Consider the following 72,089-nt stretch of genomic DNA (forward strand, 5'->3'; position numbering starts at 1 on the left):
GGGGGGATACACATGCATTATAATTGTAAGGGGGTGTCATTTTGAGGCATTTCTGTAGTGAAAACACTGATTTAACAAGACCAACTACCTACTATATAATCAATTGAGCTGACAGAATTTCCTCACATTTAAGCCATGAATAGATTTTACTGTTTCAGTTTTAAATTGTAACATTAAGGTCAGAATCAGATTTATGCCAAGTAGCTTAAAACATACCAGGAATTGGCCTTGGTGTACAAACTGTACATGGTGCATACTTTATCAGTTAAAGAAGATACATTGTAAGAAAAGGACCAACACAAAAAAAGACATTAAAATATAGAGAAATATTTACATAAAATATAGACATCATAACCCGAATAAAATACAAATGTGTGCAGTATTGGTATGCAAATTGGAAAGCTGTGCAGACATTGAAAAAAGGTAGCTCATCTCAGAAGATGAAACACTCACCTTTTTTTAAAGTTTGACAGGTTGTGCTCAGCTCCTTTTTGGGTTTGTAGTTCCACTTTAGCTACAATGGAGTCCAGTTGTCAAAACCAAGCCAGACAATGTAAAGAAACCTCTCAGTGCACTCCTTCAAAGTATCTGGGAAGATGTCCTCTTCTGAGAAAAGTCCACTTGCTGCTGCAGAAAACAGGGTTATTAATCCATTAAATATTCTCTATAATGTTTTCAGAGCGTTTCTATGACTTGAGAGGTTGTCTCCACACGACTTAATCTATTGATTCGTGTTCACCAACACGGTTTCCCCCTTTTTTTCGTGTCACACAGAACGATTTTAAAAGCAATGTATTTCTAAGCTAAAGTTGGCTAATGTTGGGATATAAAGGAACTACAGCACGGTCACATGACTTCACATCACCACCGCTAAGCTAAAGGAGGCTAATGTTGGGCTTGATGACGTTTAGTCCAACCCAGTCTCACGGCATTTCGTGCTATAGTCACGAAATTAATGTAATCTATTGATTCGTGTTCACCAACACGATTTTCGCATTTCTTTCGTGTCACACAGAACGATTTTAAATGCAATGTATTTCTATTGGTAGTATGTTTCGTGCCTGCAACACGTCTTTTTGTCCGGTCGGGTCTTGGAAGACCGGAAGCTGTGTGGTTCATAAAAATATTTTCTTACTCAATATCAAGCCACGATTATTGTTTTTATTTTAAATTGTAAAATGTCTGACTTTTTTTGCCGTCCGTGAGGAAAAGAAATTCAGAATACTGAAATCTGTAATTTTAAAATCTTTTTTTTCTTCTAATTAGTTATTATTTGGTGCAGGCACGAAACATACTTCCAATAGAAATACATTGCTTTTAAAATCGTTCTGTGTGACACGAAAACAATTGGAAAATCGTGTTGGTGAACACGAATCAATAGTATACATTTCGTGACTATAACACGAAATGCCGTGAGACTGGGTTGCACCATAGTGACGGCTGAGCTGGCGGCTAGCAGCTAACAATGCTAACAAAGCTACGACATTTCAGAGCAGAGGCCATTAGCTAGCAAGTGTAAGCAGGCAGTTTGAGCATTACATTTAACAGACCCCAGTTTACATAATTATTTATCATCTCTTTGTCAGTGCATGTTGGACATTTGGTCACATTAGATCTTATTAGTGGTTGAACAGCATGTACTTACTCTTTTCAAGCAACAAGTGTGGGAATAAGCCTTTGGAGCAGCCTATTTATTCCATCTTGATATCAGGGCAGTTTCCTCCAGTAGTTATACTAGGCTAAAATAATTTACATTTACAAAGCACAGAAAAACTATATCACACACTGAGTGAATATGATTTAATCACCTGTTTAGGATGTTGTTCACAATATCTTAACATAGCAAATAGTTCTTTGCTGCTATATTAATGTCCAAAATCTCATATGAACTTTAAGTAAAGCCCCACTTTACCAGATTCAAATATCTTCAGTATGTTAATGAGAGAAATGGTGACAAATCTGCACAACACAACTTTGTTTAGGTGAGACTACCTGAACTCTCATGAGCTCCTAAAGTAGGAAAATGGTCACCTTTTGCTCTTTGGAAAGTTCCACTTAAGCAGGCTGTTTACACTGTTTGCTGCCTCTACCACTGATGACACTTGCTTAGCCTTGTCAATTAAACATTGTTCTATTAAAAAGGTCAGTCTCTGAATGTCCAAATGTCAAAACAATTTCATCCAGTTTTGTTTTCAGACATCCAAATAACTGTAGACCTGAAATAACCTTTTGAGTGTGATGTTTTTTTCACACAAAGACCTGTACACCTACCTAAAGACCTAATAAGACTTGGTAAATGTCAAATCATCCATTCATTATGCCAAAATGAAAAAAGAATTTCAAAACATAATTTAAATAAGATGTCCCTACTAGTTCACACACTATATGATTTTGCACGTGACGCTTGCACATCCATAGGCCTACTGGACCATGATGACCCAAATTCAGTTTTTTTTGTACGACATGTCCTAAACTGAAATTGAAGGTGAGCACAGAAGAATGTCCAACCTTCAGCCGAAGAGTTTGAAAGAAACTGCACATACATCATTCTGCACACTGAAGGTCAAACATCCAAGGGGAGTAACAATAAGCAGAAAGCAATTTTTGCGCGGACAGTGTTGCTTGTCCTTGAGAAGCTGCAGCGCACCTAACCTATAACAAAAATAATAATCTACAAAATAGTTAACTACCACAAAGAATACCAAGATGAAATAAGTGAAACGAGGATAACACGCACTGGCCTTCAACAATACATCTAGTTAGAGTTTTCGGTACCACTTTACAATAAGACTACCCTTATAAAGGGTTTACGAATAGTTTGTAATTCATTTATTAATTAGGTTGTGAACACTTTATAAATCATTAATAAGCTTTTATAAGACATAAGATAAACAGGGCAACTGTGACCGGTTGCTTGCCAAATAGTGAGCCCACATTTATCTGTACTGCTAAGCCTTATTAGAAATGGTAGTAACTCATTAATAAATGTGAATGTGTTTTACACTTTACATTAAGGCTCCCTTTTGGCAGCTATACATGTTAGTAACTCGTAAATAAATGGTCATAAGAGATGCCAAGAAACATCAAGATGGATGGGGGGAGAATCAACTCAGTGAACAACAGATACCAAGGATGCTGGCTGATGAAGAAGACGAAGTAAGCTAGGTAGCCAATATAAGGCTTAGCAGTACAGATAAATGTATCTGTTGTTCACTGAGTTAATTCTCGCTAAGTAGCCAATATAAGGCTTAGTCATCTTGCCAAATAAACAGATAAATGTTGGCTCACTATTTGGCAAGATGACTAAGCCTTATATTGGCTACTTAGCGAGAATTAACTCAGTGAACAACAGATACATGTATCTGTACTGCTAAGCCTTATATTGGCTACCTAGCTTACTTTGTCTCCTTCATCAGCCAGCATCCTTGGTATCTGTTGTTCACTGAGTTGATTCTCGCTAAGTAGCCAACATAAGGCTTAGTCATCTTGCCAAATAGTGAGCCCACATTTATCTGTACTGCTAAGCCTTATATTGGCTACCTAGCTTACTTTTGGCGCGTTTCCACTACATCGCGCAGCACGGTTTAAGAGGGCTGTGACGTCAGCGGCCCGTTTTTGGTTGAGTCGGGCTGAGTATGCTAAACTAGAGAGAGCATCGCTGGCAAGGGGGCTACAACTACAACAAAATGAACATATTTGACCGTGATTTAATTGTAATACACGTTTCAAAATGATGCCGAAGTAACAACATACTGATACCGGTTAGTAAAAACCATGAATTAATGCTTTGACAAGTCTGCAGACAGACGGCAGGAGAAACACCTTTTAAAATGCGTGGTTTCTAAATGGAGATTGGCTAAGCTAACGCAGTATATGCCCCGACCGTCCACACTCACAACAACGGCCTATACAGACATAAATAAAGCAGCGACTGTATTCACCATGACACAGGCAGTCTGTGGTTTGTACTTGTTTAACTTCTGTCTAGTTTCTGAACAGATATGAGGAGCTGTGAGCTCTGAGTGCTAACAGCTAACGGCTGTGTTGTTTTTCTGGGGTTCTCATTGAAGATCACGTCACGGCTCCGCCTACACTGCGTTACTATAGATACTACCCCAGTTCCTAAACTGTAATGGAAATGCGCCATAAAGTGAGCCAGTCCTAACGAGGCCTAGCCATACCGAGCGAGGCCGAGCGAGGCCGTGTAGTGGAAATGCGCCATTTGTCTCCTTCATCAACCAGCATCCTTGGTATCTGTTGTTCACTAAATTGATTATCGCTAAGTAGCCAACATAAGGCTTAGTCATCTTGCCAAATAGTGAACCTGTGTTGATGTATGAAAACTATGTTAGAACTGGTTTATAAATGGTTCTTAAGGATTAATAAAGTGTTTACAACCTAATTAATAAGGGTAATCTTATTGTAAAGTGGTACCGAGTTTTCTTTATGAAGCAACTTTTTTTTCATAAATATTTTCAGTCTTGGGTACAAAACTGGGCCTTGATGAAGTCCCTCTCATCCTATGGTCTTGAAGAAATGCTCGAATACACAGCCTAATTGATGCACTTCCTCTGAAAATAGGCCATCCTGCAGAGGCTGTGTGATACCAAAGTCTCCTTGAACAGTTTATCAATTAAAAAAAACAACCCAAATGAGGCAAAAACCAGCTGCTCATTGTACATATTTTATTTGCACAATGTCTGCTAACATCAAAGATGGGAGCGGGAAGAAATCATTTAAACTTTAATTTAATGAGACCAAGAATCTAAATTTGATTCTGAAAACCTGTTTATGCTAAATTTCATGTTTGGCTTTTTGTGTAGTTAATATATAGTTGATTATTTAATAGCATTATGAGCACTATATGGACAATATATCTAGCGACTGCTTGGCTAATTTTTGCATTATTGAAGTTTTTTGGGGTTTATTGACGACGCTGAATACTTTTCTGACCTTTACATAACTCAAAATGGCAATTTAAACCGGTAAGTGGCCATATTTTAACTATTGGTGGACTAATCTTTTCCAATTTTGACCAATTCTGAACAGCAAGAAAATACATTTTAAAGTGCTGTACTGCTGGACATCTGCCATTGTCCATGAAGGAGCCAAGTCTAAAATGTTCTTTAAATGTAATACATTATCAGAGTGTTGTATTTGCTTTACAGGAAGCCAATGGAGTCACGCCAAGGTGGTTGAGAGAAAGAAAAAGCAAAAAAGTGACCTTTGGCTAAGGCTGGCAAGGAGACTGTTCTGCAAGCTGATTTGGAGGAAAAGAAATATCCAAAGAAATAAAGGGTTTATTTTTTCACAATAACGCTGAGTTGTAAGAAACAGTATTTTTTTGACATGTGGTTCAAAGCCAGGTCACAAAAGAAAACTAACACCATAGTTTCTGGCAGCAGGGTCTGACAACCCAGCAGGGTGCCAAGAAAACTCCCTGCAACTCTTGTAAAGTTTTGAACAATAAAATGTCAGTTTGGATTTGGAAACAGTGCTGTGCCATCCAACACATATAATACTTAGGTCTACTGGAGATGCAATTCAGTGAGATCAAAATACACGATACATGTAAACCTAAGCAAATTAGCATTTCATCAAATTAACTGCATCAAAACTTTCATAAAAGGACAAAAATAATATTCCAAAATCGAGCTTCTGGTCAGTTTGCAGCACCTTAAGCATCTGAGGAATGGCCCTGGCTTATTGGTCTTTACACCAGGAAACCATTACAACCTCATGGTAAATGTTTGTATTAATTGAATGATACTGATAAGCTGGTAACATTAAACCTCTGCCCCAATGTGCAGCTGTACAATTTAAATAAGTGAATGATTTTAGAAATCACATTGCACAGTTTGTTTGTATTCCAGTTCTGGTTATAATCTACATTGCAGACGAATACAGTTTTTCCCTGTTCCTTTGAATAAAGACTTTTGGACTCTTATTTAGAAAAATCCAACCAAAGGTACACCTTTCTTTCCTGGAAGTTCTTGCCATTTTCATTACACAGAAGTCACCTTCTCTCAATAGCTGTTAGCCTTATGAATATCAATAACTCATCCAAAGTGACACACAAGAGCAGTGTTTTTTCTTGGCGTGAACAGTAGAAATGCTTTTAGTGTAAGAATCAACCTCCATTTCAACAAGTTCTCTAAATCATACGACCAAATGGGCCGATTGTTCAATCCCTTATTATGACCAAATGTGTCGGAGGCAGAGTTGGGTGTAACGCGTTACAAAGTAACGCGTTACTGTAATAATATTACTTTTGTCGGTAACGGAGTAGTGTAACGCGTTACTTTTATAATTCAGTAATCACACTACAGTTACTAACATTGCCCCGACACGCGTTACTTCGTTACTTTTATAAAATCAGTCATAATCACACTGACAGACAAGAGGGGTTTCCGCCGCAGGTTTATATGTACGTAATCTGCGCGACTTGCGCGTCCACATCTCCACGTGCAGTGCTGCATAAACATGGCTGAGTCAGCGATAACTTCCGAGGGGTGGAGGTATGCCCATTATTTTGAGTTCGTCCGAAGAATAGACAGGAATGTGACGGTGAGGTGCAAACTGTGTCCAGGCCAGAAGCTGTTATCCACTGCTGCAAACACCACGTCAAACCTCAACAAACACCTGCAAAGAACACATGCTAAGGTGAAGCTAATAGCTAAGGACCCCCGAACCCAGAGTGAGGATGTTGTGAGTGCGCCGCCGCCGACTCTGAAGCAGCACAAATTAGAATTTGGAGGACCGGTAACCAAAGCAGAGATGGACAGGCTTGTAGCATCCTTCATAGTAGAGGTAATGTTGCCCATTTGCACAGTGGAATCACCATCGCATCGTTCAGAGATATACTGCGCAAAATACAGATAGCAGGAGACAGAGGACAGCCATGGTCAGAGCTATCTGGATCAGTCTTATGCGACAATGGAAACTGAACTAAAGAGAACATTTGAAACTTTAGCAGTCTGCGTGATCTGCCTGTAGGGAGGGGCGGGCCGGCCCTGCGAGTAAAGTAACGAGTAAAGTAACGAGTTACTTTATGTAGAGAGTAACAAAGTAGTGTAATATATTACTTTTTTTTAAAGTAATATGTAATATGTAATATATTACTTTTTTTTAGTAACGACCCCATCTCTGGTCGGAGGACAGGCTACCATATACACGTTATCCTGGCGAGACCTCAAATCATCTTCGTAATATCTATCAAACTATAGATCCTACTGGACGTGGATTCTAAGACTACAATATACACTTCTCGCTAGAAATCGAATCAGAAAGCATTTTAATGGCCAAACTATTCCACAATTTAGGATTTTCCAGAGAGGGTTATTTGTGAATAAACGTCCCTCCGGAGCGTTTGCAATCAAGCATGTTGTTTCTTACACGACTACTAGAGCACCTCTAGTGGTCGTGTAAGAAACAACATACACTTTAAAACGTGTCTCTGGGTCGTAATAAGGGCTTGAACAATCGGCCTGTATGGTCGTTTTTTGTAGGAGGACAGGCTGCTCCATTTCATTCTCCCCAACACATTGTACGTGATAGGCTAAGGGGCGGGACATCCCTAAGCATTTGACCAATCACTATAGCTAACCAATCAGAGCACACTGGGCTCAGGTTTCAGACGGAGGGTGAAAAGATATAATCCAATCCTGAAGATTTAGACCCACAGTTAAAAAAAAATCTGGGCTTTTACGACACATGCATTTAATGCTTTACTGCCCATCACTGCCATGTTACAGTGGGGAACAAATGTTTTGTTTTGTCACTCAATAAACCATTTATACAAGAAACACATGGTGAATGGGAAACATAAAGTGCTATAAAAACCAGGATGACAATTTGTAAATGACTGTATAAATCCTCAGTGTGCACTGCGAGAGAAACGGCTCCAACATAATGATTTCTCTTGGTTTTGGTGCATAGATAAGAGAAGAAAAGCAGAGGCGCTGCAGCAGAATCAGGTCATCGGAGGGATTTAGCAGCAGTTCTCAGAGGCCTCCAGTCTGACATTTGCTGGCTGTGCTTGGCTGAGGAGTCAATGGTGCAAAGCTTCCATCTGCGGGCTTATGGCATGAAATGATAAACTAATTGTAGTAATATATAACAGTGGTCTGGCATACTGGTTGGTATGTTTATTTCTCATAATGTGGCATTTGAACAGGTTGTCTCCCGCTCGCTCACACACACATGCTTTCACACATGCTGAATAGGTGTGTGTGAGCTCAGTCTCTCTGCCAGGGGTGATGGAGCAGATTGAAAGAGCATGTTCACAGTAAGCTGGTTAAATGTGGTAATGCATGTTCTGCACTCTGTTGTGTCCTTCAGTCAGCACTGTCACAGTTCTTCACACCAAAAAAAAGTCTCTCTCTCCAGTGAGCTCAGGTGTTGTGTGGCAAAACAATCCTGTTACCTTTAACTAATTTGCTGTTAGCATTGATATGGTTTAATCCTACACCTTTTGATTACACATCTTTGTCCTCCCCCTTTCTGTCTGCATTGTGTAGCTGTGTCTCAATGTTGATTATTTCTGTAGTACATGGCATGTTCTGCACTTTGAACACTTGTGCAATTCTGACTGTGGTGTTGTCTCAAATCACACACTGCTGCTGTGCCTTTACCAGATGTGACAATCACCACTGTTAGCTATCAACGTCATTGTTCATGGTAGCAAAATATTACAGATGGTTCTATTACCAGTGGAATTAACAGTGGTCTTTTCCCAACACTAGTATAGAGGATCGTGCATTAAATATAGAAAAAAAAGACATGTACAACTTTTACTTGAATAGCTGGTGGTAGTGAATCTAACGTTACGTAGCAAAGATGAAGGTCATTGAGTGTGATTTCAGACAGAGGGTGGAAAGAGGTGCTGCAGCACAGTAAGTACAGTATGATCAAAAAAGAGCTTTTTGATCATTAAAGCATGGAGACATGTCACAGCCGAAGCCTGTCTTTTTCCTGTGCAATGATGCATTGTTACAGGACGTGTGTTATTTACTTCTTTTTTTTACCTTCAAATATAAGGCTTTACATTTTGTTCTAGCTGAGCTCATGTTACGCAATCTTAACTTAACATCTGAACCGCTACCTGAAATGCAAGTATGTTAATCATTTCCCAACGCTGTGAGCAGGGTTTGAACCTGCGCGGCGAAACGCCAATGGATTTCGAGTCCAACGCCTTAACCACTAGGCCATCAAAGCTGATTTTTTTTATCTAAATTGATAATGACAAAAACCCGGTCCCTGAGACAGAAAACATCAATTATTGAAGAATCAAGGTATATTTAATCATAGGTTATAATCCATCACAACTATAGATTGGGATAACGTATTACATCACGGTCACATGACTTCACGTCACCACTGCTAAGCTAAAGGTGGCTAATGTTGGGCTATAAAGGAACTACAGCACGGTCACATGACTTCACGTCACCACCGCTAAGCTAAAGGTGGCTAATGTTGTGCTATAAAGAAACTACAGCACGGTCACATGATTTCACGTCACCACCGCTAAGCTAAAGGTGGTTAATGTTGGGCTATAAAGGAACTACAGCACGGTCACATGACTTCACGTCACCACCGCTAAGCTAAAGGCGGCTAATGTTGGTCGTGATGACATTTAGTCGTCTCATTTAGACACTTGTTAGCATCCGCCGTTTTTAAATTCAACAGTGGGGTATACTATCTACTGCGTCAATCAACCGATTTTATTGAGCTGGTTTCATTTTAGTTATGATGACACTATATATACTACTGCAAACAAAAGCAAACTTTAATTCCATGCCTTTCAAGGGCCCTCCCCCCATCTGGGCCAGGGGTAGTCAGTCCCACTTGTCCCCACACTACGACGCCCCTGGCAGAGGCACTAAATACTGATATGAAACTTAAATTGAGCAAAATAAAATCCTGTTTAGGTTGATTGATTTATCAGAAATCTTCCAGAGAAGAACATTGGCATTTTAGGATAGTTGGTATAAAAGCTGTTTTATAATGCTTTGGCCACCTTCTCCAAGCACTCCTGAAGAAGTGCCCTTAAAGTACAATATAGTATCCCCTTGTTATCAAACAGTGCACAGTAGAAACAAGATCATATGAAGAGCGTCAACGAGGAACACAGATTTGGTCGATGTTCTCTGCCCCTTTCAGAGCCTGCACATAAATAAGTCTATACAAGGACTTCTAACCATAGGCCCTACAGGTATCTCCTCTCAACCTACATTAACCACAACTGCAGTCACTACAACAGACAATAATCATTTTCTCTTTTCATAGAAAAAAGGAAATTGCAACAATTTGAGCCAATCGTAAGTGCTTTTGTGTCACTGCAACTGCAATCATGAGGTGCATCAATGAGGAAATCAGCAATACTAGGGTGTCTGAACCGTGATTTCAACAGCAAGAGACAACTGTATCATTGATTTACGCAGAGAAAAAGAGGCTAATCCACAGGGGGGTGAAGGGAAGCTTTTCTTCAAGCAGCCTGATTCGGTTTGAGGTGATTAATACGTGCAAAAAATAAGATGGATTAGTTGAGTCGTGCAAAAAAACTGAAGCAAGCAAAGGCTTAAATGTGACATGCTAGAACTGCTGCTCTGCACTGAGGCTGAAAGACTTCATTTACATACAGTAGTACATGAATTAACTCTGGGCCACTATGTAGTAATTTAAGTAAGTGTGCTTACTAAGCAGAAAATTGCCCTTACAGTTATTATAAGATAAAGCTTAAATGGGATGGAAGTCTTGTTTGACCATGTGGGTTGTTTGCTTCTGAGAGAAAGGCCTCGTCAATATTTATGAGGCGCGTTGTTGACTTGATATTGTTTAAACTTTAAAGTGCCTGCAAGAGTCGACCGTCACGACCAAACAAGCTCTCAGAGATGTTGTTCGAACATGTTTACTCTGAAGAGGCTCATTACCCAGAGAATGACAGAGATCCATTACTATCTGCATCTGCATTATTAAGACAACATGGCATCTTTTTCTGACCGCCAGCAGCATTTTTATATTGTTTTCAAACAGTAGAGGGCGCATCCCTCCACCTTTTCTTGTGACCACTCTGAACGTCGTTTTGAATATATTTAAACTTTTCTGAAAAGCGCTGCTGAAATCACTGAAGAAATTGAAGGAGAAGCTTGTTTTTGGCAGGTGTGTATATCAGTATGTAGTGTCTCTACTTTAAAGAGTCCTCTCCTGCTGATGTTCAGGTGTATATCAGTATGTAGTGTCTCTACTTTAAAGAGTCCTCTCCTGCTGATGTTCAGGTGTATATCAGTATGTAGTGTCTCTACTTTAAAGAGTCCTCTCCTGCTGATGTTCAGGTGTATATCAGTATGTAGTGTCTCTACTTTAAAGAGTCCTCTCCTGCTGATGTTCAGGTGTATATCAGTATGTAGTGTCTCTACTTTAAAGAGTCCTCTCCTGCTGATGTTCAGGTGTATATCAGTATGTAGTGTCTCTACTTTAAAGAGTCCTCTCCTGCTGATGTTCAGGTGTATATCAGTATGTAGTGTCTCTACTTTAAAGAGTCCTCTCCTGCTGATGTTCAGGTGTATATCAGTATGTAGTGTCTCTACTTTAAAGAGTCCTTTCCTGCTGATGTTCAGGTGTATATCAGTATGTAGTGTCTCTACTTTAAAGAGTCCTCTCCTGCTGATGTTCAGGTGTATATCAGTATGTAGTGTCTCTACTTTAAAGAGTCCTCTCCTGCTGATGTTCAGGTGTATATCAGTATGTAGTGTCTCTACTTTAAAGAGTCCTCTCCTGCTGATGTTCAGGTGTATATCAGTATGTAGTGTCTCTACTTTAAAGAGTCCTCTCCTGCTGATGTTCAGGTGTATATCAGTATGTAGTGTCTCTACTTTAAAGAGTCCTCTCCTGCTGATGTTCAGGTGTATATCAGTATGTAGTGTCTCTACTTTAAAGAGTCCTCTCCTGCTGATGTTCAGGTGTATATCAGTATGTAGTGTCTCTACTTTAAAGAGTCCTCTCCTGCTGATGTTCAGGTGTATATCAGTATGTAGTGTCTCTACTTTAAAGAGTCCTCTCCTGCTGATGTTCAGGTGTATATCAGTATGTAGTGTCTCTACTTTAAAGAGTCCTCTCCTGCTGATGTTCAGGTGTATATCAGTATGTAGTGTCTCTACTTTAAAGAGTCCTCTCCTGCTGATGTTCAGGTGTATATCAGTATGTAGTGTCTCTACTTTAAAGAGTCCTCTCCTGCTGATGTTCAGGTGTATATCAGTATGTAGTGTCTCTACTTTAAAGAGTCCTTTCCTGCTGATGTTCAGGTGGTATATCAGTATGTAGTGTCTCTACTTTAAAGAGTCCTCTCCTGCTGATGTTCAGGTGTATATCAGTATGTAGTGTCTCTACTTTAAAGAGTCCTCTCCTGCTGATGTTCAGGTGTATATCAGTATGTAGTGTCTCTACTTTAAAGAGTCCTCTCCTGCTGATGTTCAGGTGTATATCAGTATGTAGTGTCTCTACTTTAAAGAGTCCTCTCCTGCTGATGTTCAGGTGTATATCAGTATGTAGTGTCTCTACTTTAAAGAGTCCTCTCCTGCTGATGTTCAGGTGTATATCAGTATGTAGTGTCTCTACTTTAAAGAGTCCTCTCCTGCTGATGTTCAGGTGTATATCAGTATGTAGTGTCTCTACTTTAAAGAGTCCTCTCCTGCTGATGTTCAGGTGTATATCAGTATGTAGTGTCTCTACTTTAAAGAGTCCTCTCCTGCTGATGTTCAGGTGTACCTGTCAACAGGTTGTCATGGAGTCAGTAACTCACTCTGCCCACTCTTCAAAACACCCCCTGCCCTCCTCCTCTCTTTCAGTTCCACTTCACCGGGTGGCTGCCAGTCCCCCGGTCGGATCTGCCCTCTATTATGTAGGCGTCGTGCCAAAAGATGCCAACACACCGTGAGACGCGCCCTGTTGAGAAAACACTGAATGTCCTCTTCCAATATCAGAGTCCACATGATAACAAAGGTATCCCAACTGTAGCTGTGAACATGACAGGATGTATGATTACCTAGAAGAGCATCAGGACTGTGTGAGGCATATGATAGCTATGTGATTAACATGATGATTCAGCCTCTATGGAGAGAGACATGTGACAAGCATGCTCATTTCTGACGTGGAGCTAATCTGAAGTAAACATTGAATACTGCTTTCTATTCCTCCATCTTGTGACTGTGTAACTCCCTCTCTTGGATATCAGCATGTGAAGGACACTGTTCAGGAACTAGTTGATGCTCTGTATGTGATGACTCCTTCCATTCTGGAGAGGATACTAAATACATGGATCCTGAGACTGAAGCTTCATTTAATTTAATTTCAATGAAATGAAGCTTCAGTCTCAGGATACATGTATTTAGTATCCTCTCTTGAATGGAAGTAGTCATCACAAGCTCAAGCCGGTGGGTCATGCCCTCCTTACCCCTTGATACCCCTCAAGCCGGTGACCAGTGATATTTTTCTACCACCCCTGAAGGTGCTGGTGGGAGTCAGCCTGACACGGGCTTGCAGGTTATGTACAACAGAAGATAATGCTATTCCATATATATTCTGCTCTTCTGTTCCCCAGTGTCCGTGTCCTCACGGCTTTCATAGATTTCCTCGTCTGTGTTTACCCTCTCTCTTCAGGAGCCCGGAGAGGAGGGTGAAGTATTTGTTTCTGTCTGCATGTCCCTGTATCTAAAGTGGTTAACTTCAGTCTGAAGGTTGTGGATTTTATTCACCGTTATATTTCTCTGTGTCACCTTGCATGGAAAGTGTCATGCTCCCAAAAAGCTGTCTGAGTACTCTATCTAAAATGAACATAATTTAACTGTTCCTGTGTTTTACCCGGACCGTGGTTGCACTATTTATTTTACTGCACTATTTTTCTTCCCTATTTCTGTATGTATTTAGTATATTGTATATTTTGAATCATTATTATTTATGTCACTATTTATATTAGTATTTTTTATCAAGGGGTAAGGAGGGCATGACCCAAATGCAGTATTAAACAGGGGAGGTGTAAGAGAGTAACAAAAAGCAAGCTTTATTAAAATAAAAGCTGGTTCTAAATAAACTGTAGGAGCAGGCAAGGTTAAATACAAAGGAAAGTAGCAAACCACAAACTAGAAACAAACCGGGAAGATGTAGAAAACACAGGAGTAGTGATGTGACTGCGCCGAGGCTTCGGAGCGTGGTTCGAGTAATCCAGGAAGTTTTTGGTGAAGCTTGTATTGAGAAGGTATCGTTTTAAGCCAGTAACGTCATTGATGACAAACGAAGCCTCGCTGCGCATCGATACCACGTGACTGCTTCAGATAGCTGCACCAGCACTGCGAGGGGGACCCAAGTTCCCATCAGCAAAAACACGTGGGTTTGCTATCCTGGCTCCTAAATGGTGGAATGAGCTCCCCATTGACATCAGGACAGCAGATAGCTTACACATCTTCTTCAGACTGAAAACTCATCTCTTTCGACTCCACTTCGAGCAATAAAATCACTAACAAAGAATTGCTAACAAAGCACTTATATACTAACAAAGGACTGGCTTATCTAAAGAGTTGAGTAGCACTTGAAATGTTTCGGCTCTATGAAACCTGATGTACTTATATGATTCTGTTTTCTTCAAGTTTGTATCTTGTTGGTCGAATGCACTTATTGTAAGTCGCTTTGGATAAAAGTGTCAGCTAAATGCAATGTAATGTTATGTAATAGCACATTTAGTATATCTTTTATAAATAAAACATGAAAATAAGACCCAATTTCTACTTAAACTGTCCTTTTCCACTTTTGTACGTCTTTTCTACATGAATATGTGTCCCCGGTGTTCCAGGGAACTCACCAAGTGTCAGAAAACACAACCCTCTCTATTTTCCTCCATACCCAAATCTCTAAAAAAGGGGCTGCAGCGGATCTGATAAAAACTGATCCAGATTTGAACACTGTCCTGACGTCAGGACGGTGGCGCTACGGCTATTGGGCCGTGAGACAGCCACGGCCATTGCCGTTCCAAAGCGCTGGAGACGCTGTAGTACATATGCCAGGCCTGTAGGTGGTGCTGTTCTCACAGAATCTGCCCTTGCTAAAACAGAGCTAACAAATGTCAAATTGAGCAAAATGAGGCATGGCTAAAATGCATGATCTGTTTGGTATTTTGAAAAAAAAAAAAGTATAAATATGCCTTATATAGGTATGGTCCTACACTATATTATTCAAATATAGCATGATAGGTCCACTTTAATGAAAATAAAATGGTTTTCTTCTTGATCTTAAAATGTCCCCGTGCACAAAGCTCTGAGTCACTTGACATTTTAACGTACGTGTGATCACAGCGTTGTGATTCACATTTTTAAAAGGCATTTCTCAGATGAAGCCATAATGACAGCGTTCCCCCAGGAAGGCTCTGCAGTGCCCTGTGGAAAGCAATGGTCAAATCCATCATTAAAGTATTTAATCACAGTCCTCTGGAAACTATTATCATTTTGGGAGCAATTCATTTGAAGATAATCTCTTCCTTCAAACCCTTCTTATCACCACAGAGGTCTGTAATGGTGCAGGGAGCTCACACCTCAAACCTCAATGGAGGAGGGGGGCCGGCCTGATGAGAGATCAAATGAGCCTTTACAAACACTGAGGAGAAACTGAAATAAAATAATGTGTTCATTTCTTAACAGTTTAGGAGAGAGCTATAGTGGTGCAGGAATGAGTCCTTTAACCCAGAAATTAGAAAGCATTCTAGCACACAAAAATACGTTGGAAAATACCCCCACTAGTAGATAAGAAACGGCGATTTCTAACAAGTGTTTTAATGGGACGACTAAACGTCATCACGCCAAACATTAGCCACCTTTAGCTTAGCGGTGGTAGTGTCATGTCACTCCCCAAACACATCCGTGATTGCCCCAAACTCACAATGTTCAAATCACAAATCAAAACTCACCTTTATGTTCCAAAATCAAATGGGAAAGTCCCATTTTATTTTGTAGAAATATGTCAACAATCTAAAGTGTGTCTTTTTCCTGTGCAATGAGGCATAGTTATTTAATTTTCCCTTAACTTTCAAATGTAATGCTTCACATCTTTTCTAGCTAAGCAGAGCTCATGTTTTGCAATCTTCACTCCTTTTTCATTTGAAGCAAGGTTTAAATATGCAAACACTTTCAGACGCTGTGAGCAGGGTTTGAACCTGCGCAGGGAAACCCCATTGGATTTCGAGTCTAACGCCCTTTTTTAAAAGTCTTTTATTATCAAAAATAGACATTTAACAGTTCATCACAATTACATAAAGTACTTACATTACATTTACATCACTTGTTAGACGCTTTTATCCAAAGCGACTTACATACTCAATACTGTGGGCAATCCCCACAGGAGCAATTTGGGGTGAAGTGTCTCAGGGACACAACGACATGCTGACTGCAGTGGGGTTTGAACCTGTGCCACACGCCTCCCTAACATATATCTAACGCATATAACAAAGACACACATTTAATATACAATATCCAGGGGCGGCGCCAGGGGGTAGCTTGGAGTTGCTATAGCAACTCCAACAATTGGCCTAGCAACGGCTTAGCAACCCCATTGTTTTGTTATGAAAATGTATCTCTATATATGAATACACATTCTCGCGAGATCTATCAGGGGTCATTGTAAGTTAAAGCGCGAACTGTTACTTGGCTAATGTTGTTATAATTCTCAGTATGTGAACACAGATCGAAAATGGAAAGATTTCTCACAAGTCAGCGTAAACGGCAGCGATCTCCAACGGAGCCGGTCCAGCCGGACAACCCTGTGTGTGTGTGTGTGTGTGTGTGTGTGTGTGTGTGTTTGCGGTGTGGTGATGAGATTAAATGCCACAGCATGCCAGTTGAAACAGTGAACGATCGCTATTGTGTACGCTTAGGGTGTAATGGTATTATACACAAATATTGTAGGAGCACAGAAACAGTGTTCAAATTCTGCTTTTACAAACTTATTTTGGTTGTGCTTACCTTGCAAAGTAATGTTATAAGTGTCAAAGGAATGTTTTAATGTAAATATTAATGATAATATTCAGAGGTGGGAGTAAGTCCTACATGTGCAAGTCATGAGCAAGTCTCAAGTCTTGACCTACAAGTATCAAGCAAGTCCCAAGTCACTGTGGTGAGAGTCAAGCAAGTCAAGTCAAGTCATTGCTCAGGTCAAGCAAGTCAAGTCAAGTCATACAAAATTCTGATGAATAAGCCCAGTTTCCGCATTTAAATCAGTTAAAAGACAGTGGTTATGAAAATGGATTTAACCCACACTATGATCTTCATTACATACACAGTTAATCATTTGAAATCTAATTTAGACCGATGACAATCATATTAGATTCATATTAACCCTAGAACTGCAGACAATATAGCTAGGACTCAATCAGTCTGTTCAAAAAGGCAGAATTCCAGGTAAGAAAATCATATATGGCATTTGCCATTACACATATTTAATTTAAATGTCTGTTAACACTAGAACCGCCAACAGCGTCAGCACCTACATAGATATCATTTTCAAATCATTGAATTTGTTCCTCTTCATAATTTCCTTATAAACTAAGTAGGACAATTTAAAACTCACTTAATTGGGTTAATTTAGAAATTGCTTCAGTTTATCATCATAACAGATTAAAAAGTTCAGATTCATTTTACAATATATCAAGGAATGTTGCACTTCTACAAACAACAACAACATCATTAAAAGTAACTTCTTATAATAACACAGGGGAAATAAACGAGGCATCTCTTTTCCTCTCTCTCCCTCTCCCTCTCCTGACAGCCCGTCAGTATCAGGGTTAGTCAAAATGAATCCCTTGGCGGTTCTAGTGTTCATTTACCGTTTTGTCTTCTCTTTGCTTAATCGATTTGAAACCAAGTCTAACGTAGCTTAAACTTAACGTTAGCTTTCTAGCTAACACAACACATTCACGCACCTTTCTCCGTGGGTTTTTTTGTAGTGACGAATGAAGTTGGATGTTGTGGTGGTCGTGTCACTGATCTTTATGCTGCAGACCCTGCATACCGCTGTTCTCTTCTTATTAGCGTCATCGACAACATAATCCTTGAATCCAAACTTCACTATTTGTGGAGTAACGCTAGCCGCTGCCATGTTAACTGACACTCCTGCCGTCTAGTGGGTTCAGGTTGCCAGGTTTGCGCGCACGGCGCTATAATCACCCAATCACGTTTTTCGAAAAAACTAAACGTAATATCTCACTACAAAAACAAACGCAAATATTTAATTTTAAACAGTCAAGTCCTTTCAAGTCATCTGTCTCAAGCTTAAGTCAAGTCTCAAGTCATGAATACCAAGTCAAAGTCAAGTCAAGTCTTTTATCAATGTTAGTCAAGCAAGTCTCAAGTAAAAAAATATGCGATTCAAGTCAAGTCATGTGACTCGAGTCCCCACCTCTGATAATATTGTAGCGTGTCCAAGTTAATAGTTATTTCAGTTATCAGATGTGCACAGATTAGTACATTTGTAAAGTTATTTAGGCAATGTTGTTGGTGGGAGTTAGGGAGAGACCGCCCCTTCCAGGTGTGTGTGTGCGTTTTCCGGTGTGTGTTCGAGTGTGGGGAAAAGTCATAATAAGTGTTATACTATTGATTGGCTCTGTAAGGCGTGGCTGTGGCCGTCAATACCATAAAATAAAGAGAACGTTTTCGACATTGAAGGCTCGTGATCTATGATCTTGAATAGCGGTGAACGCGACAATATGAACAGGCTCGTGCTTGGCCCACTGGTATTGTTTGTTTATTTATTTTGAAAATTAACTAGCAACGCCGTGCTGTCATATAGCAACTGCTAAGCTACTGCAACAAAGAAATCCTGGCGCCGCCCATGACAATAACGCTTCATAATTTGTATGAAACACAGACATAACATGATGTAAACCAATAAACAAGAAAAACAAACCAAACTCAAACAAATCAATTTAAACCAATCAAAACAAAACATAAACTGTCCGTTTTTCACTGAAAAATAGTGTCTCTTATGTAATTTTTCAAAGTTGAAGCACAGAGCTCCCTCTTCATCCAGCTGAATTAATGTGCTGCCATTTACGAAGTCCTCGCAAAATATGTCCTTTTTCACGTGTATGAGAACAAGGTTTATGTGCCTTTTTGTTGTCCTCTTCATTATGTGCCACACGTCAGACATTTTACCCTCGAAATGGGCAATGTTCCTCCTTATCTGGACCGCACGCCTGGCGTAGCTCAGAACATAGTTTAATAGATTCACATTGCATTCATCCTTCTTCTCAGTCACACCAAACAGCCACAGCTCCTTTCATTACATTTCTCTCACATACCATTCATTCCAACATCTACCAATGAACTCTTTCATCCTTCCAAAAAACACAACAAGCTCTCTACATTCAACAAACTCATGCAAACATGTTTCAACCTGGTCTCTACAAACATCACACTCTCTCTCAACAGTTGCATCAAATTGACTAATGATCAGGTTGTTAAACACCCTATTATGGCTCAACAAAAAATCAAAATGCTCACATTCAATACTGTTCCATTTAATGTTCACATTCTCCCACATTCTTCTGCCAGCAGGGGCGGATCTACCGGGGTGGCATGGGGTGACATTATGAGAGAAAATCTCTAATGTCCGAGTGCAAGTGAATGCAGCACAAGACGCACGTCTTGTAACCCCTCCCCCGGCCCTGGCGCGAGCTTGGAAATAATATGATTGGCGGCGATTTCATTTGAACGGGACGGCGCATAACAAGAACCCATTTTATTTTTCCTGTACAACGAGGCATAGTTATTTAATTTTTCTTTCACTTTCAAATGTAATGCTTCACATTTCTTCTAGTCATGTTTTGCAATCTTCACTCCTTTTTCATTTGAAGCAAGGTCTAAATATACAAACACTTTCAGACGCTGTGAGCAGGGTTTGAACCTGCGCGGGGAAACCCCATTGGATTTCGAGTCCAACGCCTTAACCACTCGGCCATCACAGCTGTTCCCTACTTAAATAATTAATGACCTCTGATCCCTGAGACAGAAAACATCAATTATTGAAGAATCAAGGTATATTTAATCATAGGTTTGAATCCATCACAACTAAACATTGGGATAACGTATTACATCACGGTCACATGACTTCACGTCAACACCACTAAGCTAAAGGTGGCTAATGTTGGGCTATAAAGGAACTACATCACGGTCACATGACTTCACGTCAACACAGCTAAGCTAAAGGTGGCTAATGTTGGGCTATAAAGAAACTACAGCACGGTCACATGGCTTCACGTCACCACCGCTAAGCTAAAGGTGGCTAATGTTGGGCTATAAAGAAACTACAGCACGGTCACATGACTTCACGTCAACACCGCTAAGCTAAAGGTGGCTAATGTTGGGCTATAAAGGAACTACAGCACGGTCACATGACTTCACGTCATCTCCGCTAAGCTAAAGGTGGCTAATGTTGGGCGTGATGACGTTTAGTCGTCTCATTCAGACACCTGTTTGCAACCACTGTTTTTAAATTCAACAGTGGGGGATTTACTGACGTATTTGATGTCGTAGAAAAACATTTGAAAATATCTTCAGCTTTTGTTAACCACAGATCTTATAACTAACAAACAAAAACACATTCAAAAAACCATTGACTTCCAGACGAGGCAGCAGGAAGGGCTAAAATGCTGACTCACTTCCGGGTTATAGCACTGATTGCTGCACCCCTCAGGTTTATATGAGAACATGAGCTGTATTCATTATCTTCACATAATGGAGGTAATGACCACAGTGAAGGTCAAACCACTTAAAACCTAAAACAGACTCGTGTGCACAGTTCTGAAATAAGTTCTCATGATGTTCTGAAATAAGGACCTCCTGATGTGATCCATCCAACAAACATCTCTCATGAATTACTTTCTACGACCCATGCACATTCCCATGAGTCTGTTTATGTATTTCCTGGCTGATAACACCACAGGACTCTGTTTGCAGTTTCCCAGCAAGACACCAGATTGTGGTACGCACAACAGGAGGCATGATGGGAGGAAATATTTAGATGTTGACTAGAATTGCCGTGGTACAATTTGGCTCTCAACATAAAGTAATGATATGGTGGCTGACAGGTGCAAGTGCGCTACAACGGCCCGAGACACGCTGCAGCTTCAAAAACAATGCAAATAAAAAAATACAAAAGTGCCAAAAACACATGCAAATAAAGAAACATCTTCACCAACTTGACAAAACACGTGCAGCATTTAGAAAACATTCACGAACTTGACAAAACTTGGGCAGCGTTTACAAAACAAAACGCTGCAAGAAACTGTTTCCAGGGGACACAAAAAAGTGACGCACACAGCTGGGACCGGAGCACTTAATTAATTAATTATTCATTTTAAAGATGGCCAAGTGTCTCTGTTGTTGGAAACCTACCTAAAATGTTTTTCGGCTTATTTTAACAATGACAACAACATGATTCCTTCCGATACTATTTCAGATCTGCTGTAAGCTAGCTAGCTAACATAGTTTTTATTAACATACTAACAAGGGGAGGCTGTGGCTCAGTGGGATAGTGCGCTTCTCTTCAGATCAGAGAGAGAGCAAGTTTGATTCCCACTTTAGTCAGCATCTCTTTGTGTCCCTGGGCAAGACACTTCCCCCCCAAATTGCTCCTGTGGGGATTGCATACAGTATTGAATATAAGTTGCTTTGGATAAAAGTGTCTGAGTGACAAACATATGCAAAAATAAGCAATTCCAAATGTAAAGTATAACAGTTCAAACAAATGGCAGCAGCTCTACAAAAATGCCTATAACATATTGACATTTGAGACAAAAAGAATATTCATAATTATGTTTTATTAACTAGGAATGCACAATAAATCAAAATGTAAGTCGCTGTAGTGACAGGTAATGTACTGACATACCTACAATAATGAATTGTATGTAAACTATCCATGAACTTATAGTTACTTCCAGAATCACATACAGTGGGTCCATACAAAATCACACAGGTATAACGGCTTCATTTTTCATATTATAAACCATTTCTGGCACTTTTGATTTTTATATTTGCATCGTTTCTGAAACGGCAGCTCGTTTCTCCAAATGGAAAATAGAAATAAAGTTGGATTTAATGAATGAGATGACAACTGTACCCGACATAATGAATGTGTCTGTACTGTGAGATGAAATACCTTTTAAATGATAACCAATGGATGCTTATCTCTGTCTCCTGAGTGACAAATGTTCCATAACTTGACAGCTCCATGAATTTCATTTAGATAAGTTTCTCTTCTTTGAATTGTATCTGGCTCACTCCCAACAGGTCAGCTCAGTCCACTGAGGGAAGTTTTTCATGGGGTGCAACTTCTGAAATGTTTGGAAAGCTGCAGAAAGTTAGAGGTACTTGTACTTTATTTTAGGGAAATATTGTACCTTTTACTTCACTACATGTATTTGGCAGATTTAGTTACAAGTGAGATAAATATTGCACACAATGAATAGTGTAAAAAAAGCTTTCACACGTCACATGATTTAATCTCAATGATGAACTAATTTCTTTAAGAAGGTTAAAGGAGAAGGAATGAAATCTTCGACCTACTGATGTCATATTTAATAACATATCAATCAGTACTTTTTTTTAATCATGCTATTTTTAGGCAATAGCATAGGTCTCAGATATATACAAATATATAAAAAACATGTCTTTGAAGTGTTTTGCTCAAAATACCAAACAGATCACCCATTCTAGCCATGCCTCATATCCCTCTGTTTCACTTCCTGTTTCAAAAGTGATGATTTGGGGTATAAAGCTTTAAAATAATTTTTTATATAAAATCAAAAAGTAGGGGTCTGAGCTCATGCGGGACCCGGCAGCTACTGTCTAAACTAAATGCTGCCGTGATGAAACGCCATATCATGGATTATCAAGGATTCTCTCTGAAACAGTCTGGAGCTCAAAGGCTTTCTCTCTTGCCGGTTATACCACAAGGTGAGTTCCTTTTTATTTCCTGCTTCTTCACACACATGCTCTCCAGTACAGGTTAGCTCTGAGTGTTAGCGATGCTAATGTAAACACCGACCATATTACGTCCAAAACAGTCGGGCATTGTTTCTGATAGCAACGTTTCTGATAGGGCCGTGGGTCCACATTTCAGATATTACGTCATATCGGACGCAAATCTGGATCAGCTCCGTTGTTCCCCCGTTTTTAGAGATTTGGGTACGGAGGAAAAGAGAGAGGGTTTTATTTTCTGAAGCTGCGTGAGTTCCCCGACACACCGGGGACACATGTTGATGTATAAAGGACATTAAAAAGTGCATTTTGCATGATAGGTCCCCTTTAATACTTAAACTACATTTTGCTGCATATATTTATGTACTTAAGTTGGACTATTCATGCAGGACGTTTACTTGTAACGGAGTATAAACTTAAGAAGTTGGAGCAAAATATCTATCTATATAAATATATATAAATATATATATCTAGAAAGATAAGATGTCAGAGTAGAAAGATGTTTAATAAAAGATAAAATAAATATAAATAAGTCAAAATTAAATGTCCGACAAAAGATAAAATAAATGTAAAAAAAAAGAAGAAATTTACAACATTTTACAAAGATATACAAAGATAGGAAGTTAAAGTAAAATGTCTAATAAAATTATTAATTCATTAAAATACAAATAATATATACAAAGAAAGATAAGGAGTTGAAATATATTTCCACGAAAAGATCAAATTAAATTAAATATCATATTATGTAAAGGTAAAAATGTGCAAATTGTACTGCAATATATATGTATATCACAAAATAAACAGTGGTGTATTAGAGTTATAAGATATGCCTAATTGCACACTTCAAAGTGTTTGATGTTACAGTAAAAGTTCAAAGGAAAATAAATTAAGCTAAATTTAAAAAACAATCTGGCGGCAGAAGTTCAAACGCCAGATCAAATGCTCTTTTCTATCAGTGATTGTTTTTTGCAATGTGCGTAATTACTGTGTTTGCATGTAATTGGCAATCATGTTGTTGAAACACTCTGAAGATCTGCTGCTTGTGCTGCGTCCTGCTGTCTTTATTTAGTTGTATTGTCTAAATCTGTTTTTGTTTTCACTCTTTTTGTAAATTCATTAACTTGTTTCCTCTCCTGCGAAACCCTAACATGAAGAAGTCTCCATAAAACAGATGGAAGGAGCCGCCGTCTGCATAATTAAAGTATGATAAAGAGAAAAGACATTTCAAACACAAACCCTCGTCTGTTCTTCTATTTGCTTTTTGGGAATAAATGCATTTCCTTAAAAATCCTCAATGCATTTAATGACTGAGTGGAGATATGATAGATAGATAGATAGATAGATAGATAGATAGATAGATAGATAGATAGATAGATAGATAGATAGATAGATAGATAGATAGATAGATAGATAGATAGATAGATAGATAGATAGATAGATAGATAGATAGATAGATAGATAGATGCTAGATAGATAGATAGATAGAATAGATAGATAGATAGATAGATAGATAGATAGATAGATAGCTAGATAGATAGATAGATAGATAGATAGATAGATCGATAGATAGATAGATAGATAGATAGATAGATAGATAGATAGATAGATAGATAGATAGATAGATAGATAGATAGATAGATAGATAGATAGATAGATAGATAGATAGATAGATAGATAGATAGATAGATAGATAGCTAGATAGATAGATAGATAGATAGATAGATAGATAGATAGATAGATAGATTAGATAGATAGTAGTAGATAGATTAGATAGATAGATAGATAGATAGATAGATCGATAGATAGATAGATAGATAGATAGATAGATAGATAGATAGATAGATAGATAGATAGATAGATAGATAGATAGATAGATAGATAGATAGATAGATAGATAGATAGATAGATAGATAGATAGATAGAAAGATAGATAGAAAGATAGATAGATAGATAGATAGAAAGATAGATAGAAAGATAGATAGATAGAGCATGCTTTGTGTCATTTTTCTCCTGTTCCTCATAATTTTTTGATGCATTTCTTTATTTTTCTTTAATTCATTTTTGTTTTTTTCTGCGCTTACTTGTGTTGTTGATTTTTGTTCCATTTTTCTAAATGATCTTTGCTTAGTTTTGTTCTCATCTTTTTATCTTTGAAAATCCTTTGAACTCCCCGTTGCTTTTTTTGTGTCGTTTCTTTCTGTTGTATTTTTCTAAATTATCTTTGCTTAGCTTTTAGTTTTTTATTAAAAAACATTATAGTTTATTTACCATTAAAGTGGACCTATTATGCTATATTGTAGGGCCATACCTATACAAAACATGTCTGTGAAGTTTTTTGTTTAAAATACCAAACAGTTCACCCGTTGTAGCCACGCCTCATACTGCACATACCCCTCTATTGCAGCCCTGTTATGGCGCATTTCCACTACACGGCCTCGCTCGGCCTCGCTCGGTATGGCTAGGCTCGGTATGGCTAGGCCTCGTTAGGACTGGCTCACTTTATGGCGCATTGCCATTACAGTTTAGGAACTGGGGCAGTATCTATAGTAACGCAGTGTAGGCGGAGCCGTGACGTCATCTTCAATGAGAACCCCAGAAAAACAACACAGCCGTTAGCTGTTAGCACTCAGAGCTCACAGCTCCTCATATCTGTTCAGAAACTAGACAACAGTTAAACAAGTACAAACCACAGACTGTCTGTGTCATGGAGAATACAGTCGCTGCTTTATTTATGTCTGGATAGGCCGTTGTTGTGAGTGTGGACGGTCGGAGCATATACAACGTTAGCTTAGCCAATCTCCATTCAGAAAACACGCATTTTAAAAGGTGTTTCGCCTGCCGTCTGTCTGCAGACTTGTCAAAGCATTAATTCATGGTTTTTACTAACCGGTATCAGTATGTTGTTACTTCATCATCATTTTGAAACGTGTATTACAATTAAATCACGGTCAAATATGTCCATCTTGTTGTAGTTGTAGCCCCCTTGCCAGCGATTCTCTCACTAGTTTAGCATACTCAGCCCGACTCAGCCTCGTTGTTGGCCCGGATAGAACCACGATTTTATGAGGCCAGAAAAACTGTGAATTAGGACCCGCCGGCCGGTACTAGGCCAAGTGGAAACGCAACCAAAGACGGGCCGCTGACGTCACAGCCCTCTTAAACGGGGCTCCGCGCTGTAGTGGAAACGCGCCATTAGAGAAACGCGGATTTTGGGTCCTTAGCTTGAAAAAAAAAGAAAAGAGGAGGCGGAGCTAATGCCTGATCAGAATTCTACCGGAGATAAAGTAAAATTCTGCTGTGATAAAACGCCATCCTGTTCTAAACCACATCAAGGATCATTTCTGAAACAGTATGGAGCTCGAATGCTTTTTTTCTTGCGGGTTTATCACAAGGTGAGTTCCTTTTTATATTTCCTGCTTTTTAAACACACGTGCTCTCCAGTACAGGTTAGCTCTGAGTGTTAGCGAGGCTAGCTAATGTGAACAAAGACGAGATTACGTCCAAAACACGTCAGGCATTGTTTCTGATAGCAATTTACTGTGGGTTCGCCGCCAATTTGACGTCATATCGGCAGCAAATCTGTATCCGCTCGCTGTACCCCTGTTTTTAAAAGATTTGGGTACGGAGGAAAAGAGAAAGGGTTTTATTTTCTGACGCTGCGTGAGTTCCCCGACACATATTTATGAATAAAAGACATAGAAAAAGTGCATTTTGCATGATAGGTCCCCTTTAAGTTAGAGAATGGTCCATTGTACAAGCCTGTTGCTTCTTTACCTCTCCTGGTACAATTCTTGTTTTTTAATAATAGGGTTTTTTTATATTTGTTTGCAGATAAAAATACATTATATAATAATATACCTTGCAACTGGATCAATAAACCACCATACAATTACCTCTTGTTTGGGTTTAAAATCCTCTTTTTCAGTTTAAATTGTATTTTTTTATGCTGTTGATGAGTCGACACTCTGGACAGGGGTGAAGGAGCCATATGCAGTAATGCACAGGAAATGGTTTTCCATCTCAAACTAATTTAAAATGAGTCCTGATCAAATATATTTCTCAACACCATGAAGCAGAAATATCAGAAGGCAATAAAAAGCTTGAGGTGCAAATTGACACTCAGACAGAAATCATTTCCAGGATTCTGCAAATGGAAGAAAAAGGGTAGAGGATGAGTGCAAATTAAATAGAAATAAGGGTAAAACAGTAGAGAACCACTTCCTGTTTTGAACACTGGGGTCATTTTGTAATCATTGAATCTTTGGTGACGCAGCAGCCTCACAATAAAATGCATTTATGTGATGCATGCTGTTACGCAAGACTTCCTGTAGGTGGTGCTGCAGGATAAGCAGTTATTTTCCTCTCTGCATATAACCAGGTTTGGTGAGTAACAGATTACATGTAAGAGGATCACCAGGATTCATTTGTATTAACTGTACTACCTTAGAGTTACATAAAAATAAATCAGATTACTGTCACCTTTCTGAAAATGGGGATGGCAAGGATTACAATGTTAGTAAAAACCTAAAAAGAGCATCTATAGATGCTCTTTTTAGGTTTCAGATCTAGACATGACAAAACACAACACAGACAGATCGTGACAATTTGACTGATACTCTGCAATGCACTACAAGTTTATGTTTAACCACTTAGACCCTACAGTATATACTTTGTAATAATTTAATAATTTACCTGTTGAAGTGACACTGGCTGTCAAATTGTCCCCTAACCCTTTTCCTAACAGGTACTACAAGCCCATATCATTTCTTTAAACACTGTTCTATTGTTTTTCATGTTTTTCAAAATGTATCAGATATCACAAGACTTCCAGCAGCTTCATCCAGAGGCAGTGGGAAAACTGTTTCAGAACTGGGCTACTATGAGTGACCGAATCCTTACATATGCCCAGCGAGAGGGAAAACTGCCCTTGGTGTTTGATGACATGACACCAGGTAAGCTATTTCTTACTATGTAACACACACACACACACACACACCGGTTCTTTGAAAATAGCAGATCTACAAGCTTGCATTGCGTCCCAATGAGACTCGTTGTGAGCTTGTAGATCTGCAATTTTTTTAATATTTTAACAATCATCTTGTATGGGGTCCCTTGCACAACATGTTTTCGGATGGGAGTTTTTGGACAAATACATAAATACATGAACAAGTTTGTGAACCACTTCATTAGATACCTTGTTGTCTTTCTTTGATTCCTGCTCCCCCCCTTCCTTATCTTTCTCTTTCTGGAAACAATCAAAACGATGGAGCTTGCACAAAAACAAATGTCACCCACTGTTTTACACTTGTAAACCTGTGATGTGACAATAAAGATTCAGATTCTGATAAGATGTCACAACACTTCCTGTGATTATAATAGGCTATACAATTCACGCCTTGTTTTTACCATTCAACACCAGGGCAGAAAAGTCAATATTGCTTCAGAAATATCAATCTTTATATACTATTTAAATGTTGATGTTAATATGTATTATTCTTATATTGGGTAGACCGAGCTTTGAAAGTCCTGCCGACTCTGCTTCCTCCATCGGTCTACAAGATTGGAGGAAAAGTCCACAGACCCACCATAGAGGAGTCCCGCAAGTCCTTCATTAATATCCAACCAGTAAGTTTTACTTTTGTTTTTCTACTTCAATAATGGTGGGTGTTTCTGTGTTTATATACTAGCATTTTCATACTTCCATAAAAAAGATAATAAAAACAACATGCGTAACTTAAATGGCAGGTTATATTGCAAGTAACTGTTGTGTAATTAACAGGTGGGGACCAACATGGTACAGTACCTACAGACAGCAGAGAGAACTCAACCCTTCCCGCACATCTTGTGTCTTGGTGATGACATGACAACATGCCAGACCTTCACCATTGTGTCAGACAACGCCATTGAAACGGACACTTTGCTGGGTGCAGTAGACCTTTGTTTTAAGGCTTTCTTTGTGTTTGACATCAATTACACAAAGCAGTGTCTCCCTACCTGGGAGTTTATCCAACAGGCAGTATATGAAATTGATGGACATGAATCCTCAAATGTCAAATTTTTGAGGACATCAATTGCAGCTTAGGCCTAAAAGTACACAGAGAGAGAAGTAGCCTTTTAGTGATGTGATTGTGTCAAACAAGTTGACGGCTGCTCTCTAAAAATATGAATGACACAAAACATGATTGTAAAACACAGGAGGCACACACTTTAATTGTGTCAAAACATTGACACACGTTTACACTGTACCTACTAGTCCTGTTAATTCATTTATTTTTATTTTATTTTTATTACTTTACGTGATTTTATTTAATTTACTTCATTTATTTATTTACCTTGTTATGTTTGTGTCTGTATATAGTTTCTGCCGGGAAGAGAAATGTTTTATCTCTATATTTAAACATGTTTTTTTTGTTTGACAAATGTTGTCTCGTGCAAAAGTAGCGAAAATAGCTGATCTGCTCACAATATGTCAGCAAATGATTTTGTCTCCATTGTTCTTTTATAGTGGAAATGGAATGTTGGCGATTTGCCAAAGCTGTTGAAATGATCAATAAATGCATTTTTTATATATATGGTGTGTTTGGAGATAATTATTATACATTATTATTATATTCTATTTAGCCCAACAATATAGTTAATTTCAATCACTAGCTTGAGTCAAATGAACAAACCAGCACATGGGTTAAAATTATCCAGCCCAGCAAATGGGTTAAGACAACCCAGCGCGTGTTCTGTCCTATAGTGACTCAGCAGCTGGGTTATGATTGGGTTATTTTTTAACCCAGTAGTTTTAAGAGTGTAGTGTTTGTTGTAAAGGATCAGATGTTATCTCTTCTCTGTGAGCTGTATTGTTCTGTAATACTTTAAGTCTGAATCTATACGCCTACTGCCTGAATCTGCTTTATGGGATCTTAATCTTGAGACATTATTTTTTGCTTTAAATGTGGCCCTAGTCCTCTTAAAAAAAGATCTGACTTTTTGTCTCAGAATCATGATTTATTTTTCGTTTTGATATATGTTGTAAAAATTCTCACTTTTTTTTTTCATTCTGACTTTTTTTCAAATTCCTGACTTTTATCATATTTCTAATTAATTTTTCTAAATTCCAATTTCTTTTTACAAAACTGTTTTAAAAAATGTCATTTGTTTTTTTACTTTCCAGACAATGTTTTCCAAAATGTCACTGTTTTTGTATTCTGACTTTTTTCAAAACTTCAATTTTTTTGACATTCTTTTAAAAAATCTCACTTTTTCAAATTCCTGACGTTTGACATAATTCTCACTTTTTTGAAAACAATTCTGATATTTTTCCTAATTTCGATATTTTATCAAATTTCCGACTACTTTTTAAAATGTTCTTGAAAGAAATCTGACTTTATAAAAATTCTGAGTGGATCAGCTGTTATGTTACTTGGTCATTATGGGGAAAAGAACACCCGACAGGCAGATCAGGAGCCCGACGCGTAGCGGAGGGATCTTGATCAGCTTGAAGGCCTCGATGCACATTATCCTGACTAGACTTGCTCCAACTCTGCCTGTTTTTAAATCTCGTTTAAAAACCCACTTCTTTTCCCTGGCATTTACAGGCCAGGTGACACTTGTGCTTTTAAATTTGGGTTTTGTATTGTTTTTACATCATGTAGGAGAGTTTCTGGTTTCATTGTCTCGTGTTTTACATTTTGTTTCATGTCCTGTCTGTTTTTTTTATGTATGTATGCTATGTTTTTATACAGTTGTTGATGTACAGCACTTTATTCAACTCTGTTGTTTTTAAATGTGCTATAGAAATAAAATGGATTGGATTGGATCCCTTACTTATTACATGGTTTAGTTGAATACTCTATTCTGATTGGTCAATTCAGAACACGTGACACGTTGTTAATCCAGAACAGACAGACCGCTGTAAAGCATTTATTGACCGTTGTTAAGGACCAGGGGCGGACTGGCCATCGGGACGTTCGGGACGAATCCCGATGGGCCGGTACTGAAGTGGGCCGGTCGGACGATGTGGGCCGCTCGGATAACTCACTAGCACCCCCCACCCCCCCGTTGATCATTTACCGAGGTGAGCCGGCGGTACCGAAGTGGGCCGGTCGAGAGTCCCGGGCTGATTTGTAGTCCCAGTCCGCCCCTGTTAAGGACGCTCACATCTGCACAAAGAAGTCCGTTCGAGTTAACTGGCTGAAAAGCTTCGCGTCTGGATCCTGATCTGCCTGTCGGGTGTTCTTTTACCCATAATGACCGCCTCGCTGCACATTATCCCTTACCTGGAAACTGTACTGTTCTGTTCTCCAATACTTTAAGTGTTAATCGATACGCCTGAATCTGCTTTATGGTTTTCACTTCCTTTGCTTCATTTGTTCTGTTTTTAATTCAGCAGGTGAACCTATGTGTTCATAAAATAGTGTGTGTGAGCTTAACTGTGTGTATTAAACTAAAACGGAGCATTTTCTGTCAGCTCAGATTTTATTCATGCTTTTTTAAACTGTAGTGTGTGCTCATGTGTTTCATGGTTAAGGCTACTGCCTGGATATGCTTCATGAAATGCAGGTTTTCCTATAAATAAAATCTTTTTTTATCCTAAATATATTGGTTTCTCCTTTCCTAAGGTCACATTGTTCAGTTGCGTTACATAATACACTTCAGAAAAAAACAACTTATTGATATTTATTTACTCTTGGATTTATTTGCATTGCATTTGGTATTGAGTTAAACCAACAGTAACAGAAAGTATTCAGGTTACTTTTATATTGTGATACTCAAATTAGGTTATTGATTACATGTATTTACAGGTAACTTGTAATGGATTACATTTCTACAAAAACAAGGAGGCTTAAAAAACAATATCAATACATGAAAGATACATATATATTATAGAGATCTGTCTAAATAAACCATGTAAATGCAGCATGGTGTAAATGCTGTGTCATCCCTCATTAAGGCAGTGCGGTAGCTGTGATGCACCACTAGGGGGCGCTGCAGTATGTGCTTCAGCTTCAAAGCTTCACTGACTCATTTAAACTAAACATCAGCTGTGTGAGAGTCGGTCTTTTAAGAGAGAGATCCGGAGGAGGGTGCTGTGTGTTCTTGATCCTGAGGACTTCATTTTCCAGTTAAGGAGTTAATTATGTTTGCAGTAGATAAATGTTGCATCATCAGGATTATGCAGAATGTGAAGCAGTGAAAGAGACGCACGTGGAAACGGGAAAGAGACCGTTTAGCACAATTATGTTTCCAATTATACGTGAGACGTCTTTAATGCGCTGCACCTGGACTTCAGTTTCAGGGACTTTTATTACAGAAGAACGGACGTATTAAAAAAACAACACATTATCTGTGATATTATAACAGTCAGACATTCAGACAGAAAGAAAAACAATGGAGAGAAATGGTACATTTATTACCGAAATATGTCTATTAGTAACCGTTGACCTACTGGACCTCTCTACTATGGTTTCGTGCCAAAATGTTGGGGAAATAAGAAACCAAACAAACAAGTTATTTGTGTTTCATGATTTAATAACAAGCTTGTTTTGTTCTACGGCAAAAAAAACGTTGTTTGGAATATGCTAAATCGTGCGCTTTTAAGGATACAAGTGTGTGTGATAACAGAGGATGTTTGACCTCCTAGGAAATAAGCTTGACACTCTGTTTTAGGCATATGATAGCTATGTGATTAACATGATGATTCAGCCTCTATGGAGATAGACATGTGATAAGCATGCTCATTTCTGACGTGGAGCTAATCTGAAGTAAACATTGAATACTGCTTTCTATTCCTCCATCTTGTGACTGTGTAACTCCCTCTCTTGGATATCAGCATGTGAAGGACACTGTTCAGGAACTAGTTGATGCTCTGTATGTGATGACTACTTCCATTCTGGAGAGGATCAGAAATACATGGATCCTGAGATTGAAGCTCAAGCCGGTGACGAGAGAGATTTTTCTAACAAATGTCTTTTTGACAAAATTCATTTGAACACTGCTGTTGCTAACGAGTGTCTAAATGACACGACTAAACGTCATCACGCCCAACATTAGCGGCCTTTAGCTTAGCGTTGAAGTCATGTGACCGTGCTGTAGTTCCTTTATAGTCTAACGTTACCTTTTCACTTAAAGAATCATAGAGTTGTGTTAAAATGTGGAGATTCTCCTGCTGAACAAAACATGTAAGTATAAATCATAAATGTTTGTTTGCCACAGACATTAACCAGGGAGATGCTAACTTCAGGGACAAACTTCAATCTTGTTTAATCTTTGCACCACTCTTTAGTTATGATGGATAAAACCTATGAATTTATATACCTTGAGTCTTCAACAAATGTATATTGTCTGTCTCAGTAAGGAGATTATAGCCATTTCCCATATCTACATGAAGACAGCTGTGATGGCCGAGTGGTTAAGAGGCGTTGGACTCGAAATCCAATGGGGTTTCCCCGCGCAGGTTCAAACCCTGCTCACAGCGGTTGAAGAAACTAAAGGTTTCTTAAGTTTCATGGTGGTTGTCACAAATGTATAATGCAGAAACTAAGCTTCAATGCAAACAAAATGTAAGACTTCAACAGCTCAGAAAACAGGATGTGAAGCACTCTGTCTCTTTCCTTGAGAGTGCTTTAGGATCAAGAGAGCTAAAGACACACAGCGTCTTCTCTGGAAATGCAGAATTGAAGCCAAGATGTGTTCATCCCAACATGATGATGGAGTGAGAATGAGATGCAGGAATAAAATGAGGTTCACTTCTTCACAAATACAAATAAATACCCTTGCTTTGGTCTAACTCTTGCTGACTGTGTGCTATTGTTTTCTGTGATCCACAAACTTCTCTGTCAATCTGAAAACAGAAAAACATGTTCAAATTCAAAACACATATACTAGGCAAAAGTTGAAGGAAGTACTTCGGAGTTATATCCTCCTTATTGCTAATTAAAGTTTGTAAATTAGCATACCTGACAATGTTGACAGGACCTTCCTCTTTGAAAGAGAATGATCACGTCCTTATATTTCTATTTCCTGTCATTATTCATCACCAAAATAATCTGTTTGAGTCTTCCTCAGTGTCACATTTCATCCTCAAACACTCATCAAATGTTGGATAAATGACATTAAGAGGAGAAAGAGTGCAACTTTAATACCTAAAATAACTGAAATTATAATAAATGTCTGAGGAAATTAGCTTTAAAGTCACTTTGATGGATGTCTTTTAACACATTTTTGTGATTTCTGGCCATCATTTGTGGATAACACCTAATAAAGAGTTCAGACTCTTAAAGGGTAAAGGCTTTGGTTGTGGTCGAAATAATATTTTCTCTTTGGATGGTGAAATGACCTGGAAGTATGAGTGGCAGCAAGATCTAGATATGGACATCAGGTAGGACCAACACTCATGATCTTCACTGGTCAAGTCCTTCTTTTTGACTTGAACCAAGTGGTACAACTACCATGCACATATAGCGACTTAAAGGTCCCATGTCATGGCCATTTCTACTGATCATAGTTCCATTGTTGAGGTCTACTAGAATAGATTTACATTGTGCAATGTTCCAAACTCACATTGGTTTCTCATACAGCATCTCTGTATAGTCTGTGTATTCACTCTCTGTCCTACACGGCTTGTTGGAGCTCCTGCCCCCCCCCCCCTCCCTGTGAGCCCAGTGTGCTCTGATTGGTCAGGACGTTGCGAGGCTCGCTGCAGATCACCGCTGCTGTGAGCTGCTGCGAGGAGTGGACAGGTTTCCGGGTCGGCGATACAGCGAGAACAAGCGAAACTCATCCTGAGCACACACAAACACTCCCAGCCGAAGTAAAAACAATAAGTGTGGCTTGATATTGAGTAAGAAAAAGGTTTCTAACGCTGTGAGAATGGGTCTGCAGAGAGCATTTCTCCACCATCCCAACTCGTCTATTACCAACCAGGGAGCTCTATGCAAGTCAATGGGGACTCCCTGTTAGTTAGCCAAGGGATCCTGGTGTGTGAGGTGCTCCACGGATTGGTCCATTTGGGCCAATCCGGTCATTTGTTGTTGATCTGGGTGTTCACACGTCACAGAACCCAGGAAGCAAACAATGGAAAATGAGAAATCTCCAACGAGGCGTTCTGGGGCAGCATAGACAGGTCCTCTCTGTGTTAGAGTTTTACTCTCTACAGGGTGCACTTTGAGGGTTTGTGACTCTGCAGACCGTTTACATGCAGAAGCTTCATAACACAAGGGGACGGGTGATAACAGGAAAAGCATGACATGGGACCTTTAAGAAACACTGATACTCTTCAGCGCTGTGTGTCTTTTGCTCTCTTGATTCTAAAGCACTCGTGTTTCCTGAGCTGTTTAAGTCATACATTTTTTTTGCAATGGAACTTATTTCTCCATTATACATTTGTGACATACAACTTAAGAAATGTTTAGATTCTTCATTCGCTGTGAGCAGGGTTTGAACCTGCGCGGGGGAAACCCCATTGGATTTCGAGTCCAAACGCCTTAACCACTCGGCCATCACAGCTATTTATTTAAAGGGGACCTATCATGCAAAATGCACTTTGGTACGTCTTTTCTACATGAATATGTGTCCCCGGTGTTCCAGGGAACTCACCAAGTGTCAGAAAACACAACCCTCTCTATTTTCCTCCATACCCAAATCTCTAAAAAAGGGGCTGCAAACGGATCTGATAAAACTGATCCAGATTTGAACACTGTCCTGACGTCAGGACGGTGGCGCTACGGCTATTGGGCCAACTCCACCAATCAGGAGGAGACAGCCACGGCCATTGCCGTTCGAAAGCGCTGGAGACGCTGTAGTACATATGCCAGGCCTGTAGATGGTGCTGTTCTCACTGAATCAGCCCTTGCTAAAACAGGGATAAAAAAGTGCAAATTGAGCGAAATGAGGCATGGCTAAAATGCATGATCTGTTTGGTATTTTGAAAAAAAAAAAAGTATAAATATGCCTTATATAGGTATGGTCCTACACTATATTATTATAATATAGCATGATAGGTCCACTTTAATAAATAGAAAAAAATGGAAAGTCACCATTTTTGAGAGGAGAGGTATATAACCCTTTCCTGTAGTGTTTTATATGGGGTTTAGTGCATGTAAATGGTCTGCAAGGCTAAAATACCTGTGTTCCCTCCAGAAGGAGTTTCTCTCCGACACACTGAAACGTCTCCATTGGACTCCTTTGTTTACTTCTGGAACATAGTGACATCACTATGGAACACTCAAGCTTCTATTGGCTAGCGCTTCCAACCACATTGTACGTGATAGGCTAATGAGCGGGATATCTCTAAGTGGTTGACCAATCACATCAGAGCCGGCCAGCTAACCAATCAAAGCATACTGGGCTCTGGTTTCAGACAGAGGGTGAAAAGAGGTGCTGCAGCACAGGCAGTCTGAGAAGAATAAAGAGCTTTTTGAACATTAAAGCATGAAGACATGTAGAGACACTACATACTGATATACACCTGAACATCAGCAGGAGAGGACTCTTTAAAGTAGAGACAATACATACTGATATACACCTGAACATCAGCAGGAGAGGACTCTTTAAAGTAGAGACAATACATACTGATATACACCTGAACATCAGCAGGAGAGGACTCTTTAAAGTAGAGACAATACATACTGATATACACCTGAACATCAGCAGGAGAAGGACTCTTTAAAGTAGAGACAATACATACTGATATACACCTGAACATCAGCAGGAGAGGACTTTTTAAAGTAGAGGAGACACTACATACTGATATACACCTGAACATCAGCAGGAGAGGACTCTTTAAAGTAGAGACACTACATACTGATATACACCTGAACATCAGCAGGAGAGGACTCTTTAAAGTAGAGACACTACATACTGATATACACCTGAACATCAGCAGGAGAGGACTCTTTAAAGTAGAGACACTACATACTGATATACACCTGAACATCAGCAGGAGAGACTCTTTAAAGTAGAAGACACTAAATACTGATATACACCTGAACATCAGCAGGAGAGGACTCTTTAAAGTAGAGACACTACAATACTGATATACACCTGAACATCAGCAGGAGAGGACTCTTTAAAGTAGAGACACTACATACTGATATACACCTGAACATCAGCAGGAGAGGACTCTTTAAAGTAGAGACACTACATACTGATATACACATGAACATCAGCAGGAGAGGACTCTTTAAAGTAGAGACACTACATACTGATATACACCTGAACATCAGCAGGAGAGGACTCTTTAAAGTAGAGACACTACATACTGATATACACCTGAACATCAGCAGGAGAGGACTCTTTAAAGTAGAGACACTACATACTGATATACACCTGAACATCAGCAGGAGAGGACTCTTTAAAGTAGAGACACTACATACTGATATACACCTGAACATCAGCAGGAGAGGACTCTTTAAAGTAGAGACACTACATACTGATATACACCTGAACATCAGCAGGAGAGGACTCTTTAAAGTAGAGACACTACATACTGATATACACCTGAACATCAGCAGGAGAGGACTCTTAAAGTAGAGACCTACATACTGATATACAACACCTGAACATCAGCAGGAGAGGACTCTTTAAAGTAGAGACACTACATACTGATATACACCTGAACATCAGCAGGAGAGGACTCTTTAAAGTAGAGACACTATATACTGATATACACCTGAACATCAGCAGGAGAGGACTCTTTAAAGTAGAGACACTACATACTGATATACACCTGAACATAAGGCAGGAGAGGACTCTTTAAAGTAGAGACACTACATACTGATATATACACCTGACATCAGCAGGAGAGGACTCTTTAAAGTAGAGACACTACATACTGATATACACCTGAACATCAGCATGAGAGGACTCTTTAAAGTAGAGACACTACATACTGATATACACCTGAACATCAGCAGGAGAGGACTCTTTAAAGTAGAGACACTACATACTGATATACCACCTGAACATCAGCCAGGAGAGGACTCTTTAAAGTAGAGACAACTACATACTGATATACACCTGAACATCAGCAGGAGAGGACTCTTTAAAGTAGAGACACTACATACTGATATACACCTGAACATCAGCAGGAGAGGACTCTTTAAAGTAGAGACACTACATACTGATATACACCTGAACAATCAACAGGAGAGGACTCGTTAAAGTAGAGAGCACTAAATACTGATATACCACCTGAACATCAGCAGGAGAGGACTCTTTAAAGTAGAGACCACTACATACTGGATATACACCTGAACATCAGCAGGAGAGGACTCTTTAAAGTAAGACACTACATACTGATATACACCTGAACATCAGCAGGAGAGGACTCTTTAAAGTAGAGACACTACATACTGATATACACCTGAACATCAGCAGGAGAGGACTCTTTAAAGTAGAGACACTACATACTGATATACACCTGAACAATCAGCAGGAGAGGACTCTTTAAAGTAAGACACTACATACTGGATATACACCTGAAATCAGCAGGAGAGGACTCTTTAAAGTAGAGACCACTACATACTGATTACAAACCTGAACATCAGCAGGAGAGGACTCTTTAAAGTAGAGACACTACATACTGATATACACCTGAACATCAGCAGGAGAGGACTCTTCTTAAAGTAGAGACACTATATACTGATATACACCTGAACATCAGCAGGAGAGGACTCTTTAAAGTAGAGACACTACATACTGATATACACCTGAACATCAGCAGGAGAGACTCTTTAAAGTAGAGACCACTACATACTGATATACACCTGAACATCAGCAGGAGAGGACTCTTTAAAGTAGAGACACTACATACTGATATACACCTGAACATCAGCAGAGAGGACTCTTTAAAGTAGAGACACTATATACTGAATACACCTGAACAGCAGCAGGAGAGACTCTTAAGTAGAGACACTACATACTGATATACACCTGAACTCAGCAGGAGAGGACTCTTTAAAGTAGAGACACTAGCATACTGATATACACCTGAACATCAGCAGGAGAGGACTTCTTTAAAGTAGAGACACTATATACTGATATACACCTGAACATCAGCAGGAGAGGACTCTTTAAAGTAGAGACACTACATACTGATATACACCTGAACATCAGCAGGAGAGGACTCTTTAAAAGTAGAGGACACTACATACTGATATACACCTGAACATCAGCAGGCGAGGACTCTTTAAAGTAGAGAACACTATATACTGATATACACCTGAACATCAGCAGGAGAGGACTCTTTAAGTAGAGACACTACATACTGCATATACACCTGAACATCAGCAGGAGAGGACTCTTTAAAGTAGAGACACTACATACTGAATATACACCTGAACATCAGCAGGAGAGGACTCTTTAAAGTAGAGACACTACATACTGATATACACCTGAACATCAAGCAGGAGAGGACTCTTTAAAGTAGAGACACTATATACTGATATACACCTGAACATCAGCAGGAGAGGACTCTTAAAGTAGAGACCACTACATACTGATATACACCTGAACATCAGCAGGAGAGGACTCTTTAAAGTAGAGACACTACATACTGATATACACCTGAACATCAGCAGGAGAGGACTCTTTAAAGTAGAGACACTACCATACTGAGATTACACCTGAACATCAGCAGGAGAGGACTCTGTAAGTAGAGATACTACATACTGATATACACCTGAACATCAGCAGGAGAGGACTCTTTAAAGTAGAGACACTACATACGGATATACACCTGAACATCAGCAGGAGAGGACTCTTAAGTAGAGACACTATATACTGATATCACCTGAACATCAGCAGGAGAGGACTCTTTAAAGTAGAGACACTATATACTGATATACACCTGAACATCAGCAGGAGAGGACTCTTAAAGTAGAGACACTACATACTGACTATACACCCTGAAACATCAGCAGGCGGAGAGACTCTTTAAGTAGATACACTACATACTGATATACCCTGAAACATCAGCAGGAGAGGACTCTTTTAAAGTAGAGACACTACATACTGACTATACACCTGAACATCAGCAGGAGAAGGACTCTTTAAAAGGAGAGACACTACATACTGATATACACCTGAACATCAGGAGGAGAGGACCTCTTTTAAAGTAGAGACAACTATATACTGATATGCACCTGAACATCAGCAGGAGAGGACTCTTTAAAGTAGAGAACATACATACTGATATACACCTGAACATCAGCAGGAGAGGACTCTTTAAAGTAGAGACACTACATACTGATATACACCTGAACATCAGCAGGAGAGGACTCTTTAAAGTAGAGACACTACATACTGAGATACACCTGAACATCAGCAGGAGAGGACTCTTTAAGTAGAGACACTACATACGAATATACACCTTGAACATCAGCAGGAGAGGACTCTTTAAAGTAGAGACACTATATACTGATATGCACCTGAACATCAGCAGGAGAGGACTCTTTAAAGTAGAGACACTATATACTGATATACACCTGAACATCAGCAGGAGAGGACTCTTTAAAGTAGAGACACTAAATAGTATGTAGTTTTAATTAAAATAGTTTTCATACATCCAACTAATTGGGATTTATGTCAATACCATGTGGACAGGAAGGGAAGAACTTAACCCTCTGACGTTTTCTTGATTGAGTTTAAGAAATAGTGGAAACAGGACCTGATTTTCTTCATGCACACACTGACATGTTCTCTTTACTAGCGCTGTAAATAAAGCCTAACTGAGTCTAACTGGCTTCCTGTTTGTTCTTCTTCAGGACCCCCACATTGTCTCCCAGCAGCTGCTCAGGTTCTGTCAGAGAACCAGAACATCCTGCTGTCTGAAAACCCTCTCGCTGTGGTACGTCCCGGGGGGGAGGAGGCGTGATGTGACAGATGGGTGTTTAGAAGAGGATCCATGGCAGATGTGTTGGGGAGGATAGATTTAGTCGGTTGAATCTGCCCCTCCTCACTTTTGTTGGATGCTGTCCAAGGTCTGGCTCTGTTCCAGCAGCCTCTCGCTGTTTGTTTTTATCAACCAATCTGAGGGTGGTCATAGGATCCCGAGGAGGGAGGAGGAGGAGAGATTACATTACTTTAAAGGTGGACCTATCATGCTATATTTGAATAATATAGTGTAGGACCATACCTATATAAGGCATATTTATACTTTTTTTTTTTCAAAATACCAAACAGATCATGCATTTAGCCATGCCTCATTTTGCTCAATTTGACATTTTTTAGCTCTGTTTTAGCAAGGGCAGATTCAGTGAGAAACAGCACCACCTACAGGCCTGGCATATGTACTACAGCGGTCTCCAGCGCTTTAGAACGGCAATGGCCGTGGCTGTCTCCTCCTGATTGGTGGAGAGTTGGCCCAATAGCCGTAGCGCCACCGTCCTGACGTCAGGACAGTGTTCAAATCTGGATCAGTTTTTATCAGATCCGTTGCAGCCCCTTTTTAGAGATTTGGGTATGGAGGAAAATAGAGAGGTTGTGTTTTCTGACACTTGGTGAGTTCCCTGGAACACCGGGGACACATATTCATGTAGAAAAGACGTACAACAGTGCATTTTGCATGATAGGTCCCCTTTAATTTAAACTGATGCTTTTATCCAGGGCACCTTGCAAGAAGTGCATTTTGTTTCATTTTGTCTCATTCACTTTGTTATCTGTTCTGAACTTCGGGGATAATTTTGTTGTATTTATTCTCTTGATTATTTTATCTCCTTTTATTCTTTGGATCTTATATATCATGTACGTAATGCTGCAAATAGGTTTTAATACAGTATATCTAAAGTAAAACAATTTGATATTAATTCGAATTATTATCTTTTTTAGAATTGGTATCATTATTCTTGTTATGATTATTTTAATTTTAATAAGTAGCCCAGTTTATAAGATCTATTGATTCATTATTATATATTTTTATTTATTTATTTATTTATTCATTCTTTCAAGAGGCGAGCATGCGTTAGTAAAATAGTAGTATTTACAAAAGTAATGCAAAAGTATGTTAAATAAAGCAAATATAAGAGAAAAGTACTCGGTTGTTTAATTGCAATTGTCAGGAGTTGTGTGTGTGTTTGTGCATGTGTGTATTACCAGCATGCACGTGTGTTTTGGGTCAAGATTTCCAATGGGGACGTTCACCCATTAGCCTCTGCTGCACTGCTGTCAGTGAAGACACCTGGGCATTACAAGAATAACAAAAATAAAGAATTACCTGTCCTTGTATTTTCCTGTCTGCTTTTCAACCAACTCTAAAGTTAACTGCGGGTTATTTATCTCATCCTGGTGTTCTTTATCCCAATATTCAAACCGTCGCACGGGGAGAGCAGGTGTTTTACACAGATTTAATCGCAGAAATCCCCCCCCCCCCCACACACACACACACACACCACAACACACACACACACACGCGTCCTTCCTTACAGACCTCCTCCCGCTGGCAGGTCTGAGATCAGGGGCTCCCTGGAGGTTAATTATGTTCACTTTACCAGCCGTGACTCTCTTGCTATCTGCCTGAAAAGCTCCCACACTACAAGCCCCACCAGGCTGCTGTTAGCGCTAACAACTAGCCTCTGAAAGCCTGCGTTCACGTGATGCTAGCAGCCACGGACGGCTAATTAAAATGAGTGACTGTGCAGAGGCAGGTACTCTGAGAGGATGTTCCTGTTCAAACTGAATCTGACACTCTCCTCAGGTTGCATGTTGTCTCTCTCTGGGTGTAGCTTGAGTGTCTGACAGTATTTGAACATGCATACTGACTGCCTGTCTCCAGCCTATGTCTATTAATAAATGGGGTTTCCATGTTTTCTTTAGTTTTTCCTGTCAGAATCCGCTCTTCCCTCATGGCTGAGGTTGAGGAGGAGTAAAATGTTATTCCAAATTGATCTCATAGTACATGCACAGGGAATTTTGCTCCACAACAGAAGACTAAGAGTTTCTTCTTTGAAATAATAAATCCCCTCTTTATTCAACCTGCCTCGTAATCTTTACCCACAGAAATTACTAATTTCACTGCTTGACGTACTTTCAGTTTGCTTGAAGCATCGCTTTCAAATATATACCCAAAGGAGAAAACTAGTAAAGTAATAGAAACACATCATTTGTAATGATGCAAAAATGTTACAAACTGAAAGGTTTAATACTTTTTAGGTTTTACTTTTTTGTAGGTGATTGGCTAAGGGGCGGTACATCTCTAAGTGATCAACCAATCACAACAGAGCCGGCCTGCTGACCAATCAGAGCAGATTGGGCTCTGTTTTGCATATGCAGTTCTTTTAAAGCTGTACTAATCAATGTTTTAAAATGTATAATAGGTCAAATAACCTTTTTTAAATATGAAAATTGTCCTTAAAGACACAAACTCACACACAAGGCCTCACACATCTCATGGATAAGAAAGGGTCTTTTCTTAAAGGGGACCTATCATGCAAAATGCACTTTTGTACGTCTTTTCTACATGAATATGTGTCCCCGGTGTTCCAGGGAACTCACCAAGTGTCAGAAAACACAACCCTCTCTATTTTCCTCCATACCCAAATCTCTAAAAAAGGGGCTGCAACAGATCTGATAAAAACTGATCCAGATTTGAACACTGTCCTGACGTCAGGACGGTGGCGCTACGGCTATTGGGCCAACTCCACCAATCAGGAGGAGACAGCCACGGCCATTGCCGTTTGAAAGCGCTGGAGACGCTGTAGTACATATGCCAGGCCTGTAGATGGTGCTGTTCTCACTGAATCAGACCTTGCTAAAACAGATCTAAAAAATGTCAAATTGAGCGAAATGAGGCATGGCTAAAATGCATGATCTGTTTGGTATTTTTGAAAAAAAAAAAAGTATAAATATGCCTTATATAGGTATGGTCCTACACTATATTATTCAAATATAGCATGATAGGTCCACTTTAAGGAATACACTAGAACAAATAAATGAATAAGTTCAGTGTAACAGTTTCTTTTAGCAACATGACAAACTATTTATACAGGATAAACTTAGTGAGTGGAATTAATACCTAAACTGTGATTAGTCCCGTAATGCTAACTTGGGTACGGAGCAGCCATGCCGTTTATTCTCTTAAGAGCAGGACGGCTTAACGGGGATCAATTTGACTTTTGAGATTACACTCAAAACACAGATGATGAGGATTTAAAGTGGATTAGAGTCCACTTTAAAAATTCTTGCCTCCTCATATTTAACACATGGCATAATGTCCTCAGAGCAGAGTAATGATTTAGTAGATGTGGAAGGGGCTACTATCATGAGGTTTTCGCTTTGGGATTTTAGCCTTTGCAGACCATTTACATGCACACAAACGTATAACAAACTACAGGAAAGGTAAAACCCCCAAAAGCATAACATTTCCCAATTTGAGATCAATAAAGTACCTTATTATACGGCCCTTTTCACAAAAAGTAGAAGCTTCATAAGGAAAGCAAACATTATCCACAATCAAATCAGCAATTTAAATGTTGTATGGCTAGTAACAAACACGCTGTACATTTGTTCTGATAAACCTGGCACTACCTCCATCCTGTTTCCAATTGTTGTGCTGGGTACAATATTGAGTAGACGGTGAGTTAGCACTCCAACATGTTATAATAAAGTACACTTATAACAGACAATACAAAACCCCTGGATGGATTGAATGTGTTGTTGACGGTTTGCGATTGTTTCACAGTGCAACACAGCAGGAATGAAGGAGCCTCTCAAAGCGTGAAATTAAATAACACAACTGTAGACTGTGGTGCTCTGGCTGAGAAAAAAATAGGTCCTCTGTCGACATTATTGAAACCCTGAACCACTGGATGCAGAAAATATCAACAAACAGAGGCTGGAACCAATGAGATTCAAACACCTGTTTCTTACCCTGAACTCAGCTTAGACTAATCGTACAATTAGTTATTTAATTTTGACTTAAGCCAAACTCATTTTCTCATTCAATTTCTGAAATCTGGGAACATGCGGCAGATGGGGAAGCGAGAACAATCAAACATGTCGTAAACGAACAAACAGCTCAGCCAGAATACAGAATGTAAGGCACTTTATTTGGAGGTGAAAAACAAAAGTGAGCACACCCAAGGTGCTGCAACAATGCCTCATACACAGGAAAGCACACACACACTTTCTTTGTTAAACAGTGCAGTATTGACGTGTTTTTGTAGGCAGATCCAGAAGTTAGCATTTCCATTGGTTCCCGCGAGAAAAAGCCATTCGGGTTTTTCCATTGGATTTCAGAATATTGCAAAAAAAACAGATCTTTTACAAACAAAGTTTATGATACCTGCACGTTTGGCTCAGCTGGGTCATCTCTGCATACAGTATAGGCCTAAACAGCACTTTATGATTTTTGAAGTAAAAAGCTAACATTAGGCTATAAAGGAACTACAGCATGGTCACATGACTTCACGTCACCCACCGCCAGGGGCGCCGCCAGGGATTTTGGGCCCCATGAAAAGATAATCACATTGGTTACTTACATTTTTTTTTCTTAATGTTCTAAAATGGTTTGGGCCCCTGTCAGTCAAGGACCCTTAGAATCGTCCTAACTTTTCACCCCCTTACAGCACCCCCACTAAAAGGCGGCTAAAGTTGGGCTATACAGGAACTATATCACGGTCACATGACTTCACATCACCACCGCTAAGCTAAAGGCGGCTAATGTTGGGCTATAAACACGGTAACATGACTTCACCTCACCACTGCTAAGCTAAAGGCGGCTAATGTTGGGCCTTATAAAGGACACTACATCAAGGTCACATGACTTCTCGTCACCAACGCTAAGCTAAAGGCGGCTAATGTGGGCTATAAAGGAACTACAGCACGGTCACACAACCCAGTCTCACGGCATTTCGTGTTATAGTCATGAAATTAATTTAATCTATTGATTCGTGTTCACCAACACGATTTTCGCATTTTTTCGTGTCACACAGAACGATTTTAAATGCAATGTATTTCTATTGGTAGTATGTTTCGTGCCTGCAACACGTCTTTTTGTCAGGTCGGGTCTTGGAAGACCAGAAGCTGTGTGGTTCATAAAAACATGTTCTTACTCAATATCTTACCCTAAGCCTAACCCTATCCCTTTTATTTTAAATTGTATAATGTCTGAGTTTTTTTGCCGTCAGTGAGGAAAAGAAATGTCTCAGAGCCTCAGAATACTGACATCTGTATTTTATGTCATCTTTTTTTCCTTCTAATTTGTTATTATTTGGTGCAGGCACGAAACATACTACCAATAGAAATACATTGCTTCTAAAATCGTTTTGTGTCAGAATACTGAAATCTGTATTTTTTTAAATGTGTTTTTCCTTCTAATTTGTTATTATTTACATTGCTTTTAAAATCGTTCTGTGTGACACGAAAAAAATGGCGAAATCGTGTTGGTGAACACGAATCAATAGATTAATTTCGTGACTATAACACGAAATGCCGTGAGACTGTGTTGGGTCACATGACTTCACGTCACCACCGCTAAGCTAAAGGTGGCTAATGTTGGGCTATAAAGGAACTACAGCACGATCACATGACTTCACCTCACCACCTCTAAGCTAAAGGCGGCTAATGTTGGGCTATAAAGAAACTACAGCACGATCACATGACTTCACCTCACCACCGCTAAGCTAAAGGCGGCTAATGTTGGGCTATAAAGGAACTACAGCACGATCACATGACTTCACCTCACCACCGCTAAGCTAAAGGCGGCTAATGTTGGACGTGATGCTGTTTAGTCGTCTACTTTAGAAACTTGTTAGCAACCGCCATTTAAAAATCCATCAGTGTGGTATTTACTGACGTATTTAATGTCGTAGACATAATCAGTTTGTCAGCTTGTGTTAACCACAGACCTTATTTCAGGCTTTTAACCAAAAACACATTCAGAAAACCGATTACTTACAGACGAGGGACAGTAAGGGCCAAAAAGCTGACTCATTCCTGCAGCTCTCGATGTACAGTGAACTGAACTGCCAGGGTTATTTCCCAAAGTAAATCTGCTTGCAGCTTCCTCATTATTCTGGTACTTCAGTGAGCTTTGACATGTGGATTTGACCGTTGACCACCTGTCTTGACACTGCTGACCTCCGAGGGAACCAACAACCAGAGAGACCAAAATTGAAGACATAAGCTCTCCCTGCTCTATTGGGGAATAAACAAGATATCTGCCGCAAGGTCTGCAGTTAGCAGTGGGACAGGAGTAGATGGTACAAATATGAGTTGGATTGTTCTGTTTTTAATTCAAGAGATGAAACTATATGTTCATAAAATAGTGTGTGAGCTTAAAGGTGGGGTAGGTAAGTTTGAGAAACCGGCTCGAGATACACTTTTTGTTATATTCCATGGAATGCTCTTAACATCCTGATAGCAATGAATATCTGACAAAAAATCCATAAAAAACTCTCATCTGTGGAAGCCGTAATACTGTAAAAAGCACGACCAATCATCTGAGCCGGCCCGGCTTAAAATAACTGGATGGCCCTACCTGCCTGTCAGCCTTCCATCTGTGCACAAACTTATCTCGTGCCCTCATTGGTCATGTGCGCGTTCGTGTGTGTTGGAGGAGGGGCTCTGTAAGGACGTGGCAGATTTTTTTCGGCTGTGTATTTTCAAAATTCTAGCGATCTCGAGCCGGTTTCTCCAAAATTACCTACCCCACCTTTCACTGTATGTATTAAACTAAAACGGAGCATTTTCTGTCAGCTCAGATTTATTTCTGCTTTTTTTTAAACTGTAGTATGTGCTCATGTGTTTTCATTGTGAGGCTACTGCCTGAAAATGCTTCATGAAAGGCAGGTTTTCCTATAAATAAAATCATTTTTGATCCTAAATATGTTGGTTTCTGCTTTTCTAAGGTTACACAAGCATTATCAATGAATACTACACATGGATAATTATGTTAATTATGCTGTGTTACTGCCACCACTCACCCCTAAATGTCCACCCAAGTAATTCTACAACTATAAATCTGAGATATTTGAAACAGATATTGACAATTTTGTTCCACATATGAACGTGGTGTTCAGGGGACTCTTTGAATTCAGAAGGGTCCAACATGTTAATAATCCAGGCATACCCTCACCCCTCTCCGCCTTCAGACCAGCACTTGACCTTGCCTCTGCATCGCCTCCTCAAAAACACAGCACGTTAAGACGAGATATCTGATGGAGGGATGCAAGGACCGAGAACTGATCAATACTTCCCAAGAGGTCAGTGAGGTCATTTGGATGAAGTCCAGCAAGGAGTGAGCAAACCACCGCTCACACCATGTTAGAATATCCTGTTGCTGAGTATAAAGAAAGTAACTCTGACAAACAGGGTCTGCAGGGTGAAGGTATAGATGATCCAGAAACCCTGACTGACATGGCTTTAGGCTAGTGAAGGGAAGGACTGGGAACACTGAACTACAAACAGGTTGGGAGGTAAAAATACATTAAATCTAACATTGTTTAGGCCTTAAGCCAACAAAAGGAGAAAAGACAGCCTCACAAACAAAGACCTTTGTTCAACAAGTAGAACTTCTTCAATAGAGTGGTGCAGGGATGATGTATTTCTGTAGAACGACGAAAAGGTTAGCATCTCCCTGGTTCCCTCAACAAAAAGACAATGGGATTTTCCCATTGGATTTTGGAATATTGCAGAAAATAATCTCTGTGGCAAACAAACGGTTATGATACCTACACATTTGGTTCATCAGGATAATCTCCATATAATAACACCAATTTTATAAGAGTTGAAGCATAAATGCAAACTCCAGAAGTAAGAAGCTAACGTGAGGCTACAAAAGGAACTACAGCACGGTCACATGACTTCATGTCACCACCGCTAAGCTAAAGGCGGCTAATGTTGGGATCAAGCCCCCAGGAAGTGCGCCGGACTCAGATGAAAATATTCGTGGTGGCCAAACGGGCGGTACTACACTTCCGTTTGGTTGCCAGGCCCGGGAAACACTTTTTCCCATTGACTTACATGGGGAAAGAGTGGTCTGTAAATCGTTGGATAATTTGTTTTAAACTAAATAAACTACCCAGTATGAACACTTGTATAGCCCTTATTAAAAACATTCGTTCCTCAAGTTGTAAAAATGTGCTAATAACGTTATTCTGAGAGTTATTTCCCTCTGCATTATGAACGCGCATCTAAACCCACGGGACCGCGCCGCCCGGCACGTTCATGTGACATGTTCAGCACTTCATGCGTTTATCTTTTACCCATGGATGCACAATAAGAACGGACCCATATCGCCTTACTGCCAGCCCACGGAGCTGTAATAATGGATATATTGCACATGTTTGCTGTAATTCATCATTTGTAAAATATTATACTACATGGGCTGTATGATTAATCTTGTATTAAATAAAGTTAATATTACCGACGTAGATTAACGTCCCTGTAGCTTCTTATTGCACTAAGAAGCTTATTGCACTGTATATATACACATAAATATATATATACATATATATGTATACATATATACATATATATGCATATGTATATATGTATATGTATATACATATATACATATACATATATACGTATATATATACATGTATATATATACATATACATATATATATATATATATATACATATATATATCTGTATATATATATACATACATATACAGATATATATATATATACGGTGCAATAATTCTTTCATGCTAAATGAAGCTCTGTTGCTTGGATATCACTAGATCCTGTTACACGCGTAATATAAAAGTACATAACGATTGATGTGTAAATTAGCATAATTACTAGCTAACCGCTAGCTGCTAACTGCCGCCTCGTTAATATCAAATCCATCATAATAACAACCCATTACCATGCTGTCATGAACGTGCGGTGCTGTTACGTGTACGCAAATTGACGTGCTTGATGTGAACGAGCATTTTGGGGGGCATGGTTAAAGTTGCGCATGCGCTATGAGCGCACATACGTGTACTTCTCAGGCATGCTGGGTAATCTGTGACGTTTCGCTCTCTCAAAAGTTGGGCCATTTTATCATCATGCGCGAATGAGCAACTCTCATAGGAATGAATGAGGCCCCGCCTCCCACGCTGTATCCAGTTCTTATTATACATCCATGGTTGGGATATAAAGGAACAGCAGCACGGTCACATGACTTCACGTCACTACCGCTAAGCTAAAGGCGGCTAATGTTGGGCTTGATGACGTTTAGTCGTCTCATTAAGACACTTGTTAGCAACGGCCGTTTTAAATTCACCAGTGGGTTTATTTACTGACGTATTTTATGTCTTAGAACAAAACGTTAAAATCTATTCAGCTTGTGTTACATGTACCACAGACCTTATTTCAGGCTAACAAACAAAAGCACATTATAAAAACCATTGGCTTCCAGACTTGCTGACTCATTTGGGGATTTTAGGACTCATTCCTGGTAGTTTTCACAAAAGCTTTTCTCACACATATCCAGATAAAGGGACTTTTGGTGAAGTACAATGCACTTAGCAGCAGATCAGCAGAGGAGAGGAGCGCTGTGTATCAAGCCGGCTCCCTCTGCTATGGTTAACAAGTCATAAAGATTTATTAGTGAGCAGGTACAGGAAAGAGCCGTTATTGGATGCTAGGGAATAGCAAATGCGAGTAGACATAGGCGAGTAATTTATAGTCCCAGCAGAGTAAGTCTTCACGGCTGAAGACATAAAATTATATTATGATCTGACAGTCAGAGGCATCATGGGCATAATTTAAAATAACCTGCTCTGAACTATATTTTCATTGCTGCAAACAAGGGATTTGGTTAGTATCCGATTCATCACATCCTGTGTATTTATGAGTCCTCGTTTTAGTTATTGACTTCAATTCATCCCAGAAGAGATGGCTGTCACTGGTGTGTCCTGGGATCTTTTATTTCTCTATTCTAAATGTTTAAAAAGTGCTCCTGCTGGTTTTGATGGAGTAGCACAGCAGCAAACCTCATAGTCTGCAAAGAAAGAGTTCACTGCAGTAATGTGGGGCAGAGAAACAAAGCCTGTATGCAGGAATTGGAACAGATTCACATGAAAACAGTGAGCCATATTGTATTAACAACGCACACATTATTTGCTATAAGTAACAAATGTTTTTGAGGTCTCTTATTAACTTTGTGTATGAGTGACTTCCCACCAGGACTTAGCTTAGCTTATTAAATACATTAAGAAGTGAAGACCTACACAATCGCAAAGTAAGCAAATAATCAGATAGCTGAAGAATGTCATTTAATGAAACATGAATCAAAGAGCTGAAGGAATACTTCCTAAACCCCTGAAACGAGTCAGCATTTTAGCGCTTCTTGTTCCCTTCAGTAAATGCTTTTATGAACGTGTTTTTGGTTTTTAGCTTGATATAAAGTCTGTGGTTAACACAAGCTGAAGAGATTTTAGTGTTTTGTTCTACGACATAAAATGACAGTAAATACCCCGATGGTGGTGATCGTCTAAATTGTCTTAAAAAAGTGTCTGAAATTAAACGTCATCACGCCCAACATTAGCCGCCTTTAGCATAGGGGTGGTGACGTGAAGTCACGTGACCGTGTTGTAGTTCCTTTATAGCCCAACATTAGCCTCCTTTAGCTTAGCGGTGGTGATGTGAAGTCATGTGACCGTGCTGTAGTTCCTTTATAGCCCAACATTAGCCTCCTTTAGCTTAGCGGTGGTGATGTGAAGTCATGTGACCGTGCTGTAGTTCCTTTATAGCCCAACATTAGCCGCCTTTAGCTTAGCGGTGGTGACGTGAAGTCATGTGACCGTGCTGTAGTTCCTTTATAGCCCAACATTAGCCGCCTTTAGCATAGGGGTGGTGAGGTGAAGTCACGTGACCGTGCTGTAGTTCCTTTATAGCCCAACATTAGCCGCCTTTAGCATAGGGGTGGTGACGTGAAGTCATGTGACCGTGCTGTAGTTCCTTTATAGCCCAACATTAGCCGCCTTTAGCTTAGCGGTGGTAATGTGAAGTCATGTGACCGTGCTTGTAGTTCCTTTATAGCCCAACATTAGCCGCCTTTAGCTTAGCGGTGGTGACGTGAAGTCATGTGACCGTGCTGTAGTTCCTTTATAGCCCAACATTAGCCGCCTTTAGCATAGGATGGTGGTGAGGTGAAGTCATGTGACCGTGCTGTAGTTCCTTTATAGCCCAACATTAGCCTCCTTTAGCTTAGCGGTGGTGATGTGAAGTCATGTGACCGTGCTTGTAGTTCCTTTATAGCCCAACATTAGCCGCCTTTAGCTTAGCGGTGGTGACGTGAAGTCATGTGACCGTTGCTGTAGTTCCTTTATAGCCCAACATTAGCCGCCTTTAGCATAGGGGTGGTTGAGTGTGAAGTCACGTGACCGTGTTGTAGTTCCTTTATAGCCCAACATTAGCCTCCTTTAGCTTAGCGGTGGTGATGTGAAGTCATGTGACCGTGTTTGTAGTTCCTTTATAGCCCAACATTAGCCTCCTTTAGCTTAGCGGTGGTGATGTGAAGTCATGTGACCGTGTTTGTAGTTCCTTTATAGCCCAACATTAGCCTCCTTTAGCTTAGCGGTGGTGATGTGAAGTCATGTGACCGTGCTGTAGTTCCTTTATAGCCCAAACATTAGCCGCCTTTAGCTTAGCGGGTGGTGACGTGAAGTCATGTGACCGTGCTGTAGTTCCTTTATAGCCCAACATTAGCCGCCTTTAGCATAGGGGGTGGTGAGGTGAAGTCACGTGACCGTGCTGTAGTTCCTTTATAGCCAACATTAGCCGCCCTTTAGCATAGGGGTGGTGACGTGAAGTCATGTGACCGTGCTGTAGTTCCTTTATAGCCCCAACATTAGCCGCCTTTAGCTTAGCGGTGGTGATGTGAAGTCATGTGACCGTGCTGTAGTTCCTTTATAGCCCAACATTAGCCGCCTTTAGCATAGGGGTGGTGAGGTGAAGTCACGTGACCGTGCTGTAGTTCCTTTATAGCCCAACATTAGCCGCCTTTAGCATAGGGGTGGGTGACGTGAAGTCACGTGACCGTGTTGTAGTTCCTTATAGCCCAACATTAGCCACCTTTAGCTTTAGCGGTGGTGACGTGAAGTCATTGTGACCGTGCTGTAGTTCCTTTATAGCCCAACATTAGCCGCCTTAGAATAGGGTGGTGACGTGAAGTCATGTGACCGTGTTGTAGTTCCTTTATAGCCCAACATTAGCCTCCTTTTAACTTAGCAGGTGGTGACGTGAAGTCATGTGACCGTGCTGTTGTAGTTCCTTTATAGCCCAACATTAGCCGCCTTTAGCTTAGCGGTGGTGACGTGAAGTCATCTGACCGTGCTGTAGTTCCTTTATTAGCCCAACATTAGCCGCCTTTAGCTTAGCGGTGGTGACGTGAAGTCAGTGTGACCGTGAATGTAGTTCCTTTATAGCCCAACATTAGCCGCCTTTAGCTTAGCGATGGTGACGTGAAGTCATGTGACCGTGATTGTAGTTCCTTTATAGCCCAACATTAGCCGCCTTTAGCTTAGCGGTGGTAACGTGAAGTCATGTGACCGTCTTGTAGTTCCTTTATAGTCCAACATTAGCCGCCTTTAGCTTAGCGGTGGTGACATGAAGTCATGTGACCGTACTGTAGTTCCTTTATAGCCCAACATTAGCCTCCTTTAGCTTAGCGCTGGTGACGTGAAGTCATGTGACCGTGCTGTAGTTCCTTTATAGCCCAACATTAGCCGCCTTTAGCTTAGCGGTGGTGACATGAAGTCATGTGACCGTGCTGTAGTTCCTTTATAGCCCAACATTAGCCTCCTTTAGCTTAGCGCTGGTGACGTGAAGTCATGTGACCATGCTGTAGTTCCTTTATAGCCCAACATTAGCCTCCTTTAGCTTAGCGGTGGTGACATGAAGTCATGTGACCGTGCTGTAGTTCCTTTATAGCCCAACATTAGATTTTTACTAAATCATAAAACTGGTGTTAATATCTGGAGATGACCCCTGCTGAACAAAATGTAAGCATCATAAACATTTCTTTGACACAATCTAATTTTCTGCAATAATCAGAATCAAATGAAAAAATCTCATTGGCTTTTTTTCGATGGGAACCAGGCAGATGTTAACCTCAGTGCGTACACAAATACGTCATCACTGCACCAGTCTTTTATACCAGTGATAATCGTTCGTCATTATACTGTAGCCTATCTCAATGGGTATTTGTGTCTGGCTGAATTCCACACTTCTCACAGTTTTGAATCCTTGTTTTTTGTATTTTCTTTTGATTTTCTCCCCCAGCTGGATTTTATACCAGTACACAGTGGAATAAAAATAAGAAATGTGAGAGTTTGCGGGCATGACATGCAGGTGTATGATATGACCCACACTCACGCCATGAATCAGATATGAGGGAGAGATTGTGCCTTTGCATACAGAGCCACAAGGACACTTTAAAGAAAAGTTTGAAAACCTAAAATCTTAACTGACTTTATAAAGAAAATTCTTGGCAGCCAACTGGGAAATGCAAACTTGTCATACAAACATTTCATTGGCTTCAGACCTGGATTTCACACTAACGTATTCATGACAAGATTGATGGTCCTGTAAAATGCATATAACATTTTCTTCTCAGAGTTACTGTAATGGACATCGCTATCGCTCAGAAGCGCCCGGCTAGTGTTGCTTTTGTTTGGCAGCCACCTGCAACACAAGGATAATACGTTTTCTAAACACATTTCCAGTAAAAAAAGTTGTGCTTAGAATTGTAAATATATGCCGGCAGAAATAAGAGGAAACATACTGAGTCTGCAAACAGTCAGGGGGAAACAGATTATTCTGCAGGAGGCATGTATTGGCTCTGTGTAATGCTAAGGAGTGAAGTGCAACTGACACTTGTGTTATTTTTTATTCAGACAATATAATGTGTTTGGTTCGACTATATGGAGACTGAAATAGCAATGCAGGTGGGATAGTGCAGCCTGCAAATCCCTCAAAAGCATAATAGGGCCTCTAAACATGTTTTTGCCTTTTTCAGAATCAGATGCAGAATTTATTTTTAGTCTCACAGCGGGGAATGTACATCGTTCCAGCAAGGAGTGGCCTAACAGGTAAAAAAGGCATGCAATAATGTGAAAGAAAAGCACACATTAGTAATACAATAAAAATAAAGACAAATAAGTACACAACCATGGCATAACAAGTAGCAGCAATTTCAGAAAAGATAGATACACATATTAAAGTATGAGACCTTATGAAAGCGTTTTATGGTTTTGACATTAAAATGATTATTGCAATGTTTAAAGGTAGGGTAGGTAAGTTTGAGAAACCAGCTCGAGATCTCTAGAATTTGAAAATACGCAGCCGGAGAAAATCTGCCCACTTCCTTACAGAGACCCCTCCTCCAACACACCGAACGCGCACATGACCAATGAGGGCACGAGATAAGTTTGCTGCACAGATGGAAGGCTGACAGGCAGGTAGGCCATCCAGTTATTTTAGCCGGGCCGGCTCAAATGATTGGTCGTGCTTTTTACAGTACTACAGCTTCCACAGATGACATTTATTAATGGATTTTTTTGTCAAAGCACTTCAGATATTCATTGCTATCGGGATGTTAAGAGCAATATAACAAAAAGTGTATCTCGAGCCGGTTTCTAAACAACTTACCTACCCCACCTTTAATTTACAGTGTTACAACAAGGAGTGGCCCTAGCAAGTTAAAAAAAAGGCATTGCAATACAAAATAAGTATGGCTAAAAAGTAGCAGCAATTTAAGAAAAAAACAAGTGACATAAATGACATATTAAAGGATTAGACCTTTATAAAATGTAGAGCCATTTATAAATGTTTATGTTTTTTACATAATAATGATTATTGCAACAAGTTGCCCACATTGCGCATTGCAGGTTTATTGCTCAATATTTCAATAGTCTGTATTCTGTGGGGGTCTATCAGTGGGCTTTATATGTAAGATTACTCTTTCTACTTTAATCTGCATTTTACCTTTACCGCTGTTGTAATGCCGAATATAGGATTTCTGATTCAGATTTAGAGCCCCAATCTGACCTATTTTTAGTTTCCCCAGATCTCCACAGCTAACCAGGAGGTACAATGTTATCTGATAAAACTCACGGCCACATCGTCTTCACCTGAGCCCGCGGAGAGTCTCAGCTTTGTGATACTTTTGATCCAGGATCAGCAGTGTTAGGCTGAGTGAAGCCCAGCGAGGCCAGACAGCGTTGAACTAACCTAACGTTCGGACCCCTGCTGAAGTCCACCCTCCTCTTCTGTTTTTCACCTCACACATCTCACAGAGAGGGGAAATGTCCACTGCCAGAAAATGTGAAAAGAGCGAGAAGGAAGGTTTCTTTTAAGGACTACATTAAAAGGCAGTGGTGGAAAGTACCTAAGTACACTTCCATGATTTGTTTCCGATCAAAGACACCGCCTATACCAGGGGAGTCCACGAATATACGAAGGGCTGGGCCACTCCCTAGAGGTAAATTGCCTCATAAGTTAAGTTATAAGTTGGAAAAATCAATCAAATGTTAGGTACATGATGCTTGGGAGGTGTTGGCAGCTCATCCCTTAAAACAGAAGCCTCAGATTGATTATAATAAGGAGAAATATGAGGGGTTTATTTCAAGCTTGTTATGGAAATACTTTAAGTCATTGGGATTTTTTTCTTATCAACTAAGATATGTTAGAAAATGTTTCCAACTTTAATTGACTGAATATATTTGAAAAGTGGTCTCATTAACACATGAATACTACCGTGTAATATTTGTACATTTATATTTAAGAAGTACAATATAAGACACATTTGTGGGCCATATCAAATCAAATCAAATCAAATCAAGTTTTATTTATATAGCACATTTTTTAAAACGATTTTTGGTCGAACCAAAGTGCTGTACATACAATAAAAATACTTTACATAAAAACACTTTACAACAAATACAACAGCACAAATACAAAAAAATTCCATTATACTTTTTAATATGCTGAGGGCCGATACAAAATGGTCCGCGGGCCGCATTTGGCCCCCTGGCCGTAGTTTGGACACCACTGCTCTACTCAAATATACTTAGAGTTTAACGATTAATATACTTTTTTTTTCTGTCCAGAATCTGAGTTTTGCTGCTCTTGTAAATTCCAGTGTAAGTAAATCAATGAAAGCTGTTAAAGAAAACGTAAGACTGGTGTTTCAAATATCCTTAAAGACTAAATTGATCAACATTTCCTCTCTTGCATTGCATCCAATCAGCACGGCAGATTATGCGTGTTTTTAAAGATCCACTTCCTGTTGCACTTCTTATGCAAAGATCTCAGAGCAAACAGCTGCAACCCTTGAATAATTTATACTCCCACTAAAATAGAAAAACAGAAGGTACATTTCACCGTTCTTATGAAGACATTTAGAAAACCCTTGAGTGTGTCGAATATAGAAAACCTTTCTGTCAGTGGAGGAAGGCATCACAAGAAATTAAAGAGAGGAGAAGGAAAAAAGAGGGAGGCAGGGCGCAAAAAAATCAGAAATCCTAGAAAATCCTCTCCACAAAGATCCTGGAAAGTCGGCTAATTCCTCACATTTTCAACACTGTTCTTTACTGTCGCTGTCAGAGTGAGGAAGGAAGGTGGTGCATAATAAAGGGATGGATAAAGAATGCAAATCACAAGCCCAGTATCATCGAGTAGAGGGATACGATTGTTACCAATTGACATGGAAAATGCTAGGATATTAGGGAATGCAAAAGAAGATTTGTAGCTTCGCCAAATGCAACTGGAAAGGTGAACACAGGGAGATATCTGAAGGACTATATGATGATTATTCTCAACCTCACATTACTTTAAATGCATGTGGTTAGGGTTAGGGAAAGAATATGGTTATTGCTAATAAAAAACCTTTTTGCAGGTTGGTCATATTGAGAAGTTTTGAATTGTCACATATGGAGGTAACCGGATTCTTGGATAGAAAAAGAAAAGGCTTGTACAGGTAGCTTTAACAATATCACACAAACACCTGATCGTTGTTTAAAGCGTGATATGGTTTATTGTTAAATTGTAATAAGTTTAGCATACAATAATAAACATAAGCTAAGATGACAATATATTTGTATTTGCTTATTCCATTAAAGGGGACCTATCATGCAAAATGCACTTTTCTACATGAATATGTGTCCCCGGTGTTCCAGGGAACTCACCAAGTGTCAGAAAACACAACCCTCTCTATTTTCCTCCATACCCAAATCTCTAAAAACGGGGGCTGCAACGGATCTGATAAAAACTGATCCAGATTTGAACATTCCTCTGGCGTCAGGACGGAGGAGCTGACCTACTGTATCAGGGGAATGAGAGGTTGCCGTGGCATGGTAACAGCATGGGTAACAGCATGGTAACAGCATGGTAACACGACGCTCGTAACTCGGCCCCCCTCCTTTGCAGGGGGGGCGTGGTCAGCTGCCAGCGCATGCAAAGACAGGGTGGAGGAGAGCAAAATAGAGCGAAATGAGGCATGGCTAAAATGCATGATCTGTTTGGTATTTTGAAAAAGCAAACGGTATAATATATACCTTTATATAGGTATGGCCCTACAATAATTATTCAAATATAGCATGATAGGTCCACTTTAAGTTAAGTTACATTTTTTATGTTTATACTGTGTACTTATTTTTTATTGAGTATACATATTAGGTTCTATTTTTATTTTTATTTTTCATGGAGCAGCTCTCATGAAACCCAATTTCCCCCAAGATGAATCAATTTTTCTGATTATGATACGAGATTGGAGGAAAATCCAATACCTGAGTTCTAGTAGATAAAAGTACGAGTCCTATTGAAAAGATTGCACATTTAAAATCAATATCTCATTATTAAGTGTAATATCTGAATCTATGGTCTTATTAATTGATTTATTAAACAGGTGTTGTGCACCTTTAACCATTACAGTTCAGTCAGACAACTCACGTGTTTCTTAATATGTTTATTAGAAGCAGCATATAGTTTGAGTTTGGCGTCGAGGCTCGGGCCTCATCACTCCACAGATTTACAAAGGACATTGAGTGATGATTAGATAACTATCCCCCGAGCCTACAGGTGGAAGCTGGGGTGGAAGCTGGGGTGGAAGCTGGGGTGGAAGCTGGGGTGTGGAAGCTGGGGTGGAAGCTGGGGGAAGCTGGGTGGAAGCTGGGTGGAAGCTGGGGGAAGTGGGGGAAGCTGGGGTGGAAGCTGGGGTGGAAGCTGGGGTGGAAGCTGGGGTGGAAGCGGGGTGGAAGCTGGGGTGGAAGCTGGGGTGGAAGCTGGGTGGAAGGGGGTGGAAGCTGGGGTGGAAGCTGGGGTGGAAGCTGGGGTGGAAGCTGGGGTGGAAGCTGGGGTGGGAAGCTGGGGGTGGGTGGAGTGGAAGCTGGGGTGGAGCTGGGGTGGAAGCTGGGGTGGAAGCTGGGGTGGAAGCTGGGGGGGAAGGGGTGGAAGCCTGGGGTGTGGTGGGGGGGTGAGGGGAGTGGAAGCTGGGGTGGAGCTGGGGTGGAAGCTGGGGTGATGGTGTGGAGGGTGAGTGGAAGCTGGGGTGGAGCTGGGGTGGAAGCTGGGGTGATGGTGGAGTGGAAGCTGGGGTGGAGCTGGGGTGGAAGCTGGGGTGATGGTGGAGTGGAAGCTGGGGTGAGCTGGGGTGGTGGAAGCTGGGGTGATGGTGGAGTGGAAGTGGAGTGGGTGTGATGGTGGGTGGAAGCTGGGGTGGAAGCTGGGTGGAAGCTGGGGTGGAAGCTGGGGTGGAAGCTGGGGGGGAAGCTGGGGTGGAAGCTGGGGTGGAAGCTGGGGGGGAAGCTGGGGGTGGAAGCTGGGGGGGAAGCGGGGTGGAAGCTGGGGTGGAAGCTGGGGTGGAAGCTGGGGTGGTGGTGGGGCAGGCGAGCAGCAGCAACATGAAACACAGCAGCAGGAACATGAACGTAGCAGTAGCAAGTGAACACAGCAGCAGCAGCATAGCGAGGCAGAGGCAGGAAGACCTAGCAGCTTCAATAGAGCAGCATGTTTAGGAGAATGTGTTTGGTTGGTTGTAAGAGGGACGAGGTGCGTCACGTGTTAATGTATCATTGGTGCTCGAGGTGACTGCCTGAACTAGCTCGCAGGCTTCGCCCATTTATGGTAAAAATTCCCTGAAGAACGAAACACATTTATTTAACGAAACATTATTTTTGTTTTTGAAGTGACAGGGATTTCTTCCCTAGCAATATTTCTGACCAATGAGAGAACAGCTTGCTTGTGCATACCATTTGCTAACAACTTTATAAATGCTCTTGACAGTAATGCAACCTTGTATAAAGGATGTTAGTAATCATGCCGTTTTTATAACTAATTAGCAGTGTAGGAAATACCTATTGACAGAAACAAGAACATAGGGAGGAACCTGCAAAGCTGCCAAAAATAGCTATGAACAGTTTTGTCTATGCTCTTGCAAAACATTACAATAATATACAATATATAAGCATTTCAGGCTGAGATACATCTTGATTTAACAAACATTTCCTTTCATAACTAGGTCAGGTTTGAACGTACGAGCAGCTGCTGATCTCTGAACAGTGCTTCAGTGTGTATCATGTGCTCAAATCCAACCTGTCGGCTTCAAAGAGAGCCGGGAACTTTTTGTCAGACCAGCGTCTATAATCTGTGCGGATCATTAATACATAGGAATAGAAATGTCACAACAAACAGTAGTTAAAGGAAATCCCCGCAGCGCTTTCCATCTTCAGCGCTGCAATAACAAGAAGCGTCTTTGTTGAAGGTAAATGTTTTGTAGGCTCACTTCTCTTTGTGGATCGTGTATTAAATGCAATGATAGCAATCCTGCTGCCATGGATTGAGTTGGTGTAAACAAGTTGCAAACACAGGTGTATCAGCAGCAAAATAAAACAATTGTGGCTCTTCACAAAAGGGGACGTTTGATTTATATTGGCAGAAAATTCTCTTCCTTGCTTTTGATTCAGGGGAATGTTACTGTACTCATTTAAAGGTTATAGATATAATACAACTAGGGCTGTTCGGTGTTAAGAACATTCAACTTATTGTCATTACGTAGTACAGGTAGTAACGAAACAATTTCTCTGCATTTGACCCATAGTGTTAGGAGCAGTGTGCTGCCGTGTCCGGCGCCCGGGGAGCAGTGTAGGGAGCTGTGCCTTGCTCAGGGACACCTCGGTAGCACTTGGTCTTTGCGGGACTTGAACTGGTGACCTTCCAGTTACCAAGTCAAGTCCCTATCGACTTCGCCACCACCGCCTAACACTCACGACTCATCTGGAAACCTTTTAAAGAAACCTATATATAACAGAAGTTAATGACATTACCAAGCTTGACTCCAGTAATTCTAGCCCAGATTTGAACCCAGAAAAGACCATGATTGAGGAAATATCCACTGTAATTGTGCATTACATCAATGCACACCATGTGAACAACATCTGGTCTTTTTGTATTCCTTTCTTAATACTGTGAGCCATGCTCATGCTCAACTCTCTGTCTGCTTTTTGCACATATTTGCACACATGTCTGCACAGCCCTTCACTTTAAAATATAACACTGTAGTTTGCCATATATACTCATTGTGCTAAGTGTTTTTGGTTTTTGGTTTTAAGGTTATTTGTATAGTAACATTTAAATCTGGTGCAAATACTTGTCTTTAGCATCCTTTTTTAATGTTAAATTGTTTATTAAAATACCTGTTTTGTATCATCCTTATATATTTATTTTTTATTTTGTATTACCTACTTTGCAACTTATTTTTTTAGATTGTTTATGTTCGCACCACCAGATACCAAAAGCAAATTCCTTGTATGTGTAAACGTACGTGGCAATAAACTTGATTCTGAATCTGATGTCTTTCCTCCAAACGCACAACAAGTCTAAGTAGCTGATATTAGCAAAGATGCTAGCCCTGCCACTTCGTCAGGATCCATACATATTCATCATGCATCACCGTTAAACTACAACTAGGGCAAGTGTGTCATCGAATTGACAACCGCTAAGTGAACCAATGCAATGTCTCAATGGATCACCATTGACTGCAGGCATATCAACAATGTAGGAACAGATAGTGCTTGCAATATGAAAGCGTCAGAGATGATATGTCCTGTTTAGCGCACATTAGACAGAGGAGAATCAAAACTGCCATACGAGCATGGTTCCTGTGTTTTAGCTTTAGCTTAGTGTCAGAAATATGTCAGATTTCCAACCAATAATCAGAAATCATCTTATAATAAAGTTATAAACACTTTGATTTCTCTTCCCAGTCATGCATTTCTTTACTACAACACCACAAGTGTCTTTGTTTGATCCCACCCCCCAATTTCAAGTAAATGTTAGTACTTTTAACAAGTTCAGTCAGACAACTCACGTGTTCTTAATATGTTTATTAGAAGCAGCATATAGTTGAGTTTGGCGTCTAGGCTCGGGCCTCATCACTCCACAGATTTACAAAGAACATTGAGTGATGATTAGATAACTATCCCCCGAGCCTACAGGTGGAAGCTGGGGTGGAAGCTGGGGTGGAAGCTGGGGTGGAAGCTGGGGTGGAAGCTGGGGTGGAAGCTGGGGTGGAAGCTGGGGTGGAAGCTGGGGTGGAAGCTGGGGTGGAAGCTGGGGTGGAAGCTGGGGTGGAAGCTGGGGTGGAAGCTGGGGTGGAAGCTGGGGTGGAAGCTGGGGTTTAAATAGAGCGGCAAGTTAAGGAGATTGTGTTTGGTTGGTTGTAAGAGAGGCGCGTCACGTGTTAATGTATCATTGGTGCTCGAGTTGACTGCCTGAACTAGCTCGCAGGCTTCGCCCCATTTATTATTGTGATTAAATGGATACAAAACGGATGGACACCACTAAATAAAAGGCACATTGTAGGCTGCATGAAAGCTGCAAACATCCATACTCTGTACAATAAGTAAGGAGAACTTCTGATTGTGCTGAGACGTGCAGACACCTTTTCACTAACTACTATACCATATCCTTAAATAATTGATGCTGATTCTGTGTGAGAGAGAATAAAAGGTCACAACTGCCTGAAGCAAGCTGCAGCTCCTCTCTTGGAGGCAGGAGGCACATAATGAAGGAAACACTGCTGAGCTTCCTGTGGAAACACCTCAATGAGATAATGAACTCTGGTTGTGTGTGAGACTTTTTAAATAAGGACTACTTGGGACTATCCGTGCTGAACATCTTTAATCCCCTACCACCGTACAGTAAATCTGTTCACATCAACATTTCAGCCTCTTTTTGGAAATACTTTCGAGCATCACTGAGGAGGGATGGATATAAACAGCTTGGACTAATCCCAATACCCAGGACAACAACAAATAATTAATTGTGCCTAATTTGCTGCTGTCTAAACAGAGATTGGATTTCGTTTAATGCTAAACAGGCCGGTCCAGGAAATAAACACATTCCTAATTTAAAATGCTCCCCGAAGTGTTTCTCGCTTTTTTCTCCGCTCTCCACACGAGACATATGCAAATGACAGCATTTAGGGTTTCATTCCCCGCACTGAGAGGGAATGGCGGAAGATCCCCAAGAGTGTTTCAAGTCTTTAGCGAGCGCTGCTTCATTCTTTTCTTCAAAGACCCTCTGCTTTGGGAGGGAACTTGTTCGCAGGGCAGAGATGATTGTACAACGGTTGAATTGGCCAAAAGAAATCAGGTCATAGTTTTCTTACCCGTGATGATAAACGTCATGACCTCCATCATCTGGGTTTGACGGTTACAATCGGTTGTTTCCTTGAACGACCGAATAGTGAGTCTCTTTAAAAGTTGCGGTTCTGGGGCAGCATTGTCTCCTTTCCTTTCATAAAGAATGGTCCAGTATGTCCTACACTGAAGGAGATAACAACAGAACCATTGAAGCTCTTTTCCTATCATCTAGAGAATTTCGTAAACACTTCGATATGTCCGGGTCATTTCAATCCTTTCGTCTTTGGCGAGCGCTGCTTCATTCTTTTCTTCAAAGACCCTCTGCTTTGGGAGGGAACTTGTTTGCAGGGCAGAGATGATTGTACAACGGTTAAGAAATCAGGTCATAGGTCTTTTTCTAACCACTTTTCTTAACAGCGGTGATAAACCTCATGACCTCCATCATCTGGGTTTGTCGGTTACGATCGGTTGTTTCCTTGAACGACCGAATAGTGAGTCTCTTTAAATGTTGTGTTTGAAAGGAATTGTGGGACCACATTATCTCCCCTTCTTTCATAAAGAAAGGTTCAGTGCATCCTACACTAAAGGAGATAAAAACAGATCCATTGGAGCTCCTTTCCGATCAACTAGAATTCGTGTCTCATTCTCTCATTCAGTCTCTATAAGACTTTCTGATCATTTTCTTCTGCTCATGTTCAATGAAATGAGACATTTATGAGTAAATCTGGGTGGAGGCTGAGTGGCTAAACAGCTGCTGCTTGTCTGGAAGCAGGAGGGTATAAAAAGTCAAGAGCTCCTCTTGAAACCTGATCAGTGTGCAGTAAAGACAGACGGATGACTGACAGAAATAGAACGTGGATAGCTGACAGTTTATTTGCATCATCTCTTGCATTTCCACAAAGGTGTATGTGATGTAATTTGATTGGCATATTAAATGGACTACCTTTCATGAAACCAATATGATGAAATATCTCTCAGTGCAAACCTATAACTATAAACTATTAGAATGCTAATAGAGTGATGCAGTGATGACACATTTTGACCCGAAAGTTAGCGTGACAAAGGCTCCTACAAAAACCCAATGGGATCTTTCCATTGGATTATGGAATATACGAGAAAATCATCTCTGGAGCAAACACAGATTTATGATACTTCCATGTCTTGTTCAGCAGGATATACATATTAACACCACTTTATGATTTTTGAAGTAAAAAGCTAATGTTGGGCTATAAAGGAACTACAGCACGGTCACATGACTTCACGTCAGCACCGCTAAGCTAAAGGCAAATAAAGTGTGTCTTTTCCCTGTTCAATGAGGCACTGTTATGTGTGCTTATTTTCTATTTATTTTACCTTCAAATATAGTGCTTTACATTCTTTTCTAGCTGGACCCATGTTATGCAATCTTCGCTTCCTTTTCATTTGAACCAAGGGTTAAAAAGCAACCAGCATGCACCTGAAATGTAAGAATTTCTGATCATCTTCAGACGCTGTGAGCAGGGTTTGAACCTGCGCGGGGAAACCCCATTGGATTTCGAGTCCAACGCCTTAACCACTCGGCCATCACAGCTGTTCTCTACTGAAATTGGTAACAACAAAAATCCAATATTTAACCACCGGTTGAAGACATTTAGATTCACCAGCGGGGTATTTACTGACATTTTTAAGTAGTACAACTGAACAATCTTAAGCAAACAAAGACCTTATTTCACACCAACAACCAAACACATGTTTAAAAAACATTGACTTGGAGACGAGGGTACAGAAAGTTATACAATGCTAACTCATTTCCATTTTTAGGAGTCATTCCTGCATCAATGTATTGTCAAAGGTGCTATGTGTCTCTAATCAACACATAAGGTTACGTTTACTCGTCATCAGGAGTGCTAATAAGCACTTGAAAACATTTCACATTATAACCCACAACCCCTCTTGTAAGATATTATTTAAAAGTTGAAAGGGAATCATGTGTCTTTGAACACTTCTACTCCCCTCAAACAAAAGTGAAGAACCACCACTACTAGCTGGATTATATTCTAGATGTGTTCACAGGGTTAGTGACGGATGTGTTTAAGATGTATATTTCATTTATTGGTGAGGAAAGCCCAGGGTCCTTGAGAGATCATCACGAGCGGTGCATAACAAATCATTGGAGCATCAGATTAGAAATTGCTTCTTTACGTTTTTCGGGCCATTTCACAGCAGAACGCGTTATGAGCTTGATTCTAAATACTTGCACAGAGAAACGCCACAAATAGAAGTTAGACTGTTTGACTGTCATTTGATTCTTTTGAGATGTATTGAGGTCTGACAGTGTGTGGGAGTTCTTCTTTCTCACTTCCTGAACACTTCCTCTCCTATGCCCCTAAAGCTTTGTGAAGATTTGTCAGACTAGATGACATTTTAGCATTACGCTCCTTGAATAAAGAGCAGAATATGGAAACTTCTGCAGGTACCAGCTTCTTTATTTGAGAAGAACAAATGTCATTTATCTGCCAATTGTTAGATAAGAGAAATGAAAGGTAAAAAAATACTGCTACCAAGGGTAAAGGATTTGAAAGAGGGTAAAGGATTTGAGAAACTTTTAATCATCAGGAGTGATGAAACAAGGAGAGCGGAGGAGGAAGGAGTCAAGGGTGGCTAACAAAACAGTGTTGAGAGAAAATGAAGTTATGTTCTCTGGGGATTAAGCTGACAGATAGCAAAGGTAAAGACTGCCTTGTTTTCCAATCTGTCCGTGATATCAGGTTTGATCAGGAATAAGGCAGCAGGAGCCAGGTGCAAAAAACTACCGGACTGCCACTCAAGATCAGAGAGATTTCTAGAGCCTGCCGTGCGAAAAAGAGACATTTGAAAAAGCTTATTTTTAGCTTTCTATTAGCTTTAATGACCGCCTTGCTGCCAATCATCCCCTTTAAGGCTACTTACTAAATAAATGAATACTTTGACAACATATTGATCTTGACAAAAGCTACGTAATTTATAATGACAGCAGCAATGACCAAGGTTTACTTTAACTGTCCAAGAGCCCATACTGTGTTCCCATTAGTGTTTAAGTCCTGTCTGTCTTCTTCTGCTGTTTCCTTTAGTGTTTACTTCCTGTCTGTCTTCTTCTGCTGTTTCCTTTAGTGTTTACTTCCTGTCTGTCTTCTTCTGCTGTTCCCTTTAGTGTTTACTTCCTGTCTGTCTTCTTCTGCTGTTTCCTTTAGTGTTTACTTCCTGTCTGTCTTCTTCTACTGTTCCCTTTACTTCCTGTCTGTCTTCTTCTGCTGTTTCCTTTAGTGTTTACTTCATGTCTGTCTTCTTCTGTTGTTCCCTTTAGTGTTTACTTCCTTTCTGTCTTCTTCTGCTGTTCCCTTTAGTGTTTACTTCATGTCTGTCTTCTTCTGCTGTTCCCTTTAGTGTTTACTTCATGTCTGTCTTCTTCTACTGTTCCCTTTAGTGTTTACTTCATGTCTGTCTTCTTCTGCTGTTCCCTTTAGTGTTTACTTCCTGTCTGTCTTCTTCTGCTGTTCCCTTTAGTGTTTAATTCCTGTCTGTCTTCTTCTGCTGTTTCCTTTAGTGTTTACTTCCTGTCTGTCTTCTTCTACTGTTCCCTTTACTTCCTGTCTGTCTTCTTCTGCTGTTCCCTTTAGTGTTTACTTCCTGTCTGTCTTCTTCTGCTGTTCCCTTTAGTGTTTACTTCCTGTCTGTCTTCTTCTGCTGTTCCCTTTAGTGTTTACTTCCTGTCTGTCTTCTTCTGCTGTTCCCTTTAGTGTTTACTTCCTGTCTGTCTTCTTCTGCTGTTCTGCTCTCCCCAAATATAAAATGTGATGTTCAAAACGTATTCAATGGTGTTTTTTGTTGGATAAAAACGAGTGTTTGTTGTCCACAGCTTACGTTAAATTGACCGGACTACTTTCTGCGTATTGATATGACTGCACATTAGAGATTTCTTAACAATGTATACAGATATACACAGGATGTCCAAATAGACCAATCAGATTAGTGCATTCTGCTAATTAATTTTGTATAAATGGAGTTGTTGTTTGCATATGAATGCTGCTGAACTATACAAACAGGGACATGGTAAGAGGAGAAGATAACATGGTAACTCTAGTGTAGGCTGGATCTCTTTCTGCTGAGGAGTGGGATTAAAGTGAGGGAAAGTGACAGTGGCAGTAATTAGGAGGTTTAGTCATGCAAAGGCTGTAAAGAGAGCCGAGTGCTAATACTGGATATGAAATTAAAGCAGCACGGAGATCAGGGGAGTGGATAAAGGTAGAGTTATAACACCGAGACTCACGTCACTTTGGAATTTAATTTCATGGGATAACAAGGTAGGAAATTGTGGTTGTGTGAGGATCATAAGGAGTGTCCAGCCAATATATCCAGGCTCCATGTATAACAGATAATTTACTTTATTAAAGCAAAGGGGATGAAGGGCTGTTTGGTTCAGTTTCATGTGCTCAGGTACTTTAGAGATGTAATTACATATTGACGGACCATTTTATATACACAGTCCAAAGGGTGGCAGTAAGGCAGCATTCTCAATGCAATAGACTGCAACATATCAGTAAACCCTGCTCTGCTTGCAATGTATGGCATAATTATAACAATAATAATAATAATTATAATAATAATAACGCTTCATTCTTAGGTTAAATAGGCAACATAATAAATACAAAAAAAAACAATAATAATAATAATGATATTAATAATAAAAATAATACAATTGTATTTGTAGGGAAAAATGTGCATGGGGATGAATACAAATTAAAACTATAATAATAATAATAAGTTATCCATAAATTAAAAACAGATATCCCACTGAGTAAAAGTGAGACAAAAAAAACAAAAACATTCATTAAATTAAAAACATTTAAAAGGTGGATAGTGCTAATTCAAAGCTATACATAAAAAAAAGAAACTGTTTTGGCAGGCTTTGTAAACATTTAAACTGGGTCTGTCTCTCTATTATTTCTTTGCAGGGCGCTCCATTAACATATATTATTCATACACACAATTAATCCATATGGTTGCTAAAGTGCTGTGCAGCTGGATTATGCAAGTTTTTTATATGGCACATACTGACTTGAATAATATGAACATGTAGATTGCTAAGGGGTGAGAACGGGCTACAGGGCTCGTATTAATCAATTCCATCCCTCCACACTTTTTATTAAATATTATACATATATGTGCTCCTGATTTCCTGTGGGGTCCTTGGATTAAATACAAATTCATTTCAGAATAAGCAACATGTAAAAATAAATCCCTATGTTCCCTCTAGAGGGAGTTTTCTCCAACACACTCCGGGCAGGAGAGGACTCTTTAAAGTAGAGACACTACACACTGATATACACCTGAACATCAGCAGGAGAGGACTCTTTAAAGTAGAGACACTACATACTGATATACACCTGAACATCAGCAGGAGAGGACTCTTTAAAGTAGAGACACTACATGCTGATATACACCTGAACATCAGCAGGAGAGGACTCTTTAAAGTAGAGACACTACATACTGATATATACCAGAACATTAGCAGGAGAGGACTCTTTAAAGTAGAGACACTACATACTGATATACACCTGAACATCAGCAGGAGAGGACTCTTTAAAGTAGAGACACTACATACTGATATACACCTGAACATCAGCAGGAGAGGACTCTTTAAAGTAGACACACTACATACTGATATACACCTGAACATCAGCAGGAGAGGACTCTTTAAAGTAGAGACACTACATACTGATATACACCTGAACATCAGCAGGAGAGGACTCTTTAAAGTAGAGACACTAAATACTGATATACACCTGAACATCAGCAGGAGAGGACTCTTTAAAGTAGAGACACTACATACTGATATACACCTGAACATCAGCAGGAGAGGACTCTTTAAAGTAGAGACACTACATACTGATATACACCTGAACATCAGCAGGAGAGGACTCTTTAAAGTAGAGACACTACATACTGATATACACCTGAAACATCAGCAGGAGAGGACTCTTTAAAGTAGAGACACTACATACTGATATACACCTGAACATCAGCAGGAGAGGACTCTTTAAAGTAGAGACACTACATACTGATATACACCTGAACATCAGCAGGAGAGGACTCTTTAAAGTAGAGTCACTACATACTGATATACACCTGAACATCAGCAGGAGAGGACTCTTTAAAGTAGAGACACTACATACTGATATACACCTGAACATCAGCAGGAGAGGACTCTTTAAAGTAGACACTACATACTGATATACACCTGAACATCAGCAGGAGAGGACTCTTTAAAGTAGAGACACTACATACTGATATACACCTGAACATCAGCAGGAGAGGACTCTTTAAAGTAGACACTACATACTGATATACACCTGAAACATCAGCAGGAGAGGACTCTTTAAAGTAGAGACACTACATACTGATATACACCTGGACATCAGCAGGAGAGGACTCTTTAAAGTAGAGACACTACATACTGATATACACCTGAACATCAGCAGGAGAGGACTCTTTAAAGTAGAGACACTACATACTGATATACACCTGAACATCAGCAGGAGAGGACTCTTTAAAGTAGAGACACTACTTACTGATATACACCTGAACATCAGCAGGAGAGGACTCTTTAAAGTAGAGACACTACATACTGATATACACCTGAACATCAGCAGGAGAGGACTCTTTAAAGTAGAACCACTACATACTGATATACACCTGAACATCAACAGGAGAGGACTCTTTCAAGTAGAGACACTACATACTGATATACACCTGAACATCAGCAGGAGAGGACTCTTTAAAGTAGAACCACTACATACTGATATACACCTGAACATCAGCAGGAGAGGACTCTTTAAAGTAGACACTACATACTGATGTACACCTGAACATCAGCAGGAGAGGACTCTTTAAAGTAGAGACACTACATACTGATATGAACCTGAACATCAGCAGGAGAGGACTCTTTAAAGTAGAGACACTACATACTGATATACACCTGAACATCAGCAGGAGAGGACTCTTTAAAGTAGAGACACTACATACTGATATGAACCTGAACATCAGCAGGAGAGGACTCTTTAAAGTAGAGACACTACATACTGATATACACCTGAACATCAGCAGGAGAGGACTCTTTAAAGTAGAGACACTACATACTGATATACACCTGAACATCAGCAGGAGAGGACTCTTTAAAGTAGAGACACTACATACTGATATACACCTGAACATCAGCAGGAGAGGACTCTTTAAAGTAGAGACACTACATACTGATATACACCTGAACATCAGCAGGAGAGGACTCTTTAAAGTAGAGACACTACATACTGATATACACCTGAACATCAGCAGGAGAGGACTCTTTAAAGTACAGACACTACATACTGATATACACCTGAACATCAGCAGGAGAGGACTCTTTAAAGTAGAGACACTACATACTGATATACACCTGAACATCAGCAGGAGAGGACTCTTTAAAGTAGAGACACTACATACTGATATACACCTGAACATCAGCAGGAGAGGACTCTTTAAAGTAGAGACACTACATACTGATATACACCTGAACATCAGCAGGAGAGGACTCTTTAAAGTAGAGGCACTACATACTGATATACACCTGAACATCAACAGGAGAGGACTCTTTAAAGTAGAGACACTACATACTGATATACACCTGAACATCAGCAGGAGAGGACTCTTTAAAGTAGAGACACTACATACTGATATACACCTGAACATCAGCAGGAGAGGACTCTTTAAAGTAGAGACACTACATACTGATATACACCTGAACATCAGCAGGAGAGGACTCTTTAAAGTACAGACACTACATACTGATATATACCTGAACATCAGCAGGAGAGGACTCTTTAAAGTAGAGACACTACATACTGATATACACCTGAACATCAGCAGGAGAGGACTCTTTAAAGTAGAGACACTACACACTGATATACACCTGAACATCAGCAGGAGAGGACTCTTTAAAGTAGAGACACTACACACTGATATACACCTGAACATCAGCAGAACATGCATTAAAATAGCATCTTCTCTACAGCTACATTATGAAAATGCGTACACCTTTACATACAATCCCTTTGCTAAAATACATAATCATTTTCAGACACTTTGTATATAACAACTCAGCTATTGCCAGACATAAATCGCTGCAGAGAGTAGGGTCAGATGGAAAGTGTTGTTTGTGGAGCCCAGCGCTGCAGAGATGTGCTGATAGGTGAAGCCACTCTTCAAACATGCTCCGCCTGACTGGATGTGTTTAAATCACTGCGCTGTAGTTATGTGCTCTGACAGATTGCTTTCTCTTCCAAACACCAATTTATATCCCCGTGCCTCTCTATCTGGTCTTCTCCTCTTTTGAACTGCATGTTTAAAAAGACAGTATTTGCTCTTTGAGAGAAACTGTTGAACTAATACTATTTGGAGTGTAGCAGGATGTGTTACTGGAAAATAAAGTAAAGACTTAGGAAGAAATATTAAAGGTA

General features: G+C 40.0%; 5 non-coding genes across 5 annotated transcripts; 1 reads left to right on the forward strand and 4 right to left on the reverse strand.

Annotated features, from left to right (window-relative positions):
- Positions 1 to 9,134: 9,134 nt before the first annotated feature.
- trnas-cga lies at positions 9,135 to 9,216 on the reverse strand. Its single transcript has one exon. It is a non-coding gene; the product is annotated as a tRNA-Ser (tRNA).
- A 10,701-nt stretch (positions 9,217 to 19,917) lies between these two features.
- On the reverse strand, positions 19,918 to 19,999 carry trnas-cga. The gene has a single exon. It is a non-coding gene; the product is annotated as a tRNA-Ser (tRNA).
- A 13,394-nt stretch (positions 20,000 to 33,393) lies between these two features.
- Positions 33,394 to 33,477, forward strand: trnas-cga. Its single transcript has one exon. It is a non-coding gene; the product is annotated as a tRNA-Ser (tRNA).
- Positions 33,478 to 35,423: 1,946 nt separating this feature from the next.
- On the reverse strand, positions 35,424 to 35,507 carry trnas-cga. Its single transcript has one exon. It is a non-coding gene; the product is annotated as a tRNA-Ser (tRNA).
- Positions 35,508 to 65,067: 29,560 nt separating this feature from the next.
- Positions 65,068 to 65,149, reverse strand: trnas-cga. The gene has a single exon. It is a non-coding gene; the product is annotated as a tRNA-Ser (tRNA).
- Between the last annotated feature and the right edge of the window lie 6,940 nt (positions 65,150 to 72,089).

Source organism: Trematomus bernacchii, unplaced genomic scaffold, assembly GCF_902827165.1.
Source record: "Trematomus bernacchii unplaced genomic scaffold, fTreBer1.1, whole genome shotgun sequence".
NCBI classification, from domain to species: domain Eukaryota; kingdom Metazoa; phylum Chordata; class Actinopteri; order Perciformes; family Nototheniidae; genus Trematomus; species Trematomus bernacchii.